Raw genomic sequence first — 72089 nt, 5'->3', positions numbered from 1 at the left:
TGAGCATTTCTTCCATGTTTCTCCTCAGGGGGGGTGTAGAAATGAGGAGAAACTAGTTCAGCCGCCCCTTATTCCTGATCCTCCTTCCTTTCATGTTTTCTTCCGACGTCACAAAGGCCAACCAAGTTCAAGTGCTGTGGAGCATTCAGAAGTTGTACCACCAATACCATCAAACTCTCCAAGGGTGGGTCCTTCCTAACTAGGTACTTTGGTTCCCATTAATGTTCCTAACCCTATTGCCATTGATGCCTCTATTGCTCATCAGAAATGTGTTAGGTCTTACACCACTAAACACCCCATGTCCCACTTTGTTTCATATGATAACATTTCATTCCTTTGGGCCTTTCTCTCTTCCATTGACAGTGTTTATATTCCTAAGAATGTGGCAAAAGCTCTTTTGATACCTGAATGGACATATGCTTTGAAGGAAGAGATTAATGCTTTACATAAGAATGATAAATGGGGACTTGTATATCTTCCTAAGGGGAATGAACCAGTTGGGTGCAAATGGGTTTTCACAGTAAAACTTAAGGTTGATGGCACAGTGGAGCGGTATAAAGCTCGTCTAGTAGCAAAGGGATTTACATAAGTGTATAGAGTGGACTATGTAAAAACTTTTGCACCCATTGCTAAGATGAACTCTACTAGAGTTCTTTTCTCCTTAGCTATTAATCTTGACTGGGAACTTCATCAACTTGATACCAAGAATGCATTCTTGAATGGTGACCTTGAAGAGGAAGTATACATGGTGCATCCTCTTGGTTTCCGAGCTCAAGGTAAGGAGCAGAAAGTGTGCAGGTTAAAAAAACCATTATGTGGCCTGAAACAATCACCGAGAGCCTGATTCAGTAGATTCCATGTAGCAGTTCAAAAAAAATGATACAAGTATTGTCAATCTAATCGCACACTGTTTGTGAAAAGAGGATAAGGAAAGATTGCAACACTAATAGTATATGTTGATGATATAGTTATCACTGGTGATTGGGTTGACGAAATTCAAAAGTTGAAGAGTTTCCTTGCTACCCAGTTTGAAGTGAAGGATCTAGGTCCTCTAAGGTACTTTCTTGGGATTAAAGTGGCCCGCTCAAAAAATGGTATCTTCATTTCCCAAAGAAAGTATGTCCTAGATCTACTCCAGGATATAGGAAAATTGGGAGTAAAGCCCGTTGATTCCCCTTTTGATCCTAACCACAAGTTAGAAAACTGTCAAGGTGAACCCGTCGAAGATGTGAAACAGTTCCAGAGACTTGTAGGAAGACTGTTATATCTTTCTATAACTCGACCAAACATTGCTTATGTAATGGGAGTTCTTAGCCAGTTCATGCATGCCCCTAAGACTATCCACCTTGAAACAGCAGAAAGAGTTCTCAGATATCTTAAGAAGTTCCCAGGTGCAGGCTTGTTGTTTCAAAAGCACGGGCATTTGAAAGTCGAAGTGTATACTGATACTGATTGGACAGGATCCTTGAATGACTGGAAGTCAACAAGTGGCTATTGTACCTTTATAAAAGGGAACCTAGTTACCTGAAATAGCAAATAACAGAATGTGGTAACTAGGCCTAGTGTTGAAGCTGAATATCGGGCAATGTCTCATGAAGTGGCAAAAATCATGTGGTTAAGGAATTTGTTGAGTGAGTTGGGCTTTCCAGTTGATGGACCTATGACTCTTTATTGTGATAACAAAGCACCCATAAACATCATTACTAATCCTATGCTGCATGATAGAACTAAGCATATTGAAGTTGATAAACATTTCATTAGAAAAAAGGTTGTCACAGGGGAAATGTGTACTCCCTATGTCAGTTTTGAAGACCAACTTGCAGACATCTTCACAAAGGGGTTACATCACTTGCGACATTATGATTTATGTGACAAGTTGGGTATGATTGATATTTATGTCCCAACTTGATGGGGAATGTTGAAATGTTGTGTTTTTTTATGTTTAGTACCGTAGGGGTACTTTAGCCCTTTTAGCATGTTTTATTTTAAGTTGTGTTGCCTAGTATAAATAACAACAAAGTTGGCGCCACTAGTAGCTTTCTCAGACTCCAAACTTTTCTCTCTCTCTCTCTCTCTCCTCAAGATAATAGTTTCCATGTGCCACTCTATGCTAGCTGCCAAGGGGTGTCAACAAATTAAAATACATCTGTTTTGTAGGGTTGTTCATAAGAATGCCCAACCCGACCAAACCGACCAACCCAGAACGACCCAACCCGAGTCGGTTGGGTTTTCATCAGTATCGATCGATTTTGGGTTGAGCAAATATATAAACCGATATATCAGGTCGATTTCGATTTTCTTGTGTGAAAACCGAAACCAACCCGACTCGAACTAAATTGGTCTTCTACTAGTTCGGTAGTTCCTAGTTTGAGTAGTTTCCTACTTAACTATAACTAGTCTTCTACTAGAACTAGAAGGCCCATTAGGCAATTACAATTAGAATAGGCAATCTATCCTAGTTTCTAACTTTCTATAGTCTTTTACACCAAATAGGCAACCCATTAGGCAATTACAATTAGAATTCAATTAGGTGTCCTTTTGTACAGGAGCAAAGCCGAAACCGACCCAAACCGACCCAACCCGACTCAAACCGACCAGGTTGGTTTGGCCTATCAGTGGGTCAGTTTCGGTTTCCACTTCAAGTAACTCGACCAGGTCGGGTCAGTTGGGAAAACCCCAATAAACCGACCCAACCCAACCCGTGAACACCCCTATTTGTTTGTAAAGCTCCAGATTTACCCAATACCCTCCGAGTAGTTGTACAAATTGGGTTGGAAATTAGCCATAATTTTAGTTTGAAAATGGCAATTTGGTTTTAAGATCTAGTTGGTTTAGGGTTCAGCTTCAGCTGTGACCAGAGATAATAATGTTACATGCATAACCCGTGTGTGTGTGTGTGAGAGAGAGAGAGAGAGAGGTTATTTGGAGTATTTCAGTAAAATGCTACAATTATTCCATATCCATGTATTATGTGATTGTGTATATATGTGTATAATATGTTGGCTTGTATATGTGAGTGTCTAGCCAATTTATTGATTGGAGTGGATTAGGGTCGAGTACTACATTAGGTTGGATTAGGTTAGAGTTTGAGGGTGAATCCGCTGGTCGAGTTGCAACCCTCCCCTTCTGGGCTACAATGGTCAATGAAATTACCATGACTACAACAGTTGAAAAGAATATCTAAGAGTACTTGGATTAACTGCTAAGGAGTCCTATGAGACTGAACTTTTCTTCAAAGCTGCCTCCAGGAGACAATAGAGGTGGATACATGGAGTACATAGATCATTTATAGGCACTAAGAATTGTAGAACCTTGAGTTAGGGACCTTTTTCCTTGCCTTGATATGGTCATATTTGGAAACATGGGTCAGAGCAGAATTATTGAACCCATTATTAATTGGTGGAGGTGCTGATAATAGGAAGAAGATGGTTAGTGGTGGAGAGAGAGAGGAGATGATCGACTTCTTGCTCTGACAAAGCCCGAGCAATTTTTTTAGCGTTTTCTTTTCTCACCGGGGTTGCACTGTTTTGGTGCGACCCCGCTCACTTAATTTTGGGATCATGCGTCCCTCTTGTTTCTCATCCCAAAACATTGTTTACCAACAAACAAGCACAAGAAAGGAAGAATCAATCGGGAATATTCCCTTTTTTCATCCATTTCTCAGTAAACAAACAGAGTCTTAGGTATTCAGCCCAAGTCCAATCCAACTATACATATTTATACATGTATATATGTAAACTTTTGCGTATATATTTAAATATATACGTTTATATATATATATAATTTTAGAGTGAATCCATTGATGAGCCTGGACTCAACCCAAATACATCAAATTACAATATGGATAGGGATCGGGTTGAGAAGATCAATATTGACCTTGGACTTGGGCCTTGAACCCAAATTTTAGGATTGAGCCTGAATTGACCATATACCCAGACCAATCCACCCGACTTACACATCTTTCAGGACTCAGGGCCTTCAGGCGTCATGTTTGGAATTAGAATTTACATTATGTTTGGTATTCACAATGGGATGATCTGGTTGCAATGGATTTTACATTATGTTTGGAATTAGAATTTGTCATATAAAGTTATAAAGCAGGGAAAGACAAACAAGTTGGTGGGTTGATGCGAATTATTTAGAAATTGATAGAGATGCTTTCTGAATTCTGAGTTTGGACCACGAAACCAATAATGTTTATTTTTCGTGTTCGTTTTAAAGTTTCATGTCCAGAGCAAGCATCCGTCTGGTTTTTAATATTGTAGAAGCGGGTTATTACTTAATTAACAAACATCGGTGATAGAACACGTTGAAATTTCAACATCCGGTGTGGTGATGACTGATGAGTGGATCACAATTCACAAATCATTTTCGAGGTTTAAAACTTAGAAGTGAGGGTGGGCGATTCCTGGAACCTTCATTTTATTGTTGGTATTTCTTTATTTCATCACCTAATACACATTTTACAAAAAATTTATTTCTGCTAAAAAGTCATTTCAGTCCCTTTCTCCATCTAATGTGGCGTACTAAATGACGCTCAATCTATCAACTAAGCATTACTCATAAAAAATAATAATAATAATAAAATACCACGAAGTAGATTCAATAAAGACCAAGTATGATTCTTGTTTTACAAAAATTAGTACTGCCACGTCAATAAAATTATACCGTTTTTTACTTAATTGATATGTTATATTATTTTCTTTAGAGAAGCCACAATTTTATCAAAAATGTTTGGTTGAGCAGTGAATGCAAGTCAAGTCTCAACTCACAGAGGTGAATTTTTGGGCCCACAAGAAAAAGAGAAACGAAACAAAACTAACAACAGACACCAAACAAACTGCAGAGTGCAGAGACCTACCCAGGTAGTGTTGTTCTTAAATCTTAATTCAGGTTGGACAATCCCCTATGTAGAGACCAGACTCTGCTAGTGCTAGACCACCCCATTTACAGTTCTTTTTCCAAATTTGAAATTATCAGTAATTGCTTTACTTTGGTCCAAAATATCCTGACATATATAGAAACCGGGCATCCATTGCCAAATCTGGATCTGCCTTAGAAAGTGCCTTTATCAAGTTTGCACAGTCAGATTCTAAAGAAGCTTCTCTGAATCGGAGGTGTTTCAACAGATCCAGTCCTCTCAGAATGAATTGCCTGAGCTTCCGCCTGGACTGGTGAAGTGGCCACCACAGGTCCAGAATTGCCTGAGCTTCCACCTGCAGCATCTACATTTGCTTTCACGCAATCTGGGGCTGGACTTTCGCAAAAAACTTGGAGACTCTCGCTCCTCCTAAGAAAATGGGTAGAAGGATGCTTTCCATCCCTTGGATCTATTTCCAAAACAATTGCCTACAAAAATCTCTTGTTAATGGCACACAAAGAAGAAGAAAATAAAACAGTGAAAAAGAAATTCCATTTCCTACAAAATGATTTCTGCTTCTTGACCAAAGAACAATCTACTCCTACAAATCGCTTGTTAATGGCGTCTTTCTTTGGGTTGAGTTTCACGTTTGTTTTGTTTATCCTCTCCCATCTATCAATTGAATAGTTAAATTTCCATTTTTATACTTTTTTATTTTAAAAATGAATTTCAGGGACATAACACCCTAAACTTTCTGTTTAACTTAATCCACAAATGTGAGATGGGGAGACATGGGGTCGAAAGTGGTTGAATCTAATTGAAAGTGCACCATATCCCACACCAAAACAAGTGCAGGAAATCTGGGTTCCTTTTGGTTACCGGTTCCTGGGTCAAACAGTTCGACTATCTAGTTCAAATAGATGACTTGTTCTGATTTAAAAAATAATAATAATAATTAAAATAAAAAATGAAACCAAATCAATAGGTCAACGGTTCAACCTTTAGGTCAATAGGTCACTAACCAAATCAACAGTTTTAGGATAAAGCAGAACCGGTTGTCTGGATGGTTCCTGGGTCAACCAGCCTGATTATATAATCTGATCCGGTTTTCAAAATCATGACAATATTACCAGGGGTGGAGCCAAGTATATCACTGGGGAGTCCTTGTAGTTAATTCAACCTTGATTTTCATTAAAAAAAAAATAGCAATATTTTGTTAGTCGTTAGAACTTAGAACACTTCAGCTTCTAAAAAAAAAAAGAAATAAAGAAAACTAAAAGGGGATCAAGAAGATCGCTTGCTCTCTTCAATCCATCAATAGCATGGCGTGATATAATTAGTATTAAACTAAATTGAGAAAAATCTATGATGCCGAAAAAACATAATATCGGGAAGATTTTGATTAATCAAAACTACCTCCGTGAATTTTGACGAAAATCCACCTAATTGGTGATTTCATGATGTTTGTTGATTGGTTATAAGTTTTTCCAGCAATTAAAATTACATGGCATATCTCTTCCATCTCGGTCGTTGTTGGTTTGTTGACTGAATTTGCATTTTTGGCATATCTCTTCCATTTCAGGCCTTCATTTTGGCTCTTTCATATTTTGACAAAAACCCAACCCGAACCCGCAAAAGGCCCAAATTGCACTTTGCACCCCCTAAGTTAAATGGAATGATCAGGACCAATGATGTGAGACTCAGCCAGATTCGATTATTACACTGTCAAAAAATGGGAACGAAAAGCCAAAATGATTCCATTTACCAAGTTCATAAAAATAATGGCTTTACCCCCTTAATTGTTAATAGGTGTTTCACGATTTTTTTGAAACTTATTTTGATGTAAAATAGTGAAAACCAAAGAATTTTTTGAAACTTATTCAGTCATCAAAGCAGTGTCCATTGATAAAGGAATTAGGTTATATGTGGATACATTGGAGAAATTCGTATAAATCACGCAGATTCATCAATAACACTGATTAATAAACACTTAAAAAACACTATTAATTAATAAACACTTAAAAAGCACACTTTAATAGTTTACATGAAATGTAAACTTCCATGGTACATTTGGGAAGCGTGGAAAGTGATAAAATAAATTAAAATTAAGGGTTCAAGTATAATACCAGAAATGATATCAGAAAAATTTACAATCAATCAATCAGTGTCAACCAATCACTTGGGTTTTCATCAAAATTCACATGGGAATGTATATGTCTTTCTGGCATCATAGTTTCTTTTTCTAAAATTAATATTTGAAAATAACATAGTTTATTATTAAATTTGTTTCCTTTAATTTTCTATTTTTTTTAATTTATTTGAATTAGAAGTGGCTGATAAAGATAAAGTGTGTGTTTTGTTCCGTTGGCATTTTATGATAGGTGTTTATCAATGCCGTCATGTTATCACCAAATCAGTATTTGTCCCATCATAATACACATTAATATTCATAAAAGTGGGTTTTGATTTATATGTATTATTGGAGGAAGCTTCATTTTAACACTTCCCTTAAAGATTAAGCATTTATTCACTGTTCTGCTAATGTGGTGCATATATGGTGGCAAATATTCCTCCACATATCATTTTCCAAAAGAAAAATAAAATAAAAGAAGAAACATAGATGACATGACACCTGAGTCAAATGTTAAATCCATTGCAACATCACAATTCACAAATGATACATTAAATTTTGTGGTATAAAACCATAAATAGTCGGATTTAATGCGTGTCCTATGAGGATCTGAACCCTAATGCAACTATGCAAGGTTCAATGTATCATTTACTAATTTGTGTATTAAAGTTTAAGTTGACGGAAACATTTATTTTTTATTTGCTTTTCAGATTTAACCTCTCACAGGTTATTTGTTGGAAAAGTATGAATAGGCCCATTGCAGATTTCTGAATTTCACTACATACCTATAAAACTTCAAAATGTCAAATATCTCCACTCTATACACCAATGTCCGCCTGTGAATTAGCATCAATTCTGAGCTGACACCTACCCCAATTGTACTTTGGGCCTAAAAATTCTAACCCTGGGCTAAACCGTCATTCTCCCTAAATTCTAACACTCAAAACAATGGGATTCCCCTTACTCAACTACAACTATTTGCCCTATAAGTGACCCTAAAAACAATGGGATTCCCCTTACATTAAGAGGTATATTGGTGTTGGTGAGCTTTTCTTTTCTCTAAACTTTGAATGCAAAGAATGTTGTTCTGAATTCTAAATTCTAAAATTTCTTGAATGTCCATTTTAACCCCATACATGAGATTGTTTGCTTGCTTGTGTTATTTAATAAAAATAATATTAAAAATTATCAAAATGATTAACAATTACTTAATAAAAAATAATTATTATTAATAAATAATTTTTTAAATTATTAATTAATTATAAACATTACTATTATTTAATAATTAATCATAATTATTAGTTAATATAATAGTTAATAATTAATTAACAACTAATAATTAATAAATATTTAACATTTAATTAAAATTTAATATATAATTAATAATTAATAATTGATTAATTATTTTTTTTTGTAATTCAATAAATGAATAATATTAAAAATGTTATAATGATTAATAATTAATTAATTATCATAATTAGTATTTAATGGTTAATTCATACTTTTTAATTATTAAATAATACTAATTAATGTAATAGTTAATAATTATTAACAACTAATAATTAATATTTAATATATAAATAAAATTTAAGTTATAACTAATAATAATTATTACAATAATGAATTAATAATGAATAATTATTAATTGTTAGTAATTAATTATAACATTTCTTATTAATTAATAATTAATAACGATTATTATAATAATACTTAATATTTTATTATTAATACTAATTATTTAAAAACTATTAATTAGTAATTATTATTTAATAAGTAATAAAAATAATAGTAATAAATGATTAATGATTATAATAATTATTATTAATTATTAGTACTTTTAGTTATTATTATTATTATTATTATTATTATTATTATTATTATTACTATTACTAATTAATAATAATTAGTATTATTAGGCCTGTAAATAGTATTTGAAAATTTGAATTTGAATCCGAGATTTAGTTTAATCGAATCAAATTTGGATAATTCGAATCGAATATTCAGTCGAATTCGGATATACACTGATCCAATCCAATAAATATCCAAACTGATTATATATATTATATAGTATATATAATATAATAATATTATATTATTATACTATTGTATAATATAATATATTATATATAATAATATAATATATATTACATATTATGTACAATAATATTAATATTTAATATATATAATATAATATATATTATATTATATCTTATATTATTATATATTTTATATATAATATATTATATTATATAAAAGTTAAAAAAATGAAAATGAAAAATAACATTAGTACGAACTCTTTCATTTTACCTCTCAAAACCCTAGAAAACCCTAAGCCTTCGTCCGTCACTCCCTTTGTCGTCGCCGGTTGTCGCCCGAGCAACCACCATTGGTCCATCACCGGTCGCCCCCTCATCATCGAACCAACCACTAGCCATCCGTCAAAGTTCGGACGCCATCATCGCTCATCTCGTGTCTCGTTTTTCATCTTAGGCTCTTACCTCTATCTCTCTTTTCTCAGTCTTTGACTCGCCGCCCAAGTAACCACCATCATCGGCGACATCGCCAATGATAGCAGTCGAGCACCAACCACTGGCTATAGCTCAAGATCAACATCGTCTCTTTCGCCCAATCACTTGTTCGTCGCTGTTCAAGCTCAAGCAACCCTCAGGCCTCAACCATCCAGCATCACCGGCTTTGTACTACAACCCACAACTACTAATGGGAACCCATCGCATTCACACCACTGGGAACCCACGCTTGTCGTCATCCCCTCTCTCTTTTCTCAAGGTGATTATAGTCTTACAGGTGGGAACCCATCGCATTCGATCGAATTCGAATTGAACAGAATATTCGATTCAATAATCAAAATCAAATTCGAATTGATGTATTTGATACCGTTGGATATCGAATCGAATTCAAATATCAGTAACTATAATAGGTTTCAAATTCGAATCTAGCTTGATTCAGTTCAAATTTGATCTGTTTACAGGCCTATTCGTTATTGCATATGAGGTCATTGAGTTATAAGGAGGGAGAAGTGTTTTGTGTTTTGGAGTATCATTAGAAAACAAAAAAAGAATAAAAGATTCTACTTTAATTGATAAGAGATAAGAGGAAACAAACAACCACTTTCCTCTTAAAGTTGCAAGATTCCTCTTAACAGATAAGAGTTTACAGGAAAAAAACCGGTCCATTCACAAGACCATATTTTTTTGGTACTTAACACAATACACCAACTTTTCAACATATGTGGTAATAGCAGGATTTGAATCTGCGTCTCTGTTGAGACTTTCCAGCTAACGTGCCAATCGTGCCACCACTGAGTAACACATAGCCTCTTGCAAATATGTTATTAGGAATATCTCTATATTGGTATGTTTTTATTCATGGGGATATATTGCAATTTGCACATCTACAAGTAGTTGTGAGGACGATGTGAGTATGGTATTGTGAGGACCGGATCCGAGTTCCCTAAAAAACCAAAACATATCGATGGATTCCATCACGTTGCTATCTGTATTTTGAACTTTGCTCCGAATAGAATTGAACTTGAAAGAAGGCAAATTTAGGGAGATTAGAATTTGAACTTGGCAATGGGAAAGTATATACATTGTCAATGGGGTTTTCAACTTGAATTGAGCTAACTTGAACCCACATTTGAGTGCAGAACTGCCAATGTCGCCTACTGGTTATCACTTTTTATGATAACAATTGATGGGTTTTTAATTTTTTGGTATCATAATTAAATCCAAATGTTATTTTTATATGATATATTTCGGTAAAAACTATGGTTTATCCCATCTCACAAACTTTTATTTGTTTCTTTTTTTTTATTTTATTTTGCAAAACCATCACCTACCACTTAATGAGGTGGGGGAATAAAAAATTTGTACTATTTTCTATTTTCATACAAAAATTGTGTACTTGAAGGAATATAATCACATTCATATAGATTTGATAGATGGTAGGAAGTTACAACCCTGAACCCAACTCGGTCATGATCAGGATGGATTAGGGTTGAGAACATCGGGTTGAAGACTGGGTTTGGTTAGGATTAGCCAATTAGGGTTAAGGTTTTGACATACCGGGTTGGGTTGGGATGGACCTCAATCCAAAGCAACTTGGCCCAAGCCCCAAGTTGCACTCCCAGTTGATGATACACTAGGAAACTATCATACCTATTATAGCATTAATCACTATCTACCATATAGAGACTATCATACCTAAACGGTCATACCTATTATCTACTTAAGAGACGACTATCATACACAAAACAACCAAAACATTAAAAAAAAAAAAAAGAAAGAAAAAAACATTTTACATCCGCTTCTACTTTCTAGGGTAAACGGTAAACCATTTTACATCTTCGCCATTGACTTGCTTCAATAACTCCACCAATGTCATAGTGGTTTTGCTCTATTTCACTAACCTCTCCAACCTCCTCCACCAATGTTGCAAGTCTTTGCTCGGATTGACAATGACTACAAGTTTGGTGTTGCAAAGGTCTCCTCCCGAATTGACAAGTTTAATCGGTGTTTGCTAAACATGCTTTTGTTCACTGGTATATTGGTGAAGGTATGGAAGCCAGTCTCTACCATAATCACTGGTGCCATCACCGGTTCCTCTCTCTATAACATGTAAGTTTACTCCCTTGCTTTCCCCTCTTTTTTTCTAGAAATTCATTGCGTTGTCTTACTTTTTCTTTCTTCATTCTCTCCAAACTAGAGAGAGAGAGAGAGAGAGAGAGAGATTTATTGTAAAAAAAAAAAAAAAACACTAAAAATTAACGTAAAAAAGGTGAACAAACTCTGAACTTGCGATGGTTCTATTGTCAATTGAGAAGAAAACAAAGTGAGAATAAAATCTCCGAAACTGTTCTTATAATTATACATTACAAATATAAAAAGCCAAAAAAAATCAAAGAATCCAAGCAGGCAACCATTCGGTTTGGGGAATTTCAAAAACCAGTGGAACCGGTTATCGTGAGCACCCATACGGTACACCCAATCCCAACGAAATATATAACGGTAACATATCAGGCAATTAAAACTTAAAAACGTAAAACATTCCTGTGAGATTGCCACTGACCACGCAGAACAGAAAAACCAAAAAAGCATAATATCTAAATACTAATGCAAGGTGCAAACATGAGATGGGGAATTCTATTAGTCCAGAAAAAGAGGTGTCCAACTAAAACAGAACCAGCACTACAGAAAACTATAGCAAAGTGCGCAATGAACCAACCCAGCAGAAGGAAAATACATTCTCCAATCAGGCAACATCAAAGCAGCACTAACCAATCAATCAACCCACAAACAAGGGAAGGGCCACCACCGAAGAGGAACCAAGGCAAGACCAAGAACAACCTAACTTCACCTAGCAACACCTCCACTTACGATTCTTTTACTCCCCATAGTTTTTCTATACTATAATTCTTGAAGAAGCCCGCTCCCGTTTCTTCACAAGCTTCACAAAGAACTAACAAGCCAAAATAGAAAAACCTGGAAAACCAGTGAAAATCAAGTAAGCAAATTAGAACCGATACAACAACAATAGGTTTGCATTTTCCAAAGAACAATTATTAAAAAAAAAAAAGCAAAACTAATCTTTCTCCACCGTATCCTACCGCTAATTTGAACAAAGAACTGCCACCTGTCAAGCTGCAATCCTCCTCTCAATTCAACCGCAGCATGAGCAGGTGTTTGTTATATAACTGCATGATTCAAGAAGAACGTATGATGTTACAACCAATGCAAACATAAATTAAGTACATCACTATTACTAAGCACAATCAAACAATCAACAGATAATATCAATTATAAGTCTGACTTATCATATACAGCAGCAGCATAAATTAACTAACCCTTTTATTGTGGATAAACAGAAGGTTAGCAGCATGTGCATGAGAAGAGTGAGAGACAGAGTAGAAAAAAATTCTGTAGAACCCAACCACCACACCTCCAGTGCCTCACCATTGTTTGGAGTACCGCTACTAATAATAATAACTATCCAAGGTTCAAAATACCACAATGTATCGGTGCATATCAACCAACATATCAGCTTTTCAACCCACCGATACTCTAAATACCAACAGTTCATTGGTTTTGTGTTTTATGTGTTTTATATGTTTTATATGTTATCATGATATGACATCTGCATTGACAAAAATATCAGACAAATTTTCAAAAGAAAGAAGAATTTTGACTGTTTGAAACCACACAAAATTTGTATATCAAGAGTATTGATACTTTGAACTTTGCCCCCATCATAGATAAGGAATACTAACCATTACCCAAACCCCCCAAGTGTAATAGAGAGAAACTTTACTCTGATCTTTGACCATCACCATGTGAATCATAATCCGTGCTGTCATCCTTTTATGGGTAAATTATAAAATTGTATCTTATCCAAAAAGATCCACCTTTTTTTTATCAGTGAAAAAGATATCCACCTTCACCACAGAAGCACCCATTAAATTAGCCAGCATCTTCTCATCAGATCATTCATAAGATACATCATATAGGATTAAAGATTGCTCACTATTTGTCCCCATTATTTATTTACTCATATAGTTACTGCCAAAATGAAACTTAAAACTTAGATTAAACATTCCAAAGTACAAAAAGAATCCACTTAAGTTAAAACCAGGAAATTACCTAGCATATCTTGGGCATGTCTCTCCCCAAAGTGCTCCAAAACAAAAGCTGGAATCACAAAGGGCCAGGAAGAACTGCAGCATCATCAAGGATGTAAATAAGAACATTAGTACATGACAACAGCCAAACTATGCAACTAATTTAAACCAACAGGACCACTGACCTTTAGCAGCTTATTCAAATAAACTCAATCTTATGTATATACTTTACTGGCCAAAGTTCATCTCTGAGTATCTAGAAATATGCAACAAAAGCTAGTTAGACATTTAGTAATAATAATAATAACAGTAATAATGACGATGAGGAGGAGAAAGATAACTTCAGCAGCTAAGAATAGGCATTAAAAGACATCTGCTTAGAACAAAAAAAATTAACTTGCCTGCGAGGCTTATTTTGTCGTTGCCCAAACTCATCATTTACAAGCTCTGAAATGAATTAAAATACAAGTTAGGCTTTAATGGTAAGCCCAAAAAAATAAAATGCAGCTATTAACTAAATGGTACAAGTACAAAACTCAGACCCTAATAAGAAACATCACGTCCAAAGTAAAAAACAGCAAGCAACCAACTAGAACCACTGTAAAGTAGTAGTTCAATGCTTCATAATCAATAATAAGAATATTAAATGTCCTACCAGGTCTTTGTGGAGGCTTCCACGCATTATTAGCTTTGCTTGTATTAGTTTCTCTGCTGCAAAGAAATTGTCAATGAGATCCTTTATCAAAAAATTTTAGAGCCATATCCATAACTTCAAGTCCCAAACCTTAACCCACAGAACATATAAACCAAAATCCAAAATAAATTCTGGATATATATATATATAAATTAAACTCAATATACTGCAACTAAAAGCCAATCATCTGCAAAATATTACTGAAAAAAAAAACTCAAGATATTACTGAACAAGTAAAAAAGAAAGTCTATACATGGATGCTAACAAGTCTAGCTGGCTTGGCTTTTTAGTGAGCTTAAGCTCATGCAATCGGATACTAAACTGAATCTTCAGCTTCACAGAAGAAGCCCAAGCATCGATCTAGAATCATTTAAGCCAAATGACCCTAAACCGAGCTTTGGCGTTATCTAGTATATACACTGGAATATATTGTATGTTGTAAACATACTGGTTGATAGTCTAAAAAAGGAAAAAAGGAATTTTCCTTTTAATGAATTTTTTCTTTTACTTATATAAAAACATACTGGTCAATAGTATATATAAATCACATGATGAAATGACGTGTTACCACTATTTTCTTTTCATTTAAGATAATTTCGTTCCCAACCTTATGGGTTCCACATTTGGGCTTGAATAAGCCTAACACACTAAAAAATTATTGAATAAAAAAAGCCAGAACAGGCTTGAAACTGTCTTGGATAATCATAAAAATTCTCATCATAAAAGAGATGAAAATATAGCTGAAATACTTCAGCATCAAAAAATTTCAATCCGCTTTATGTTGAAACAAATGGTGACTTGAGGTTCTATTTCACATTAAAGATTTTATTAACAGGCTTGAAGGGTTTGCAGGATCTGTGAACAATGCATTTTTGCTGTCTAAAGATTCAGAACCCATAATTCCATAAACATTTTATACAATTTAGTGTATAAAAACAGCAGTTTTTCAATATGCAAATTAGGAAAATCTAAATCTTAATTGAGATATTTTCCCATGTTTATTATCAGTATTCTTCAGATGATCGTGGGATTCTTTGCAGATGACTTACTAGTTAACCATAGAATTTTCTTATATTTCACTCACTAATTAATGACTACCTCCTTAAATGTTTTTTGCCTTTTCAGTTTCCATCCATCTTTTAGCAAAATGAGACACAACAATTAGAACCAATAGTACACAGCATAAATCATGTTTCCAAGAATAATGAAACAGGGCAAGAAACCATTAGAAAAAAGAACTCTCTAAATTAAAAGTAGTGACAAGTCACTAACCCGGACCCACTCAAGGAAGATGTCTGTCCTGATGGACGAGCATAATAACCACCATCAACAGCAATGTAGGGAGAGCAATATGTAGCCCCTAGAGCCCCTGCAGCACCCGCCAAGACTGGTACCCTGGACATCAGAGAAGTTGGAATCAAGAATCATCTTTGCATACAAGTACATGATGGAATAGTATCAATGATAAATAAAACTAATCAAAAGAAAGCAATTTAAAAACAGAGCAATGCAACCAACATTGCATGGAGCAACCAACAATCACAATGAGCTCAACTGCTCAAATTTTTCCTACAAATTTGTCTATGGTTACAAAGCTATCAGCCTGTTGATAGGTACTACCTTATCGCCTATACAGATTGTACTCTATCTTTTCTTTATTTTAATGAAAACTTTCTTTTACTTATCACAAACAAAGCTAATAGCCTGTTGATGATGACCAGTTAACTGACAGATGAGTTTACCAATAAGGAGAGAGAGAGAGAGAGAGAGAGAGAGAGAGATTTATCCTAAAAAGAAAAACTCTTGGAACAACAATAGTCAACAATCATGAAGAGCTCAAACTTCCCTTGAAATTTTCTGTGGTTAGAAAGATACATACCAGTTAAAGTTGACCATATAGCTCACTAATGACATTACCAATAAGAAGGAAATAGCAAGAACAAAGGCCAACATATTTTCGAGAGAAACCAATAATAAGGTTAACAAGAAGGGTGGAAGGGATGAAAATGAACACGGCAGTTCAGACCCCAGCCAGCAATAACTAGATCCCTAAACTCCAAGGACCACAAAAAGTACCCTCTTATCAAAGATAAGCCATTGGAGGAACAAGGAAAGAAAAACCAAAACAACACATAATTAAAATAAAATAAGATGTACAGATATAAAGGCAAGGCATGGCACCAGAACAGTGGGAAGGGATCAAATATTTTGGGCTGTATTGTAATTTTTATTTTGTTCTCTGGGGGAGAGTTAAGTTTTTTTTACCTCTTTCTGCAGTGCTGTAATTATTTCTCTAATTACCTAATGTGAATTTGTTATTGATCAAAAAAAAAGGCAAGGTACTAGAACATCATACCCACCAGAACTACACCCAAAAGAATCAAGTAGATGACTAGATGTGATGTACACAGACCCCATCATTAGCTCCAAGCAGCTTAACTGTTGTTGGCTGGTTGCTAAGAACAATGTTTGCTATTTATACCAGTTCCTGCACTTATTTATTATAGGTTTTTTAGCATATAAGGGCAACTTTTGGGGTTTAATATCAATAAAAGTAATATATTTAAAAAATTTTCAAAAATAGGTTAACTTTTTAAAAATGATATCAATAAAGGGCAAAAACACTGTTCATCTTCTTCTTGCCATTTGTTCACCAGAACCGCCGTCCGCTGCCGCCCACCTCCGCCTCTGGCAACGTCGTCGGTGGTGGGTGGAGGAAGAGGCAGCGACGGCAGCGCTGGTGGTCATTCCTCTGCCCCCCGCCGCCGCCGCCGCCACCTCTGCCTCCGGCAACGTTGCCAGAGGCAGAGGCAGAGGTGGGTGGAGGCGGCAGCAGACAGCGGCTCTGGTGAACAAATGGCAAGAAGAAGAATATGAACAGTGTTTTTGCCCTTTATTGATATCATTTTTAAAAAGTTAACCTATTTTTGAATTTTTTTTAAATATATTACTTTTATTGATATTAAACCCCAAAAGTTGCCCTTATATGCTATTACCCCTTTATTATATAGTAAATCACAAACCATAACTTGTGACTGTCCTTTTTTGTTTGAAGAAGAACTTGTGACTGTCAATAACCTCCAGATTCGAATTAAGATTTGTCTTGAACCTTAGTCTTTGTAGAATTGTACTAGAACATCTTATTAGCTTATAAATAGGGTTATTATAATAGAAAACTGATATGTAATGATTTGTGTCCTTCAAAAATAAAATAAGTTGTGATTTAGTGAAATCTGTAATAGAGCTTCATTTATGTTCTCTCTTGTCATTATGCCACTAATACAATACTCCAATTTTTATAAAAGAATGTATCCTATTATTGTTATTTCAGTGTTACTTGATCTGGTTCCAGCCTCCATACACCATTGACCATTCCTAGGCTTAATCACCCATACCCATCACCTCAATAGGTCAAACTGCCCCTCAAGTACCCTTTGTGGTTGTATTCCCATTCCCCATTCCTAACTATAAAATCTGTTCCACAAATCACTTGTCCCCACTTATCCACTATCATCAAGTTTCAAGCAATTCTGGTTTCCACCTTCCATTTTACAACTTGAGTCCCTGCAATTTTTGTTATTCTTTTATATCTGTGACAAAGAAAAGCTACAACTGCCTCCATAGGTAGAATATAAGCACCCCATAGCCAATAAGTAAAGCTCCATTACCATTTAGGGGAAAGGTCCTTAACATGGCTACTTACATTAAAAGAAAGCTGTTTCACCAAAGGAGATTTATCAATTAACATATTGAACAGAGCAAGATCATCATGTAATAAAGCCATGGAATCATTGTCCTAGAGAACAAATGAATCTCTCAAGGGACCAAAAACAAAATGTAAATAAGAAATTATATGAGAACATAGCATACCATGTCATCTCTGAATTTCCAAAACCAAGCTGTGGCTGTGCAACATATCCTGGAAGTGCCATACCAACAGCAGGAACTCCAAGACCACCAGGATGCTGTCCCCCAAATTGCATGACTGCATATCCATATATTAATGTTGTGAACCAAGAGTTAATGTCTTTACCAAACTTACGGAATAAAGTGATTATGACAATAATGGAAATGATCATAGAAACCGGAAAAGCTCTAATTTTTATGACAACACTAAATCAAAGCTGCCTTACAGAATCAACAACATAATAGAAAAGGTAGGAAAATGTTGTCATTAGCCACCCAGTATCACATAGGCACTCCAAAGCAGGCAATGAAACTAATCAACTTGATACAAAACCACCCAAATTATTTTTTATAAGCAATAATAATCATTTTTATTAAAGATAAGACCAAGCTCCAAATTATACAGTGTTATCATACAAGAAACAACAACAAAAAAAACAGAAAAAGAAACAGAAACAGCATGAAGCTGACAACTTATCTCTCCTATTTTAAAATAATTGCTTTACAAACCATCACCGGATCACCCTGGTCCAGACTCTCCCCAACACCCAGCCTCAACCAGGTATTTTAACAGAGATATGGAGTCAGTCACTAGCTCATTTTAAGAAGCAGAAGGTTCCAAAGTTGATCAGTAGCGAATCTTGAATATAAAAAATATAAGAAATGCCATAAATATTATTTACAACCCATTTGGTTCACAGTAATAGGGGTCCAGAATCAAAATCGGAATGGACCAACCATTTGGTTGGGCAGAATCAGAATCTCATTCCAATTCCTGGTGGAATGGAATCCATTTGAGGGAATGGCCATTCTCTCCCCCTCCCTTGGTAACAAGATCCCATTCCAGCTTATTTCAATTCTGATTCTAATTCCTGTCTGAACCAAACAGGCCCATGGGAATAGACCATTCCAATTTCAATTCGAACTGCTAACCAAATGGATCCTTACTTCTTAGTGTATTTTATGGTTAACTTTTATTTAGGTTGATCCTCAAAGAAAGATCAACCTAATACTAAAAGCTAAATAGGGGCAGGTGTTAGGTATACAAACAAGTGTGATGCAACCTGGTAAAAGTGCTGGAGTGGCAGGAAAGCTTTGATCACCATGAGCAACACCTACGGTCCCTGTAGCTCCCATAACCTGAGCCCCACTGTACAGAAAAGAGCCCCTTCCACTACCTTGAACACTGCCTTTCCCTTTTCCGACCAATGCAGTCTTGGCTTTACTTGATCCTGGCGGAGATTCTGTTTCTACAGGTTCCGGTGAATTCCTTGATGGAGCCTTTGGTGGGGAAGAAGCTTGAGATCCACTACCTGGATGCTGACCAAGATGCTGAGTAGAAGCTCGTAAAGAAGGTTGAACTGGGATTTGGACAGGCCTTGGCTGAATAGAAGATATCTGCGGCTGTGGAGAAACTCTGTTTACTTGGTTAAAAGATGGGGCAGGCTGATAATTAAGTTGTCCAGATACAGTTAAACCTCTTCCCTGACCCCTGGATTGAGGAGGTTGTGTTGAATTAACTGGTGAAGGCCCGGATGAATTTATCTGCAGATTGGTTAATTTCCCAGAAACAGACCGCATGGGCTCATCAATATAAGGTTGATCCTGACCAATGGGATCGGAAATAGTCTTTCCTCGAAGCATGGCACTGGAATGTGGCATTGAAAAATTCTCCTCCATCAGTACAGAAGGTGTAAGGTTCCTATTGACTTTTCCTGATTGTGGATCCCTTTTTTGTGTCACAGAGATGTCTTGATTGGAAGAGCCAGAAGGATAAAATGGAGGAGAAGCAGAATTCAAACTTGATGCAAACGCATTCTTCCTGGGAGGAGCTGGGTCAGTTTGTACATTCAATGCCTGTGTAGATACCTTCCCTGAACTAGTAGTTGAGGGGGGTTCAGAGGATTTTACGGATCTGAAAGAAAATGTTGAATGCAATCTAAATAAATAAACCACAGATGACAAAAGAAAAACAAAGCAATTAATAATTGCTGTAAGACTCAAAGTTCACTCACTGCTTGTTTTGAGTTGGTGGGGTCTCAGTACCGTTCTTTGCAGTAGGCTCATACCTTCTAGGCCCTCTACCTCTTACACTCTTAGCAGTACGGTTGTGATTGTTATTGTTCTCGTAAGCTCTTGATCTGTTTCCTCTTGTATACCCACGGTCCATACCTCGGTTCTTGCCACGACCTCGATAATAACCTTTAGAAGTCCTCCTCCTTTCCTGAGAATACATACAAAAAAAGACCAGGTATTTATTTCAGAAAGTCTTTTTAGATCCATTACAATGGCCAGTGGTTCTATGGATCTTATTTATAGCACAATTTATAAGAACTTGCTGTAAAATACTTAAGCCAGAATATCAATACTTTGGTGCAAATAATTCTGAAGTTGCTTAAAATTTTTGTTCATTAAAATGTGAAAGATGGGCCAATGTCATTGAAAATTGATGTGTTTTCCCACCAGCAGCAAAAGACAAGTAATCTTTTATTTTATTTAATTTTTTCAGGTGGGGGTGGGGGGTGGGGGAATCAGTCATCATGCACCCAAGGACCAATTAAACAGTCACCTCTTCATAGCGAGTTTCCTGCAAAGTCATCTCTTCAAACTTATCATGTCCCCACTTCCTATCATCCTTCGATTCCCATAACTTCCGCCCACCAGGTGTTCGTCTGCATTGCATACAACAAAAGGCTGTTAAAGCAATTCATTCTACACAAACATTAAGTCCAAAATTGGACAAAGCTGATGAGAATATCAGAAAATATCAAGCGTGGTATATTTCTAAACCAAATCAGTATAAAGGAAAGAAATCTAATAATAAGATCTTAAATCATAACTGTGTAGACACAAGTATTACCATCTCAATACAGATGCAGGGTGACAGAAACACCAAGCACCCAAAATTTAGAAAGTAAATGAAGACATCAATGATATCTGGCTAGCAATGCATGCCTAGGTACCAGTACTAGACATGGAACATAGCCAATATGATGCTGGATACTGCAGGGACACTTCCAGATATACTCTAATAGCATTAACACTTCTGAAGAATGTAATGTTGTATTTTTATTGGTTATGTAAAGTTGTATGTTTTAACAAGTCATACTATAAAAATCTGTATATACTAGAAATTTAATCAAATTTGGCAAAACATAAGTGACACTTATTATAAGCATATTATATAAAGACACATCCCCATAGCATGTCTTTAATAAATGAGAATTGTATCCCCATTTCCCATATTTGTGTCTATGTCAGTATCCGTATCTGGCATCATAGAGAGCTACATGCAGAAATGGCATGGATACACACAAAAAAAAATGAACTTTTTTATGAAAATATTTAGGTACATATGCATGTGTTTGTACCTAGAAGCAGATGCAATAGGTAATAAAATGAAAATATTTAGGTACACATACATGTTTTTTTTTTACCTAGAAGCTCACCTCTCCCCTTGCTCTCTTGCAATTGTATCTTTTATCTAAATTTTTAATAAATAGATTCTGTTGTTGATCAAATTAAAAATGAGGAAAAGTGAACTAAGATGGTTTTAGCAAATGCAGAAGAGACCATCACAGCACCAGTAAGAAGTGATCTATTACAAGTTGAAGGGGCTAGAAGAGCCAGGGGCAGGCCAAAAAGGAAATGGATTAAAATAGTAAGAAATTGTTTAAAGGTCCATAATTTAACAATGGATACGGTACTGAACAGAAATGAATGGTAGAACAGGATTCATGTAGCCAAACCAATATGTTTGGGACAAGGCTTAGATGATAATAATGATTATGTGCACACATCCAAGAATTTTGCATGTTATCAAATTTAAAAGAATAAATATGTGGGTCCTGCATAAGATTTTTCTTTATGTATATTTCAGAAGTAAATAAAGATAAGATGCATCCAACGGTGTTCAACCTTATGTCTAGCAAATGGCATAGCATGTATCATGGTGACTCCAATACACCAGAAGCAATTATGTGAAGTTTTTTGGAGAAAAGCCCAACTTCATCTAACAGATAACAGTTTTCTCCTGAAAAATTCCCCCTTCGTTTTCCATTAAATTATGAAACACACAAACTCCATCTTATGCACTTCTCCAGACAGCAAGGCACAGATCTTGGAATGGCATTTGGTACACCAACTTTCTGACAGAATATTTCTTTAACTGATTGCTGATGTAGGATCAATCATTTTTAAGCTAAGTTTGAAATTATTTTATAGCTCAAGAATCAATTAATTAATAGTGCGTATAAGCTCTATTGGGTAACTGTCACTGTTGTTCACATTCGTAGACTCATAGTAGACTGTGTAACATGAAAACATAAATTACCAGCTAACAAAATCTTTCCTATTAAAGGTAAAATGGAAAATGCATGGTTAACCAGTTCGCACTATTTAGTAGCTGAATAAGTTGAAGCTAATATTTGTGAAGTTTGCTCTTTGCTGTAGATTTTTATATTCATGATTTTCATAGTGTTATTTTCCTACTTAGCCTTTTAATTTTAGGCATTTCTAATGACATTAGAATTGTTTTAGTCTAAAAGACCTATGTATTTAAGTAGGAAACAGAAGCACCATTTGGCAGTGGCAAGAAGTAAGATACTCAAGCTAGTACTTGACAACATGACAGACAACTTCTAGTTTTTCGGAATGGAAAGTCAACCATCGATTAACAAATGGTTAACCAGTAACAAGAGTAGAAGAAAGTAGAACACAAAAACTTAGAGAAGAAAAGATGAGAATATTATTCTATAATTCCAAAAAAAAAAAGGTCATGATCTTTGGATGCAACACAAAATCATAGCTAACAGAGAACAACCCTTGGCTAAAGATTGTGGTTAGCACTTCAAATTTTAGATTAACATTTTTATGTTCAACAACAAAGAAGACTTTCGTCCATATTCTTGAACGTAGTAAATTTTAAGTTTCAAAAAACAAAACAAAACAAAAATTCTTTGAGGAAAACAGGCAATTATCCCATGTTGTACTCGGGTCTTGGGAAGGGTGGACTATTTAAGGAGGAAAATGTCAGAAGCTAACAAACACAATCAAGCAGGACTACAGGAGGCCAATATAAACTCTGGCAGCAAGCATGCAAAATTGCGCATTCGAACGTTTTGGACCCTTTATTTTCTTCCTCTGTTACCCACAATATAATTTTGCCCATATTAACTTAAAGCTGTTGCTTAAATTAAAACTATAAGATATAGTCCCTACTCCCTAGAACTGAAAAAAGCAACGACCTTTATTGTTTGCGATGCAGTTCCAGAACATAAAGACCGTACCTGTGTCGACCACCCCCATTATCTCTAAACCGGTCATCGTGCATGTAAAAAGCACCAGCTGTCGGCACGGCAAATGGCTCATTCTCCTTCTTCTCCTCTTCCGGCTGATTCTTACCACGAAAACCCGAAGGTTCTCCGCCTGATCTCCACCCCTCGACACCAGAGTCCGGCACCGCTTCCGGACCCTCAACTTCACCGGCACCATGCCCCCCTTCACTATGTCTCTCTTCATACTCTTCTTCTTCTTCTTCTACTTCTTCAACTTCTTCTTCATCCTCCTCCTCTTCCATCTCTTCCTCTATCTCTGATTCTTCATCATCATACGCCGGTGCTCCACCTTGACCATCCGATTCACCATCCGAATCAACTACAACTCTGCGATCGACCCTCCGAGGCTTCTCCCTATCTTCCCCCTCTCCTTCCTCATCATCACTCGCTTCCCTCCTCCGCATCGCCAAAGGCATCGACTCCTCTGGATCACTCTCATACTCAGCTTCTTCCTCTTCTCCACCTGATACCGCCATCTTTTCTTTCAAAACCCTTCCCAAATCCCACAAAGAAATCCAAACAGCGAAAAAAATCAAAACTTCCTGTAAAACCTCGCAACCTTATCAACAATTTCACATGGAAAACACCAAATCGAAGCCCTAGAGCCTTAGCTTTTCCAGAAAGGGAACCAATCAGATTACAATTTACAAACGATTTAGGGCTTTCAATTGCGATCTAGGGTTTCTGCTCATAAAACCCTTTCAGCCAGAGAAAGTTGGCAAGAACAAGATCTCCCCTTTCCGCTTTATTTCTCTCTTTGGTCGTCTAACGGAGAAGTAGTTGCCATTCGACTTGGAGAGTTGGAGTCAGTCGAATCTCTCCTGGATGACGCAAATTTTGGATAAATATCTACACTATTACCATCAGGGGTAGTTGAAGAAATTAAGAAAATATTGAGAGGGTAAAATTATAAACAAAAATGGAAAATCTTTCGTTTGTTCCCGAATCGTTAACTGCCACGTATATTCTTCAAATCTATGGTGTGTTTTCGGTTAGAACACTGACGTAAATAGTATGAGATGAAATCTGCCCCACAATATTGCCCCCCACAACGTCCCATACACACTTTCAATGTATATTGAGAACATCTCCCGATGATGACTTCATCGCTTCTAGTATATCATCGAGAGATATTCCCAATATACGGCGGAAATATACTGTGGGGTGTTGTGGGGGGCAATCTTGTGCGGGCTGATTTAAACTCAAATAGTATGTATGATACGAACAAGCGGGATGATGATCTCAACCGTTCAATTGCTGAGTTTCAAAGTCTATAGGAACAATCTCTTATGATTTTCTGGTCCCACAATGCATTAGGACTATGAATGTATGCAGAGCATTAGAGGAGTCGTGATCTCCTGCCAACAAAACACCTTCCAACCCCTTTAACTTGATCTAACACTTTACATATCACTATGAGACCGAGGCCCATCATGTAATAGATGTGTGGTGTCAAATTGTATTGATAGTTTGTTGGGAATGTATTTTGTTGGTAGGTAATCCAAACTCCATCCGATAATTTTTATTTTACCCCAATGGGTATTTGTCTTTATGTGGCAGTTTTTTGTTTGAAGGGCTGGTTTTGAGGAATTGAGATATACTCCTCACAGCCACATCTGTATTGGGAATATCTCCCATCAATAATAACGAGTTAACATCTCCGCCTCACAAGGGGCCACCCTACAACGCCCCACAGCACATCCCTACCGTGTTTTGAGAATATCTCCTTATGATAGTACCAATCCCGATGATATCATCAACGGGAGATGTTCCCGATACACAAAGGGGATGTGCTGTGGGGCATTGTGGGGTGGAGATGTGATCTCAAATAACATAACAAGAAATGTTTTGATGTACAATTGAAATATACTACGAGGTTGGTGTGAGGAGCAAATCTAGACTCCACCCACGTATTGTTAAAAAACATACAAACTTTTATGTATTAAGCATTATATTTAATAATATTTTGAATTTTATGTGAATGATAATTGATGGTTTATATATTTTTTACATGTTTTAATCAAAAAATAAAACCTTTTTTATATTTATTCATGTTATTTTACTTTTTTATATTGCTTGTATATAATAAGAAATAATATGAAATTAGATGTAGGTTATAAATCCAATCCACCCTATCCTTAAATGGGGGAGAATATGCGAGAATTTTGTATTTTTATGTATGGGGAGGATTTTGGATTTTCAAAATACATTCCAAGAATGGGTATAAATTGAAATCAACACGGTGTAGATTCTAGAATTTACAAAATCCTCCCCAAATATGCCCATTACCATCTGCATCAACTCCTTGTTTGCCAAGATGTGATGTATTCCACAGCTCACAGCTCATTGTTTGCTTAAGTGTAAAAAAAGTGTGATGGGATTCCAGCTCAAAGCGTAAAAATATGAGAAATGCCAATAAACAACGATCATACATCTCTTGGATTTCCATGGAGAGACGTGCCCGGTCTTAATATAGTGTATTCATTTTTTTTTCTTTTTATGGCATCAATGTTTTCTTTATTTTGTAGGGCTACAACTTGGATGGGCACATGAAACCTATCCAAACTTGTGCACAGGTTGGGCATCAGATTTTGGGCTTCGAGTTGGATTGAACTAAAATATTCGGGTCTGACTTAAATTTAGATTAAGTTTGGCCACTTGGGTCAATGTCTCGACTAGCCCAGATCACTCGGACCCATCTAAACAAATACATACATATTGTGCATTTTTATTGCCATACGTATTATGCATTTTATTTATATAAAAACATGTTTTTTCTAATTATCTACATGCATGTATATATGTATAGATAGAATATGTATATGTGTATCTAACTGTCTATAAATAGCATTTTTATATTTCTTTCAAATCATCTTATATATACTAATAGGATTCGGGTGGTGCAGGAAATAGTTATTATAATTATCTAATTATATAAATATTGTTTATCTAATTATATAAATATATAATAGTTATTATAAATACTTTTAATAATTAGATATCGAACCATTCAAATGTTTTGACTATTTTTATTTTTTATTTTTTTATTTTTTTGTCAGAATGGGTTGATTGTTTGACCCGGTATGACTGATTTGGTCTCCATGTCAGTTTTAAAAACCATGATGTTATGTCATTCGAGCGTGTGACACATACAACCTGAAAGTGAAAACCATTATATTCACCCGTTTTTCGGGTCGACGGTTCGGGCGTTCGGTTCGAATGGATGTCCCATTCTAACAACAAAAATTAAAAAAAAAAGGCCAAAAACCATTGAATGGGTCAACAGGTTGACGGTTCGACCACTCGAGTCAATGGGTTGTTAACTGGTTCAATGGTTTTTGGCCAGGGATCGGAATTGGGGTAAAACGGAACTAGTTACCTGGACGGTTCCCAATTAAAAAAAATGGACTACCCATTCTGACAACAAAAATTATAGGCCAAAAAATTGAGTGTGTGAGGTCCATTAAGCAATACCACACGTGTTATGTCATTCGAGTGTGTGACTCATACGACCTAAAAAACAGAATCGTTATGGCCACCGATTTTCGGGTTGACGGTTTCAACTGTTCGGTTCAAACGGGTGGCCTGTTTTGACAATAAAAATTAAAAAAAAATTAAAAGAACGACAAAAAACCATTGATCATGTCACTGGTTCGACCGCTCGGGTCAATGAGTCATTTACCGACTCAACGATTTTTGGTCGGGGACCGAGATTAGGATAAAACGAAACCAATTGCCTAGATGGTTCCCAATTTAAAAAAATAAAAAAGGCCAAAAACCATTTTATGGGTCAATTAGTCGATGGTTCAACTGTTCAAGTCAATGAATCATTGACCGATTCAACAATTTTTTACTAGGGACCGGATCAACGGGTCGACGGTTCCATTCCAACCCCTGCAAAGCAGGGACCCTCCACTAGTTATATTCTTAAAGTAGGAAATAAAACCTAATAACCACTAGTTATATTCTTAAAATAGGAAATAAAACCTAATAACCACTAGTTATATTCTTAAAATAGGAAATAAAACCTAATAAATGATGGATCTACAAAACATGTTCAAATTCATTCAAAGCTGACCAAGCCCAACCAAGCCTGAGCCAGCCTGAGTTTTGTTGTGTTAGTAAATTCAGTCTTGACCTCAAGTTGGGCCAAGTCCGGATCAGCTGTCAATAAGATATACATTTCCTATATGATGAGTCCCATTTTTATGATGGCCCCAGTTTTATAGTAAGATGTGGCGTATCAGATTAAGTTGGGTAAAATATTGAAATATGTTTTATTAGCAGGAGATCCCAACTCAATTGGACCAAATCAGAACCCGATGTGTAAATTTTACCACTTTAGTTGTTTCCCTAGATCAGTGGCACAGGGAGATGGAAAGAGTTGCGGAAATTATTATTTTTTAGAATGGTTGTCTCGATGCGAAGCCAAAGGGTATCAGCATTATATAGTAATAAAGATGAACCATACCTAGGATTGCAACTGAAGTATTCAATTTTAATTTGAAGATTTTCATTGCAGTGGATGATCCTTTCAAAGCTTAATGGATGCTCAACCCGAACCTGCTCAAGTTGCATCTCTAATCCCAATATTGTAATGGCATTGATTTATCATTGTACTTAAATATAGTGGGTTTTTTGACAAATTATAGTGTTTTAAAACTCGACCCCGAAAGTTAGAAATGCTTATCTGTTTGGATCAATGGCTCAATGGTCAATTGTATTGGAACATTGATCGAGTTAAAACTCTTTTTAAGTTCAAATTTGTGCCCAGTGAATTGGCCTCCCAAAAGCGCCCCACACAATGGAAGCCCGCCAAGTCTCCTCCCACATGCATTCCCCATCAACGCATATAGAAATAAATCGCCCAAGACCAAAATCTCTCCACCGTTCCTGCATACTCTCTCTGGCGTCGACGACCGTTCCGATAGATACACCGAGGTATGAACATGTCTCTCTCATCTCATCTCTCTTCCACATCCTTTATTTTTTCAATACAAAACACAAAAGAAAGGAATCCATGGGCTTGAGGATGATAGATTAAGGGGCAAGCTCTAGACGATTCCGATATGAAGTAGATAAACAACAGGGGGGAGGATTCCGCGTCCGAACTAAGAGATCGACAGAATGACTTTTTGATATGATTCTCGTTGGAATATGAGAAATATATGATTCCAAGCCACGATTATTACCGTTGGTCCAAAGAACAATAATTAAGAATAGGAGATGTTGCTTATGCTTAAGGGAAAAGCTCAAAGATGTTGAGGAAGAAAATTAGTGAGAAAAGAGATAAAATATGTTAGACACTGTATTCTTTTAGCTCCAATCAAAATGATGTACTTTATGACATTTATTGTAAATGAATAAAGTACATATTTCATTCATGTTATTATGGTGTGTTTCCGTGTAATACCCTTAAATTGGACATATATGAGACTCGTATTAGTTTAGAATCTTCATAGCCGTTAGATAGATCTGGGGAGATTTATTCTGTCAAGGCTAACACTAATGTATCGCCAAATCGGTTGGAGTGGCTTGTCTCAGTTGCTAGGGTGAGACCTGAGGTACATGTAGTGTGAGTTTTCTTGAAACTCTGAACCGGACCAAAATTCTAGTATTGCCCTGGACATTGGTGATTAGTTGGCAAAATTGAAATGTTACACCTGACCCCTACACTCGATTATGATATTGCATTAGGTGTCGGATTGGGCTGTCTTTGATATACCAATCAATGAGATCCTTAGAGAGGGTCAAAACCTAGTATGTTGGGACAGTCTAAGAATTCATCTAAGTAGGTGATCATGGTGACAAGATCAACTCCTTTGTCGGACAAAGGTAATGATCAGGAATGCACTTACTCTGATGAAAACCAAAGCTGTCGGCAACCAATTTCAATCGTTGAAATTTGTTTTACAAAAATATATTCATATAAAGATATACATATATATATTACAATTTCAAAATGTTTGCAAAATATTTTAATTCCCGGGATCCATGTGAGTAAATAATGCAACACTGTTCATTGTCGCCGAGGGAGAGGTCCTCTCTTGTCGGGCAGTGTTTGATCATTATGGGCTGAGAGATTAAGTGTAAAACCATTGAAGGTGATGCCTGATGGACTAATCTTGCATCTACCCACAGTCTCTGAGTTTTTATAAGGTGGCTGGTCCCAGAACTACTTAGTGTAAGTGTTGAGCTCATTAAGAGCCCATGGAGATGGGCTCAGGGGTTCACTGTCCATAACAGTGAATTCGTCTAGGCCTTGTAATAGAGGTTAAGCTGAACCCATGTGACTAATGTATAGATCAACGTTTGAGTTCCACACCATACAAGGAAACTCAACTAGGCAACAGTGTAGAAGGTTAGTGAGCATATGGACTTAATAGGACTAAAGTCCAAATCGAATTGGTCTAATTTGATTAGTTAAAGGGGCGGATCTGGGATTTGGATCAACAAATAGGATAGGGATATCCACTCAGAGAGTCCAGATCCAAATACAGATTTGGATTTGGAAACTCTTAATAAGATTAGGAGAGCTGATATAATCTATAGGTAAGATAAAGGCTTATTCTTATATCTTAAAGATAATTCAAATTCAAATAAAGATTTGAATCAGGAAACTCCTACTGGGATTAAGAGCTGATCTCTTTAAGGCTATAAAAGGAGGAGGGGGCGAACCATTCAACACAACATCTCAATACAACTGATCTTAGACCACAAAAAGAGAGAAGACAACTATAGTAAGATTGCGCCATCTTCTGTTCTTGCGCCCTCCTCCTGCTGCCACCATTGCCAGTTCGTTCTCCACTGTAGTAGCGATCAAGAAAGGTTATTGATATCAGTTTTTGGAGAAAAAATTATTTGAGGCCGTGCTCACATACCCTCCATCGAATTCTTGCTGAAGGATTCGATTTTTGTGAAGAACCTATTGATTATGCTCCACCCTACACTGTGTCATCTTCAGTTGGAGTAGTTTTTGGAGTTTTCCTTTGGTGTGAACACATTCATTGGGAGATATTGTTTATTCGTATCAGGTACATCCCTCTCATACTTTTTTGGTTTTAGATCTGGTTCGGTTTAGGTTCAAGATTGATATTTGAAAATGCAAATTTTCTAAAACAGATAATGCGATTTCCACATGGGAGAAATAAATTTTTGAAATTTCGCCCAACCTCCATATAGGATTCAGCTATCCATAGCCATTCATACGATGGATCTCTAATCCATTCAAAAGGAGGGAAAAAAAGTAGTGAGAAAAGAGAGAGAGAAAAAAAAAAAACGGTGAGATGTCCATTGGAATCGAGTGAGGATGGGGGAGAGATGTCACTGGGAGCTCTTTGTTCTCGTTGCTGCATCAGGGTGATCCCGCCGCTGGGTCGAGTTGCAGCGGTGGTGCCGTGAGTTCAAAGAAAAATAACAAAGGAGAGAGAAGGAAATTATGCTAAAGAAGGAGAAAGTGAGAGAGAAGAGAGGTCGAAGAGGAAACCGTTTGCCCCGAAATGGTCGTCGGCGCCAGAAATGAGAGTAAGCGGAAATGGGGAGAGATTTTGGTTTTGGGCGATTTACCTCCGCACGCGCTGAGGGGATGCCCGTGGGAGGACACTTGACGGGCTTCCATGGTGTGGGGCATTTTGGGGGCGCCAGGCTGTGGGGAGCATATTTGAACTCACTTTTTATCCTTTTCGTTTGATAATAAATATAACAGGTCAGAGGTTGACCTAAACCATAATTATGGCTGGGGTTGTTATCCAACCAACCGTGTAAAGAACAAGTAGAAAGCACTTCCTCGATAAATTATGTCATTAATAATTTGCAATGCTTTTGGCATTAAAGGGATGGGAATTTATTTATAGAAGTTTTTTGTGTGGGAACACCAACAAGTGCCTGTTTGGAAGGGCTTTTGGCATTCCAAGCTGAACCCCACACGAGAATGCCAAAAGCTGTGTTTAGTGAAAATTCGGAAAGCTGATCTCTGTGTTCTCAATGCAAAAAATACGGCTGAAATAAGAAGCTACTCTAAACAGCTTCTTCAGAACACGGGTGCTCAACCACCACGGCTGAATCACTGCACCTCACCTCCAACACAGAAGCCCTCCCAAACAGGCTCGCAGTGTTTTCAATGTTAGTAGACATGTTTGTGAAGAGAAAATACAATTAAAACTTCATTCATGGAAAGCAAAATTGCTCTCCCTAACCATCCCAGAAGAAAAAAAAGATCCGTGCATGGGAAAAGTTGTTTTGCCCAAAGAAAGGGGGGCCTTGGTTTCTGAAGAGGGAGAGAAGTAATCTTGGCCCTGTATGGTAAACAAGTATGGAAGCTCATGACAAAGCCTGAAGAATCATTCCAAATAGTAGAGAAAGAAGCGATAATCTAACAGTTTCAGTGCATTGCATACGATTATGGGTTGATTTACTCCATGAAAGTTCCCACATCAATTATTCTACCACAATCGGTTCTGCCCAAAGGCCTCTAGAGCTTTGCAAAAGTGGGCTTACTTAGGCAGTGCAACTTGGATGGACCCAACCTGATTTGGGCTGGGCCTGTAATATTGACTATTCCCTTTGCTGAGTTGAGCTTGGGCTGAGCCTAGAGTATCCAGACCTCATCCCAACCCCTATATAGATTGGATCTGCTAGTGAAGGAGTCAATTAGTTTGTTTCGTCTTTTCATCTTGTTTGTTGATAAGAACTGAAGCAAAGTAACATTTGCACTCGTATGCATTTTTACTACTGCAAATGAAATTGCACTGAAACAAAGTAACTAAAGAAATCAAATCCAATCAGTTTCCTGACTCAAATTTGTGTTGTTCTCTTTGTTTGGTCTTGTGGGTTCAAGAAAAAGATTATAAAAAATGAATAACAAGAGAGATGCCTATTTATATAGTTCAAGAAGAAAAAGGTGCACAAGGGAACAGGAAATGTTACCAAACAGACTATGCTTAGCATATAGTACAAGAAGCAATGGGCCAGATTAATCCGGTCCTACATGGCCATTGGTAATCCATCATTTATATAATTGTTGCAACGTATTTATATAATTGTTGAATACGTTTGTGCAACATGAATATTTTTGTTTTGATTTATTTTTGAACATCAAGGAAAAAAACGTTATTGAGCTGTGTTTTTGTTTTCAAAGTCAGGAAGCAAGCTACTTTGTTTAAAAAAAAATCCATGTTTTTTAAAACAAAATCAAATTTTGTAATAAGGATATCATATTAAACCAGAAACAATCTGAAGAAAACATGTTTATTAAACCAGAAATTAATTCAAGAACATTTTTTTTGTTTTCAGTTTTGAAAACAAAGAACACATGCAACAAAGACCATGCTTTCTGTATTTTTATTTTAAGAACCAGTTTATTTTATTTTTTATAACTCACAACCTTAAAAGAAAAAAAAAATATTAATTCACAATGGAGAACACCCCTAGTCATCCAGCCAGTAAAGATGGTAATAACTTTGTATACATTCAAAGGGTGCTCTCCAATGAGATTTGGTTTGAAAACAAATCTATTTTATTTCTATTTCTATTGACCATTAATAAAAATGGGAATGATAGTCCCATTCGTCAAAACTCCCAGATTCTAATTTCTAAAATTACCCTTCAGTTTTACCATTGTTTAAAAGTCAATTAGTTTTTTAATTGAAAAACTCTGATTTTTATTTTCAAAATTACCCTTACCATTTATTATATCATTTGTACGCTTTATTCATGTAATAGTGTGTATTAATTTATTTTCTTAAAAACCAACAATAAGAGGTTATTGTAGAGGTGTAAATTTGGTTTTGCCGCTTGCGGCCCAGCATAGTCCGACACGATTTTGAGTCAGCCTGGCATGGCACAATCGAGCGGGCCATGCCGACAGTCTATGTGCCGGCATGGCCCAGCCCGCGGCATGGCCTAGGGCAACCCATATTATATATATATATATATATATATATATATATATATATATATATATATATATATATATATATATATAATTTTATTATATTAGTTCATTTTATTATTGCATATATAAACAATTGTATACATCAAAATTCATATAAAATAAAATTTTAAGATCTTTTCTAATTTTTGTATATATTTTTAATTTATATTAAAATTTTCATTATTTTTTTCAAAAATTTGAAAAAACATAACTTGGCCTAGTCTGTAGCTTGGTTTGGCCCAAGGCTCGGCATGACACGGGCCCATACGGGCTGTGGCACAACCTGGCTTACCGATCCGACTCGACCCGCAGGCCAACACAGCACGACCTACACTTTGCACGAGCTACATGCGAGTCGTGCCCAGTCGGCTGAGCATGGCTGATTTAAACTTCTATAGGTGATTGATTAGAAAAATATGTGACCATAAATAATGTAAGTTTTTAGACACTTGGAACTAATAGAATTCCAAGTGTTTTTGCTCTTCATTTTCGATCATATTCAATCTTTTGCTTTTCATCTCAAGAAATTTCAGGAGCAGTATATGCCAAAATTGTATTCAATATCATCTTTATCACAATTGCAAAGTTGTATTATCTCTTTTACTTTTTTAAGTTTAAAATGAAATAGGAGTTTTGGCTTAATATCATGCTTTAGTTTAAATTTGAGTTTCATTGATAATTATTTTTGTTTAATTAATTTTAAGCAAATAGGGTTTTGGTTTAATAAGTTTGGATTTATAAGTTTTAAGCACTTTTCATCTTTAAGTTTAATTCAGTGTTTAATCCTGTGTCCTTAGCAAGTTTATATTTGTCCAAATCAAGTTTGTATTTGTAATTTTTAAGCATTTTTCTGGTGTTTTGTAATTTGTAAGTTTTCACACACCTAATTCTTTTAACCATTAGCAAAAGACACCCTAAAAATACCAAAACTTAGTGCTTGTTCTACATGAAGATCCAAATTGTTTGCTTTCAACATCCTACACTTGCAAGATAAGAGCAAAACCCTCGTGCTGGTTTGCTTTTGGCATCCTCTAGATTTGGTTTCAACATCTTGCACTGAAAAGTTGAGAGCAAACCCCCTACTACTAGGCTCTTTAATTGAAAACTAAATCTATGCCGCACCGTTCCAACTAGAATCAATCATTGGATTTTAATTTATGATTGACATGAAGCATTATGGTTGGTTCCACAGCCCTCTAAGCCTTTGTGCTAATGTTGCAATATGGAGATTTTTTAGTACTTATATACATACATATTATATTATATGTCAAATGGAATAATTGATCATGCATGTTTTAAGTCATTTTTGTTTTCTTAACATTATCACTCACACTCAATTAGGATGAATTAATTGAAGTATATATAATTTCATTTTGAGATGATCAAATAGATTGGCATTACAAGCAATGAAGAATCAAACAAGTGGCTACACCCAATTTAGTTAAGATCTATATCTGGTTGTGGTATCATATCTTGTGCATTGCACGTGCCATTATACTAGTTGATATTAAAACAAAAACGTAGAAAATATGTTCTTGGTTATATGTGTTTTTGGTTTCAAAATTAAAGACCAAATACCTGTTATTAGATTTCTGATTTAAAAAACATGTTTTCATCTATTTCTATGATATCATCTTCCATAAATCATATACCATTTGTACTACAAATTTTGTTTTATATTTTAAAAAGCATCAATTTTGTTAGTTTCAAAAGCACGAATTATCGTTTTTTTTAAACAAAATCAACTTATATTTGCTCTTTAAAACAAAAATACAGTTCGAATGAGAGAGAAATTAAACATAATATAATATCTTTTGATGCATAGTTTGTGATATAATAATGAAACCAAATATAATACAAAAACATAGTTGGGTGCAATCAGAGATCGAGCAAAACTGTCACTTGGTTGGCTTACAAGACCTCACGAAGAGTTTCTTAAAATAAACACAACTATTATTCCATCCCATACAGTTACATATACTTTTCAATGATAAATTTAATCTAATAAATATTTATTTCACCCTCATGCGGAATACTTTACACTCACCTCTTCGTGACTACATGACCTTACTGATTATTTCTCTCTTTTTTTTTTTTTATTTCTTTAGGAACAGAGCATGTGTCATTTTCCTTTCTTTATTCTCTCTCTCTAGATCTCTCTCTCAATATTTTTTTTCATAAAACGATGACTACTGCTGGCATCAAGGTTTTTAAAACAAAACAGAACAACAAACCATTCAGAGGTCTGGTTCCCGGGTTGAATGATTTGATCTTTCGAATTGAACAGATGGCCTATTTTGATAAAAAGTAAAAAACTAAAAAAAGTAAAATCCACTGGACGGTTCGACAATTCAGGTCAGCAAAATACTGATCAAATAAACAGTTTTTAGCCAAAAAGACATTTCTAAAATAAAACAGGCTGATTCTTAGTTTTTCCGATCCGACCATCTAGTCCAGTTTTGAAAACCATGGCTGACATCATTCCACCAGGTTACCTTATTTTACTTTAATGATGGTAATCATGTAGAACAGTTGTTGGTGTTGAGATGCCGAGCTGGTTTGGCCAAGTTTAACTTAACCAACTGGTCCCTCATTTGTACGCTGATGGTTATAGCCGCCTGGCCTTTTTTTCTTTCATACTTTTCTCATTCAATGTTAAAATTTCAATCAAGTTAGTCTAATAGTTGTAATAGTGGAAGATTCAACTTTTATAATAAGTATCCACTTTATATAATATAGATAAAGAAAGCATAAATCAAAAGTGAATCACCAGCAGTGTGAATATCAATAGTTTAATTTTGGTTTTATGGGACTACACGATTGGGGTAGTCCATCCCCGTAGCCCTTAATGATCATCAAGTCATAAACTATAACTCGTTCCAAGTGTCTTTTTTATATATTTTGAAGGGTTATACAACAGTGTAGCTCACCCTAGATGCAGACGAGATTTGGCCATCTTGTCAATTACTTTGTTTACTATTTAAATATATATTGACCACTCTCTTTTTTGGTATTACATAAATTACAAATTAAGGGGGATCAAGGCTGTAGAGACTTACCATAGAGAGGCTGTACTTAAGTGGATTTGATAGAAATGTGATTTTGTCCTCACAAAATTGGTTCTCATACTATCCCCATAACATCTGCAGTTATGCACCGAGAACATTTTCATATTTAATTTATATATTTCATTCACGGGAAATGTTTGAAATGTTTAATTTCATGGCTTAAAAAAAAATCGGCTTCAAGTGTTGTAAGGATGGTGTGAGGACAAATTTTGTAAGGATGAAATTCGGATTATATTTGGTCATGTTTCTCCTTGTTCATGAGAATGCTATATGACCATCTGAGCCATTAAGCCATTACGTCTACAATTAGGGGTGTTCACGGTTCGGTTAATCAAACTGTGGGCATATTTTGTAAGCAAATTGGTAGTATCGTTTGAAAAAACGGTAACCAAAACCAAATCGAAATCTATTGGTTCAGTTTGTCAATTTTTTAATTTTTACAATATATTATAAAAAATATGTAAATATATAATAAAAAATTATAAATATATAAAATATTTTTTTTAAATAATAAATAATATATCATATATTAATAATATATATAATGCATATTTATTAATTTATAATATATATAAATATATATAATATATAATATACCGGTCAGTTTGATTAGCTGCTGATTTTCTATATTGGTTAACCGAAACTGAACCAATACCTTGAGTTTTTTAAAAACACTGAACCGAAACCAAACCAACCAGTTCAGTTAAAATTTTTTTATTCGATTTCAGTCAGTTTTTTCAACTGGTTTGATTTTTTCGTTTTTTTGCTCACCCCTGTCTACAACGTGATTTCCGATTGCTACATTGAAACCCATAAATCTTAATGCACGCCTCCGTGATTTAAAGGTTAGGAGTCAAAGACCGTATAGAAAAAAGATGTTCTTCACAACCAAACCACAAATACATACAACAAGGCCTCTATGACATTAGGACTCCGGATATGCTACAAACATATCTGTGTGGAGAATCTGCTACGAATATATCTGCGTGGAGACCATCAGATTACGCAGCCCATGATATACACTTGAGGGTATAGCAGATCCTATGTGACACATTTGCGTGTCCACTTAGAATCAATGTTTTCAGTCATTGTTGATTGGGCCCGTCGAACTATTTGAGTTGTCACCCGATCAAGACCCTTTAGACGATAAAAAACTATTAATTTGGTAAAAGAATCTTTTGATCTAGTTGGTTGAATTATTGATCAATTTGACCTCGTGATTGGATCGGGGGTTGAAACTTTGGGAGGCTATAACTTTACACTTTGATATTTAATTGGGGTTTCTTTGTTTTTTTTTGGGTAACTTTTTGAGATCTATATGTTATAAGACGTCATTTCACAATTTTTTTTAATATTATATATATAATGTATATTTTAAAAATCCCTTTTAAAATATCAATTTGCAATTTTTAATATTTTACATATATAATGCATATATATATACACACACATAAACACTAATACACATCCATGCAATGATGTGGCACAATCTGAACCATTCAACCCAGCTGGTTGAACCAATGACTCGAAGGCAAAAATGGTTCGAGCTCCGAGTTGGTTTTTAAAACACTACTCATAATTGATTACATAATTTGTGGATATCACATTAGCATGCCCCATAAGGGCCCTACATGCATATTTCAGCATGCATTAGAAACTTCCATATTTGCATTAGAACGGGATCTGCTCCTCATACATGAACGCCTCACAGGCACGTCCACCTTGTATTGAGAACATCTCCCGTGAATAATAAGTTACAAGTATGAGAAACATTCCCAATGCATGGTAGGATATACGTGTGAGATCGGTGTGAGATGCCCTTTGTGAAGAGCAGATTCGATCTCATTTGCATTTGGGAGATGTTCCCAATTCATGATCGGTACATGCTGTGAGGCACTTGTGGGGCACGCCCATGGGTGCCCATGTGAACTCTAGTTTGTGATATGCAGCTAATCGTGCAGTAAATCTCCGCTCTTAGAGATGTCAATTGATTGGGTTAAACAGTAAACCTATAGGGTCAGATATCGGGTTTAGGGGTGAATTAAGGTTTTGATTTTTTAGCTCGACTCGGGTTTAGGTTTTGATTGACTCATTCCGTTGGGTCATGATACATTGCTACCCATATATGAGGGCATTCTTGTAATTTTGTAACTTCTAATCCCATGGCCTTAAAGTTAAGGATTTGTGTTTAGGTTGATTTTGGTATTTCATTTTAGTTTTTGCAATGGAAAAGTAACATTTTAGAATCTATAAAACAGATTTCAACTTAATGACTTTTAAATTTTTGAAACACGTAATGAAAAAGTACAATTGGAATGCTATAAATTGAGTCGGGTGGAGACACTGGAGGGTTGGGTCAGGATTAAGGTTAACCCATACCGAATACGACATGTTGACATCCCTAACAACTCTTGCTAGAGGCTCGAGCCCATCGTCCGACTTCCGGGCTAAGCTAAGACCAGCTGGATAGGCGATAGACCTTAGGCCGTTTTTGTTTGCAGTGCAAATTTATTTATATTAGTATAAGTGCATGGAAGTGCAAAGTATAATTTGTAGTACAATTAAATAAAATAAACTAAAATTTAAAATAAAAATAGATTAAAATTTACATTTAAAATCATTTATATTTACTTTAATTTTACATCAGTACAAATTTATTTGCATCGCAATCAAACATAACGTTAGGTTCTACCAAACTGGGGACCCGACTTGCATTTCTTTGCCTTTAGAGTTGAGCGGACGTCGAATTTCTATTGGTACCGAGTTGTTGCCATCCAACTGTCCATGCTTGATGCTTCACATTAAAAACATCCAACTCAACCACTCGTGATCCACTTTATCGAGTGATTGTAGCAGATTCTAGGCCGTCGATTTCGCAATTCATATTCTTTTTTAAGAAATTCGCATCAGCGCCCGACTACCATCCTATACGTGTATTGAGTAATGAGAGCATCTTCCTGTAGATGTTCTCCAATACACGCTGAGATGTGAATGTGGGTTTTTTTTTTTTAATTTGTTTCGAATCAATTGTCTAGGCTAATTTCTGCATCATCGCGTATCAAACCCGAACGTCAAAGGACATAAAAAATCGTGCAAAAACGCTAGCAACACGGCTTCTGATCATGATCAGCAAATTGGTTCGGGATCGATTATGGTACGAGTACGAGTACACAACTTACAAGGGCATTATCGTAATTTTATGCGTATTTAATAAATTTATGGGAAAAGTGAGCTCTGAAACATGTCCAGTAAATAACGGGGACTTTTCGAATTCTGGTGAGCCAGAATTATCCTCCGCCGACAGGAAGCTGGTCCGTGCAGGTGACTTTACCAAATTGTCCAAGTGACCAAACCGCCACAAGCAAAACAACAAACAGATGCCAGTTCCCCCTGCCAATCCAACGCTCGCCGGTGGGGCCCACGCTTTGATCATTCCCCCCTTGTTCTTGATTGGAAAGCCGATTGATCTTATGATGATGCCCCCCCAGACTTTTCCAGGATCAATGATGGCGTCCTTCGTGGTTGAAGTCAGCATGCCAGATGGACGGCCATGATTATTTGGCGGCTATTCATTTGATGTTTTCATAATATTGTGGGCCCTATGTTAATTGACAACACGGTCGGAATTGGACGATTTTGCATTTCTGTGAGGTCACACAGTAGATGGTGTTGCCACATCGAATGTAATAAAAGGTCGATAACGTGATCAATTTTATACCATTCTACCCAAGAGATTCCAATCTGACGAAAAAGAAGTACTCCTTCCTCGAGATCTTCACAGGTCAATACGGTGAGTCCATTTTGGTCTAACAAGTCAATAGCGATGATCACGGTTGTATTTTACTTACAAAGTTACTGCTCTATGTAACCTTGCTTTATTACACACATGACACAACCAACAAGACGAAAAGCAAAAAAGGACACGTAGATGCCGTTCAACAGGATTTATCAAGGTTAATACATTAATAGAGGAGTGTGATTAGTTGATTATCCAGCTGTGAACGAGGGCCAGACCGCCAGCGCAGATATTGTCTCCCACCATTGGAGGAAATTTTGGTAATTTTACTTCAACAATAATTTCATCTCCTGACCGGAAAAAACCGGTCGCGAACCGGCAAAACCGGCGAAGTTGCCTCTGTTTGACTATAGGCGAAGAAAAGAAGAGTACTCTCTCTATCTCTCTCTCTCGTATGTCTCTGGTTCTACTCAAGAAAGAGAATTTAGCTGCACAGATCTTCGTCTCAAAGCTCTGAAAAGGTCTGAAAATCTCTGCAGATTCATGCATCCAACCGATCTTCCTCTGTTATCATCATCACCATTACGGGATTATCTCAGCGTCAGCTAGGTCTTGGAAGTCGAATTTGTTCATCCTAAGAGGTATCCGGCCAGTTCTTGTCTATCTATTCTTGTTTCCAGTCTCCAATAAGTTCTAGTTGAATTAGCTAATCTCGATGCGTTATAAATTCGGATCTGTTCTAAAACCTTCAATGCGATACAGATTCTTCTATATATGTTGAATTTCCGCTTTACAGAATTGAATTATTGTTGAAGTTCTCCCTTTGGTTGATTATTTGTCTTTTGAGCTTTAAAGGATGCATCTTCATTGGAATTTCTTTCTCAGATTTTCTTTTTCCCCTCTTTGACTGCTGATTGGAATTGCACGAAGGAGCTAGAAAGTGTATGAGACATGGCGAGTCGGATGAGGGAAGACGAGAAGAATGAGAAGATCATTCGTGGTCTCCTGAAACTTCCTGCAAATCGGAGGTGTATCAATTGTAACAGTCTGGTATGCTTTTGCACCTCTTCTCGGTCGCTTTGTCTTAACGTTGGTCTGTCCTCGTAAACTTTCGTCTACTTTTCCTTTAATTTGGATTCTGAGTACGAAAATTGCCTTGGTGTCAATTGAATTGCAATATTGCATTGTGAAGGAAAATTGATCTATAATCCTAAACAATTAGCACAATAATTTTTTCAGCAGAAGAATTAACACAATAACTTGTATCTGGCTTGTCTTTTACTACTACTTCTACTATTATTATTTTTGTTATTACATGAATGAAGCACTACTACTACTGCTGCTACTACCACCACCACCACCACTACTAGTCTACTACTACCCTCCTTGTTGATGTAATTTACATGAGTGAAGGAATACTGCTACAGCTGCCATGTAGTACTACTAAAGCGAGCGAAAGCAATATCTTTTTTTTTTTTTTTTTGATATTCTTAAGTTAGTGGCCTTTTTTGAGTTATTGATCAGTTTGAGTTTATTAAGAATTATTTTCTATTTTTAATGTTTTTCAATAAATAAAAATTCATAAAAAGAAATTTCGGCCCCAGCATCAAATGAAGAATGCTTTCACACTCAAAACAAAAACATGTTTCAAGCCAAACACATCACTTAAACAACACCCTAACATAATAACTGTAACCCGCATAACAGCTTCTGAAACTTTGACCCAGAAGAACTGACATGTAATCAGAACTTAATACCTAAATAGGATAAAAATTACAAAACCAAATCTGGTAATGGAAAATCAGGCAGCTACATCCTAAATGTCAACTAACTATTAGAGCAATAACCCCATAAAATCCTGCACTTACAAAATTGCAAAAACCAAGCTACAGTTAAAACAGCCCAAAATAGCCAGCTATTGACCGCATTACTTTTCTAACTCATCCATAATGTTTGTAATAAAGTATATCATTTTAGAGTGTCATGATAGTTTATAGTGTTCCATTGGAATTTTTGAAAAGTTAAAAGTAATGATCGTATCACTTTTATTTCTTTAGGGTGAAAACATGCCATCTTACATGATTTTGGTGTCATTGAATAGATTTTCAATTACTTATCCAAGGAGACTAGGATCTGGTGAATCCAATTTGTTTTGAAAAAGTTTTGACGGTTGCAGCTGGCTCCATTTAGGAAGAGTGCAATGCCAGTTCAGTGCATATATGCACTGTGGTTCAATTTTTGCTGGTGTTTGGTAAGCACATTTATGTACTGAAAGTGACAGCCTTCACAAATTTGAAGTCATGTTTGCATCCAAAATGAAAGCAAAGTTTACATCCAAAAAATGGATGCAAACGTTGCACTCAAAGTTGGTCAATGTAAAAAGGTAGATTCCAATCTAGGAATTTGTGTTTGCACCCTTTACAACTATAAATATTTTGGCAAGAAAGTAAATTTATCAATGCAAAACTAAACCAACTTTGCATTTGCATGGATTAGAATGCACTCTACATATTTGTATTTGTACTCTATCTGTACTCTTCCCAAATGGAGCCTTATTTGCAATACAAACGCCGAGCCGGGATATTTATGTACTGCGGTTTGCGTTTGCAAGTGTTTGTTTGACATGTAAAAAAGTAATGATTATCAGATCAAAAATGTATTTTCTGACATTTTTGTACTCTAAAAAGGGAGCATTACTGTACCTATTTTTTGGATACAATTTTGTATTCTTTTGATAATCAACTTTTTAACCAAAGTTAAGGCATTGGAGCATAAGGTAGTTGGAGCATGTAATGATGGGGCCCACACTTAGCACCGATTTCAAACAAACAAGATGAGTGCAGAAACGGTTTAAAATCTGAACCGTGTTTGCATTTATGAACCAAAAAGAGGGTAAATTTGCAGTGTACATATTTGTGTTTGCATTGCAATCAAACACAGCCTTAGGCAACCTAGGCCCATTAGGAATAGGAGTAATTGTAAACCATGTGGGAGACATTGTGCTTTTATTTTCAGGTCCCACTGGTTTTGGGGACTCAAGCAGAGCAGAATTGAAGGCAGCCTTGGCATGTCTAAAGAAAACAAAGCATGGGTTACAACAATTAATCGAAGGGGACACTAAGGTCATAAAAGGTTGGTTGGGCAGCACCGAGGAGGGACCACAGAAATATAGATATGAAACCAGAGAAGCTAAGAAATAATAAAGGATTTGGGAGCAAGAATACAATGGACACCTAGGTCAGCTAATGGGCTAGCAGATGGGTTGGCAAAACAGGGGTAATGAGAACTCATTGTATTGGGAAGTGGTTGGACAAGGGGGTGACTGTAATTAACTAGGAAAGCCTAGGTATGGTTAGCTGAGGCTGACCATCTTACCACTCTGATGTACATTATCTTTCTATTTTAATTAATGAAAATTTTACACTGTTACTGAATACTGATAAAAGAAGTGCTTTGAAAAAGTTATGACCATTTTGGTGATATGGTGCAAGTCATTCACATATAATGGTTACCAGCCTAACCCCTTAAAATTATAATGGTCATGCCAAAAATCAGCCTTACCAGATATCTCTTAGCCATCTGATTTGGCCATGATTTGTAAATCTAATATCCATGCCACTGCCTCAACAGAAGAAAGAAAACAAGATGACAAAGAGTAGTACAAGAAGATAGGCTTCATAGTTCACCCTGATGAGAATGGTTAGAGAAGCAGCTTGATGTGGGTCAATCCAAAACCTAACTGAACAAACCTGATTTTGGGCCATTTGGTTGGGATATTTAGAAGTTTGGCTCAACCCAACCTTATTTTGGATGGATTAGGTTAGGGCTGAGGCTTTGGGAAACCTGACCAGCCCAAATTAACCCTATTTGTATATTTATATATTATACTTGGTTACATGTATGTGTATTATGTGTAAACTAGCACGACCTTATTAATATCTATTATGTATTATTAAACTTTTATGTAATTTTAGCTTTAGTGAGACTGTAGTTTCAGAAAAAACAATATTGAGATTTTTGTCCTGCATTTTTATGTGATGCAGGATCCAAAGAGTTGATGTTTGGATTTTTTTTGGATTTTTATGTATTTTTCTATTTGGTCATTTTTATGTGTGTGTGTGTGGGGTCCAGCCTATTAGTTTGAGTTTACTACTCATAATTTTATAATGCTTAATTTTTAGAGTCATTGGTTAAGTAGGTTAGAGTTATTTAGTTTTCTTTAGGTTGGCTTATGAGTGATAGAGTTGTCATTTTGAGTTTTCTAGTTTTGCAAGTAATCTGGCTGACCTCAGACAACTATATATATTCTGCTTGTGTGACTTGTGGTGAGTGATTCCCACAGTCCTAGAGTGATTCTAGGGACCGTGGGAGTGATTCTTTGTTTTTTGTTTTTTTTGTTTTTTTTTTTGAAAAGTGGTAAAGATTTCATTAAAAGCTTAAAGAAATCATGCTGATGAGGAAGATGAAACCTAGGAGTGATTCCTAGGTCTGTCTGTCTGTCTGTCTGTCTGTCTGTCTCTTCCTCTTCTTGTCTTCTCTCTCAAAGTTTTGAACTCAGCCACTCAAAGCAATCAGATACCTAGGAAAAGGCAATGAGAAAACATCATTCAAGTCAATTACAGGACTGTATTTGATCCTGAGTAAATCTCCTCTATATTCCCTTCAGTTCTTGACATCCACACATCTTTCTAGAGTGAGGAACATGTCTCTCTAAATCTTCCCTACCAAACCCTGGTGAACCCAAATCTGATTTAGCCATCCCCCATATTGAAGGCTCTTTTTCAGTGCATTAAAACAGTTTTCTTTCAAAAATTCCAATTAAAAACCTTAGTTCTCAAAAGTTTTTAATTTTGAGAACTCTCATCTTTTTGTGCCCAACCTACTTAAAACCTCTCCAAATTCAATCCCCTGCTTTGGTAACTTATCTAACCTTTCCTGTAAAACAGTTCAAAGAAACTCAATTCCAATCTTGAGATATTGAATTTTTTATTTTCTCTCTAGAAATTTCTGTACATTGCAAGAATTTCAGCACTAGCTAGCCTCCGAATTACTTCATGTAGCCATATAAGACAAGAAATCCCCTCATCCCCCTTCCTATTCCTAGCCTGACCCCAAACATTGGATCATATCAGTCTTACATCATTATGAAAATAAGGTCACTTGGATTGCATTAAGGTCAAATATTCTAAGGTTGGGTTGGGCTCTTGGGTTGAGGATTGGGTTGGGTTAGGGTTGAGGACCCTTGCCTTGAGTTGGGCTTGGGTTGACCTCAACCCAACCCTCTTCGGCCTGAGTTGCATCCCTAACAATGGTTCATTGGCCACTGAAGGTTCCTTTAAGTTCATCTCTGATAAATGGGATGTGTTGTGGAGTTCAAACTTGCAAACATCTGAAGACAATCCAATCATCATTGTGGAGCACAACTGGAATTGGGTTGAGGAGGATATAGTAGAATTATGAAGTATTCAAAAGTCAATTTGATAAAATCCATGAATAATATGGTCAAGAAAAATTCAGGAGTGGGAAAAATGAGATAATAACATAATGAGTTAGTACTTTTGTAAGTAGAATAGATAGATTTGTTTCACTTTTCTATATAATGTACTGGAGGGGGGATAATTTGGATGTTATTATTCGGTATTTAACAGAAGTAGGCTAAATATGTTGAGTTGAAATTTTCTCTCAGTACTTCTTTTTTTTTTTTTTTTTTGGATCAGCAAAGTGAGAATTTTATTCAGTTAATATAATTAAAATAGAGCTATATCAGAAAGAGCGCAGACATTTCAACAGAAAATGTTACAATAAAGCCCGAAAAAGCCGTTGCCTGTGAACTCCCTGTTTAGCTAGAGAGTCAGCCATTTCATTTGCAGTTCTCCTGACCCATGTGAATGAGGCATTAAGTTCCCTTGCTATGCTTACTATCTCCCTTAATGGATGTCTGTAGTTCTAAGGAACATCACTGCTTGAATTGGTCCAAGATATCACTGTTTTTGAGTCCCCTTCTATCTCCAAGTTCTTAAGATCAGCTTGCTTGGCAATCTTTAGCCCTTGCAGCAGGGCTAACAGTTCAGCTTTTAAGGAGTCTCCTTCCCCTAAAGGTCCTAAGTACAAAGCCAGCACTTTGCTTGAGGAATCTTTGATCACACCACCAAGGCCTGCCTGCCATACCCGGGTTTCCTATAGAGCTCCCATCAAAGTTGAGCTTTAACTTGTGGGGACCTGCGGGCTTCCATTCCATCACGTTTCTTTATTTCTTCTCAGCAGTGTGTGCCACTTCATTCCAGACTCTTACAATATCAGTGATTGAGAAATTTTGAAAGAGCTGGAGTGATTTTACCCATTGAGTAACTTTTATCTTTATGGCCTCCACAATAGCCTCTTTCGGCCTATGTTCTCATTGAAGATTCTTGCATTCCTTTCTTCCCATATTACCCACACCACCGCTGCCCTTGCTGATTTCCACATAACCCTTCCTCTTTTTGTTGGCTGCCTTAGAAAGTTTGGATCGAAGAGGCTTACTACATCTTGGGAAGCACTCCACCTGCAACCAAAGAGAGAGCATAGAGATTCCCAAACAAAAAGGGCAAAAGGGCAATGGATCAATAAATGGGGTAGGGATTTACCATTTGCAAAGCAAAGGATGCACATATGGGGGGAGAGGCATTTATTGGGCCTCCTTTTTTGAATCATGTCTCTAGTATTTATCTTCCCAAGTATTTTTTGTTTGTTGTCATTTTACTACCTCATGCTGTTTTTTTTTTTTGTAACCCTGTACTTTATATGGAAGAGTTGATTAAGATGATCAGTTTTATGAAAATTTCTTAGTTTATGGTTATATGTGGAAGAGTTCTCTTGCAGTCTTGCTAGTGCTCTTTGTAACATGAGATATACCATCTCGTAATATGTTATGGTATCTAATACTTTTCTGTCAAACAGGGACCACAATATGTGTGCACAAATTTCTGGACATTTGTTTGCACAACCTGCAGTGGGATACAGTAAGTGCACATATTCCGTATTATATCCATCTCCCTTATTTTTGTGATTTTATTCTCTTTTTCATATATGCTTTCATATATTGTTTCATGTCCAAGTCACAAAATGATTAATCTGATAAATACGGAGCTCCTGTGTGATATTGTAAACTTGATTCCTGTTTCTTTTGTATTGGAGTCTTGATAAATAGGGCCTAGTAGACTTAAGTGTTAGGTTATTCACAGAAAATTACTTGATATGACTTATTTTGTATCCAAATCAATTCCAGTCGGGAGTTCACTCACCGTGTGAAATCAATATCAATGGCTAAATTCACTTCACAAGAAGTTGATGCTCTTCAAGGAGGGGGTAATGAGGTATATATGCATACCTTTCACCATAGATGTGATCCTTGATCTTCTCAATGTTCTAACCTTTCTCAATTTCTCATTACTTGGATTAATTTTTCTACTTTTAAAAGCGTGCAAGGGAAACTTACTTCAAAGAATGGGATCCACAGCGTCATTCTGCACCAGATAGCAGGTTATTATATATCTGTCTATTTATTTAGTGAATCTCAGTGAGGCTACAATTCTGACAAACTTTTTTGTTCAGTAATGTAGATAGACTTAGGGACTTCATCAAGCATGTTTATGTGGATCGGAGATATACTGGTGAGAGGAGCATTGACAAACCACCAAGGGTGAAGTCGGTAATTGGAGTTTCCCCTATATCCTCTTTTTGTCTGAATTAATAAAAGGAGTTTGGTTTTTCATCAAATTTATGTTGGACTGCTTCCCTTTCTAAAGCTGCCTTCATTTACTAGTTGACCTCTATATGTTGCACAGGATGACAGGGAGGACTCTTATGAAAACAGGAGGATGGATACATATCGTGGTGCTTCTAGAAGCCCACCTTATGAGGACAGATATGAACGTCGATATGGTGAAAGATCTGGTCCTGGTGGTAGAAATGATGAAAGAAACTATAGATATAATTATGATGAAAGAAGAAGTCCCGGATATGATCAAGAAGGCCAACGATATGGTGACTACGGGAGAAGTCCTGGTCGCTTTGAGGTGGTTGATGACTGGCGCCGAGATGATAGATTTGGAAATGGTAGGAAGTCAGAAGAGAGAAGATCTTCTGATGGAGAATCTAGATTCGATGGCAGGTCACCGAATCGTCAAAAGGACTTGGGTGCATCCAGTCCTCCTATGGTACGCCCTGTAAGAGATATCCTGGGGGAGGCTGTTCCACGTCTTCAGATTGGTGAACCTCCTAAAGCAAATGGTAGCAAGATTGCTGAAGGTTCCCTGCATGCACAGGTGAAATTTCTTTGAACCTGTACATGTGTTTCTTTTTATGTTTGACACCATAATCGATAATACTAATTAGTTTATGGCCATATGTAATCTTCTGATAATACATTTTTTGGTCTTTTAACTTGGGAAAGGGCTAGTTTTCCTTGATATTAAGGTATACTTTTTTGAAATGAATGCACACTGTACAGATATATGAAATTGGATTTCCATCAATTTCATAACACAGCTCATCTTACTTTTTGAATAAAGATCCTTTTTTTTTAATGAGTAACAGTGAGTTTTGATTTATTAAGGGCTATTACTTGGCTTTATGGTAAAATCTCAGGCTGGCAAATGTGAGAATGTGGGTTCGAGTCTGAAAGAGGCAACTTTGTGCAAAAAATGCCAAAGGTTAGCACGTATCCGGTCTACCCCTCCCAAGATCCCAGTCTTCTAGATATTGGGAGTCTGGGACCAGTATTGGGTAATGTCCTTTTAGTGAATTTTGATTTGTTGATGTGAGAGAAGAAAGTGGTATAACACTTCTCCCCCATAATTTTTAAAGGAGTAGGAGACAAAAAAGCTCAACAATCAAAGGCTGACAAATTCTGAAAGAGAATGTATTTAGTACAAATTTTCAGTGTGAAATTTCCTTCTTTTAATGGGTATATGTATGTCTAACAGAAAAGAAGGGATACAAAAATTTTAGGTCCCACAAGCATTGGGAAGTTACACATGCCATAGAGCAATATCATGCTAAAACCAGAAACAACCAATGAAACAATCACTCTAGGAAAGTAGGCCTTTGTTAAGTCTCCCTCCACAAGACGCATCCTCTAGCAAGGTCATCTGCAGGAGAACTAGCCAATTCAGGTATCCAACTGAATGTGATGTTAGAAGTAATATCTCACTTTACAAGGAAGGGGTACAACCTCCCTCCTCCCTTGCAACCATTGTCTTACCAAATTTAATTACATTTCTACCATATACAATTTATTTTGTCAATAAAGAAAAGCCAAACATTAGGTCCATATCCAGTCCATCTGTTTGGCTCTCCCAATAATATCCCAGATAGCTGAGACCAAAATTGGGTAATGACCTTTTTTACAAGTTTTTTACAACTTTACACATTTTAAAGGCATAAATGTTACGGAGTACAAATATAAGAGCAAAGATCATAAGAAACATGACAGCAAAGATCATTTCTTGGGCTAAAGCATTTAATATTTCTACAGATTCACTTTTTGTAACTAGTATACTTTTTAGAAATATCCTACATTTTGTACAGTCATTTATTGAGAGTTTCTCTTCCATTTCAGCAATACAATTATACTTTACCTTTCCTAAAAAAAAAAGATGTTTATCTGGAAGTGTCTATTCAGTATCTAGTGTTGTATTGGGTACATATTGTGTTTGACACTGGTATGCTAGGCATGTATTGGTATCTGAGTATCATAAACCTCAATTGCTATTGCATTTCAAGGTCTTTGAGTTGGAAAGCGAGCTACATAAAGAATTTCATCTTTACCAATCCAAAAAGAGAGAGAGAGAAGAAGAGAGAAGAGAGAACTGAGGGCAAAAGATATTACTGGCGGCACAACTTTTTTAATATATATACTAGGGTAACAACAACTAAAATAAAAAAGAGTAAAAGTACAATAGTACCCCCTCAATTTAGGACATAAATGTCAATCATGCCAAACTTGTCACATAAATCATGATGTCGTGAGTGGTGTAGTCCTTTTGTAAAGATGTCTGCAAGTTGATCCTCAGAGTTGACATAGGGAGTACACACTTCCCCTATGATAACCTTCTCTCTGATAAAATGCTTGTCGACTTCGATGTGTTTAGTTCTATCATATGGCACAGGGTTAGCAACAATGTTTATGGCTGCTTTGTCATCACAAAATAGGGTCATAGGTTTGTCCACGGGAAAACCCAACTCACTCAACAGATTCTTTATCCACATAATTTCAGCCACTCCATGAGCCATTGCTCGATATTTAGCTTCAGCACTGGATCTAGCTACCACACTTTGCTTTTTGCTTCTCCAGGTAACTAGATTTCCTCCTATGAAGGTACAATAGCCACTAGTTGACTTTTTGTCATTTAGGGATCCTGCCCAATTTGCATTAGTATACACTTCAACTTTCAAATGTCTGTGGCTTTGGAACAACAAGCCATCACCTAGAAACCTTTTAAGGTATCGGAGGATTCTTTTTATTGCTTCAAGATGAGTGGTCATAGGGGCATGCATGAACTGGCTAAGGACACCAACTACATAAGCAATGTCTGGGCGGGTCATAGAAAGATATAACAATCTCCCTATAAGTATCTGAAACTGTTTCACATCCTTGATAGGTTCACCTTGGCTGTCACCTAATTTATGGTTAGGATCAATAGGGGAATCAACTGGCTTCACTCCCATTTTTCCCGTATCTTGGAGTAAATCTAGGACATACTTCCTTTGGGAAATGAAAATACCCCTTTTTGAGCGGGCAACTTCAATTCCTAGGAAGTATCTTAGAGTACCTAGATCCTTTACTTCAAACTGTGTGGCAAGAAAACTCTTCAACTTTTGGATTTCATCATTCCAGTCGCCAATGATAATTATATCATCAACATATACTGTTAAAGCAACAATTTTACCTTTTCCTCTTTTCACAAACAATGTGTGATCAGATTGACATTGCTTGTATCCTTTCTGCTGAACCGCTGCATGGAATCTACTGAACTAGGCTCTCGGTGATTGTTTAAGCTTGTATAAAGACTTCTTCAACCCGCACACCTTTTGTTCATTGCCTTGAGCCTGAAAACCAGGGGGTTGTATCATGTAAACTTCCTCTTCAAGGTCACCATTCAAGAATGCATTCTTGATATCAAGCTGATGTAGATCCCAGTCAAGATTAGCAGCAAGAGAGAATAGAACTCTAATGGAGTTCATCTTGGCAACCGGTTCCAAAGTCTCTGCATAATCAACTCCATACACTTGTGTAAACCCCTTTGCCACTAGACGAGTTTTATACCTCTCCACTGTGCCATCAACCCTATGTTTGACTGTGAACACCCATTTACATCCAACTAGATCATTTCCCTTAGGAAGATCTACAAGTTCCCATGTGCTATTTTTATGAAGGGCATTAATTTCTTCCTTCATAGTATCTATCCATTCAGGTACTGAAAGAGCTTCTGCCACATTCTTAGGGATAGGTACACTGCCAATGGATGTGGTAAAGGCTCGAAAAGAGGGTAAAATGTTTTCATAGGAAACAAAGTGGGAAATGGGGTGTTTAGTGGTGCACGACCTAACACCTTTCCTGTGAGCAATAAGAAAGTCAAGGTCATTAGTAGCAGAGGTATCAATTGCAATGGGGTCTGGGACATCAATGGGAACCAAGATACCTGAGTGAGTATGATCCGCCCCCGAAGAGTTTAATGGCATTGGAGTACAACTTCTAGATTCTCCACATCTCTTGAATTTGGTTGGCCGTTGTGACGACGGAAGAAGATATGAAAAGGAGGAGGATCAGGAAGAGGAGGGAGTTGAACCAGTTTCTCCTCATTCCTACTCTCCCCCTGAGGAGAAACAGGGAAAAAATGCTCACTCTCAAAGAAAGAGACATCCATGGAAACATAGAATTTTCAAGAAACAGGATCAAAACAACGGTATCCCTTCTGAGTGAAGGAGTACCCCAGGAATATGCAAGGAATAGCACGAGGATCCAATTTTTCACGAGTGGGTGACAAATTTTGGACAAAGCAATGACAACCAAACACACAAGGAGGAATGGGAAGAAGGGGTGCCTTAGGAAAGAGAAGTTGATGTGGGGCTTTGCACTCTAACCAACGAGAGGGCATACGGTTGAGGTAGGTAGCACAAAGGACAACCTCAAGTCAAAAGCATTTTGGGACATTCATATGTAGTAAACCCCGAGCCACTTCAAGGAGGTGTCGGTTCTTTCTTTCAGCAACACCATTTTGTTGTGGTGTTCGAGCACAAGAGCTACGGTGAAATGAACCACGTGAAGCAAAAAATTCCGTGAGATCACTATGAAAATACTCTTTGGCATTATCTGATTGAAAAATTTAGATTTCAGTTTGAAATTGGGAGAAGACCATCCGCTGAAAATCTTGGATAATTTTTGGTACTTCATCCCTGGTTCGTATGAGATAGACCCATGTATATCTAGAATAATCATCGATAATGGTGATAAAATACTTGTAGCCACTCTCAGATGGTAAAGTAACAAGGCCCCACACATCAGAATGAACAATGTTAAAAGGAAATTCAGATTTATTATTTTTTGAAAGAAAATGAGTTCTACACTACTTACTCAATTGACAAGTTTGACAAGAGAAATCTGAAACGGACACCGACTTAAACAATTCTAGAAACACCACTTTTAAAGACTTAAAAGATAAATGACCAAGACGACAATGCTATAAAGAAACTTGGCTCTTACAGGACTGACTCTTAGACTCTGTGACTTGAAGACCAGCCTTATTCTCCAGCATGTAAAGTCCATCAACCATACATCATCTACCAATCGTCCTCCCCGAGGCTAGATCCTGGATCACACAGTAAGAAGGGAAAAAGGTCACTAAGCAGTTTAAGGAATTAGTAATACTACTAGCAGAGAACAAATTAATGGGAAATTTCGAAACATGTAAAACATCATAGAGGGTAAGGCTGAGAGGGAGAGAAATGGTTCCTTGACCAGCTATGGTAGTGTATGATACATCAGCTAGTCTCATCTTGTCTCTTCCAGAAAGAAGGTTTGAAAGTAAGAGGACATACCAGTCATGTGTTTTGACGCTCTAGAATCAATGATCCAGGGAGTGTCAGGGTTATGAGAAACAACATGGAAAGCTGTGGCAGGGTTACTTGATGTAGACACAAATGAAGTTGAGGGAGGAGCATCCATTTGACGAATTGCTCTACCATAGAGCTCTAAATGGTCACAGAAGGAATTTATAATATCCTCCCTTGGGTCAGATCCAAATGGATGTGTCTGAGTCACAATATGAATGTGGGGCTGGTTCTCCTGAGTAGCCATGTTTGCCATAGTGTGTTTTCTTGTACCTTGCTGTCCTGACTTTTTATTTATATATGACCCTTGCTTCTTATTCAGATCTTGAGCCCATTTCGGCTGCCCATGAAGATCCTAGCATGTGTCTCGGGTGTGTTGGGGTTTCTGGCAATGAGTACACCACAATTTGTCCTTGTCATCCATCTTTTTTCGAAGACCCCCCTTCTTAGAAGTATTTCCCCCACCGGTAGTAACATTCCCTTTCACTGCCAACACAACTGTTCATCAAATTCTTTCTGCTTTCTTCTGATTGTACAAGAGCATAAACTTCCCGAACTGATGGAAGATCCTTGCTACCTAGGATCTGGACTCTGATAGATTCATATGTAGGGTTCAAACCATGTAAGAAAGCAAAAACTCTTTGTTGGGAGACGAGTTTTTTTGTACAGTTTTGCATCTTCATCACACTTCCAGTCCACACTCTGATAATGATCTAACTCCTTCCAGATAGAGGTCAAGTCTGAGTGGTACACAGATAGACACCTCTCCCCTTGTTTACAAGTAGACGATTCTGCCTGTAACTGGTAGATTTTTGCATAGTGTTGCAGTTTCAAATATGTTGATTTTGCTTGTTCCCAGATCTCATTTGCCGTTTCAGCCCACATGAAATTCCTTCTTATTTGAGGTTGCATAGAAATCAAAAGCCAAGACATGACCGTGCTGTTTTCCTTGTTCCATCTGTCATATTCAGCACTCCCAGAATGTGGTTCTTTGATTCTCCCATTAGTATAACCTATTTTTCCCCTTGCAATGATGTACAACTTGATTCCTCTTGACCACTCTAAATAATTTAAACCATCAAGATGAATAACAGCCATGGGAAAGGATAGGTCCACACCCCCACTCATTCCATTCAGCATTGAGGAAACACCAGATGTAGTAGAATCTTCACCACTCATGATTTCAGATTCAAAAACAACTTTTAAATGGGGTACACAGCCTTCAAGAAATTCAACACTGAGGGAGAACGCGTTTTTTTTTTCTTCAGAAACACACCTCCTTTTGTAAAACACAGGTGCTGTTACAGCACTAACAGGTCATCCCTTGACTTACAAGCTCAACACAAGTGTTGCCACAGTGCATACAGGTCATCTCTTGGCCTACGCATCAACAGGACTGCTGTTATAGCAAGTAGTTGTCACTTTCTGACCTTCAGTTACCATAAAAGCTGCTGTTGCAGCACACAAGAGGCACTGGTCACTTTCTGACCCTCAGTTCACCATAAAAGCTGCTGTTGTAGCACACAAAAAGGTCCTCATGACCTACAGTTTCACAGGGATCAGTCGACCCCACAAAAAAGGAAAGAAAGAGGTGCTGATCACCTCACATCCAATCGGCAGACCTAGTACAGGTTCTGCCCTGGCGCACGACCAGAAAAAAAAGGTAAGATAGAGAGAGAAAAGTTACTTCAGTGTGTGAAATCTTCAATCAGCCGAACAGCAGATGAGGGCGGCAGATCTGGAAATCTGGTGCGAAGAGAGAGAGAGAGAGAGAGAAGAAGAGAGAAGAGAGAACTGAGAGCAAAAGATACTGCTGGCGGCGCAGCTTTTTTATTATATATACTAGGGCGACAGCAACTAAAATAAAAGAGTAAAAGTACAATAGTACCCCTGCAGTACTATACATAGGAAAAATAACAGCTGTTAACATTCTATAATGTAGATGAGAAGGAGAATATTCTATTAGGGAATTTAGGGTGAATGTGGAGGGTAAAGAAGGGGAATTAACAAGGAATTTTTTTTTTTTTCGATTGGAAATGGTAACTTCATTAATACAAAATTAAATACAACTGTCAACCCCTAAAAAGGGTGTTGAGCCCCAAGTAATCTTTATTACAAAGTGCCCAGAACATACTCTCTCTCACCTTGTGCCTCTCTTTGGGTTGCTTGAACAGTCCTCATCTTTTGATGATAAAATTATCTTTCAATTATCATTTGGTATATGGTAATGCTAATGGCCATTATGGTCTCTTTTAAGGACATAAACCATAACTCTTTTTTGTATATGATAATACAGGGCTGAAGGGTGTATGACTGCATGGCCAGTGTTCTGTAAATCCGTGTATAGCAGCTTGTTTTTCATGTTTCTTTTCTTTTCTTTTTTATCAATTTTCTTTTCCTTATCTTCAATGATATTATACTTTTATCTGTTCTCAAAAAAAAAAAAAAAAAACCTACCGCAAAGCTGAGTGCCTTTAAGTATTAACTTTGATGGGTTATTAAGTTTGAGTTAACATTATCTAACTGCAGAAGAAGTTAATCCCTAGGTGTAATAATCATTTCACCATGCTACCATCTTGTTCTCATGGACTTGATACTCTGCTAATGCTATGGCTGACCCCCTTGTGAAGGGTGGAGTTTTAACTTCTCTACATGGGTATCATATCATGTTGAAAACTTTAAAATTAGTGTTAATTTTGTGTGCAACGTCTTATCTAGCTATGTTATTGCCATATCTGGGTATCATGGCTTTTGAAGGGATAATTTCTATGATGGTGGCCCTCTTTTTGATATTCCCTTGTATCCATTTTTTTCCTTTCTAATAAAATTTTGCTCAAAGGACATCAAAGTGGGTTTGTGGGAAACACAGTCATGCCCATGTGCTAAGGGAAATATCTAGTCCTCAGAAATAGGAGTCAAATACAGGTGGGGACCAAGGTCGGCTAATCACTTGGCTGATCGTTTCGCAGAGTTCGGGGTTTATAAAAATTAAATTTATTGGGGTATTATTCCAAGTGAAAGAACTGTGTAAGCGTAGGTGTTAGCTGAGGCTAACCAGCAATTAGGGGTGCATGGCACTTAAGATTTGTAATTGGAATTTTTCCAAAGAAACAAAACTCTGTTGTTACTTATCAGATGGAAAGAAGGTTCTCATTTCCCAAACTCTCACAGCTTGAGTTTTATGTATTTAAACTATTGATTGGGGAAATGCATTATTACAGAAGTATACTTATCCTTTTCAATGATTCTTATTGCAGAGGACTGCCTCTTCCAGTAGCCTGGGATCCATTGAAGGGAATTCAGTAGATCTTAAAATGGCAAATTCAGTAAGCTTGATCGATTTCGGTGCTGATCCTGTACTGCCTGATGCAGCTGCAGCACCACAAACACAACCAACAATACCACTTACAAGTCAAGATGTTACGCATCCAACAAGTTCATCTGTCAGTGACAACAACTGGGCCTCATTTGATCTTGTCCCACAGGAAAATGTGTCTCAGCCCCCTTCAAATGTGAATGGTCTAGAATCTGTATTGTCACAATTGTCAGCACCAGCAGCTGCAGCACCACCTTTTGGTAGCACACCAACATTACTCTCAGGTGGTGTTGGTCCATCAGTTGCACCTATGAGCAATGTGCCAATATTCCCAGGTACTGCTGGTGGTCCAGCTGCAACTGTGGGGCAAATATCACCGTCACCCAGCGGTGGTGCTCCGGCAATTGCATTAATAGGCAGCATATCATCATTTGCTGTGGGTGGCAGTGCTCCAAAAGCTGCACCTGGAGGCATGATGTCAACATTGCCTGTTAGTGGGGGGCAGTGGCCAGGAGCCCAGCAACATCAGCCTTTTTTGTTTCCTGCTAATGATAGTCAGTCTACTGTTCAACAGCTTGCCCCATCAGTTGGTGGAGCTCCAAACAATCAAGTAGGTCACAAGTAATTTTTTTTTTTCAATCTTGTTTTCTTTTTTCATAGATTTGATAGTTCTTATGGTTTCTTTTTGTAAATCTTTGTAGCCATGGAGCTCTTCACTTGCACCAGTTATACCAGTACCTTCAAATAGTACCCCAACTGCACAACAATCTCAGGCACAGCAAACCCAAGAAACCAATTCTTCACTCACATCACAACCTCACCCTGTGGAAGCAAAATCAAGTGGAAGAACAGAACTTCCAGTGGTAATAACTTTCTCTGATGCTGTTTTCTTATGATTTTTTCTGTTCTTTGATTTTTTGTTGGTACTGTTAAAATTCATTTATTTGCAATAATAACTATTTAATGCTTGGCAGGATCTTTTTACTGCAACCTATTCATCAATTCCTGTAGGAGTTTCTGGTTGGCAAGCTGTTCCACCTCGTGGCATGGGTTATGGCATGCAGTATCCTACTGCAGCGGTATGATAACACATCAATAATTGTTATGCCAGATGCTTATAAAAAACAATTATCATGTCATATGATTGATTATGTATTTAAATTTGCTTATATGTTACAGCCAATGCCAGCTTTCCTCCATCCACCAAAATCAACCAATCCATTTGATCTTAACAATGATACATCTGTAGTTCAAGCCCCACTGGTATGCACATTGAATTTTATTTTTCCTGAATTTCTTGCTTAGTTTTAGTTTGACAATGAACAACTGTTACGAATTGTTCCCTATAATTTTTTTTTTTTTTTGAAAAAAGGTAATGTATTATAAGAAACAGAACAAGATATACAAGGCCCTGTTCAAAAAGAATTTGTACAGGAGAAAACACTGAGAAGCTGATTACATTGCAGATCTAGGTATAGAAAGTTTCCTATTATAAAAAAAAAAAAGTCAAAATGTAAATCCTTTAGTTGTCTGTGAACTGCTGCCCATGAGTGGATTCTGCCCCATAAGCCTATTGTGTTTATTTTAAAAAATTCTCCTCTCTCTGTCCATAAAGACCAAATCACTGCATCCAGAATTACTTTCCATAAGACTTTCTCTTTCTTGGACAGACCCTTCAACTGCCAGCACCACAAGAGAGATTTCAAATCTTTTGGAAAACAGTAATTAACTTCAAACAGCCCCAAAGCTTTCCCCCAAACCATTCTTGCAAACTTGCAGTGGATGAATAAATGCTCTGCATCCTCTGAGGCTGTCCCACACATACTACATCTGCTTGGCTCCGCCATCATTCCCCCTTTTGCAAGCAAATCTTCTGTCAGGCATTTTCCAAGAGTGGCTGTCCATAACAAGAAGAATACCCAGAATCTAGTTCATGCTTACAAATCTTTTTAAGTGTGTCTGACAGCTATTGTGGGGCACCATACAGTAGTCTGAAAAGGGAGAAGGTATAATTTGGAATTTAAGGAATGATTATAGAAGGTTCAAATGGCTATCTAAAGAAATGATAATTCAAGTCAACCAGGTGAGAAAATCTGCAAACCATTTGGCAGATGGGCTGGCTAAGCAAGAGGTTCAGAGACAGTCTATGTATTGGGCTCACTTGTAATTTTCTGGGTTAAATATGTACTCTAGAGTCTGTTATATCTTTTCACAACTTCTTGTACCTATTTTATCTAATTTTAATGAACCCTTTTCCATGTTGCAGGTCAAAAAAAAAACCGAAAAACATTATATGCTGTTCCTACAAATCCTTCTTTATCCAGTGAAACTGTTAATACAAATTACAAAACATAACAGCAAAAGGGTTTATGCTAAATATAATAAATAAGGTGTTTGTCTAAAAGTAGAAGGTGGTCTTTACTTGGTTTTATGATGATATGCCACCTTTGACACCAGTTTGTAGTTTGAGGTGTGGGCATTGAAGCATTTTCCTCAAGGCTTGCCTTAAAGCATGAGCCTCACATGCTTTCTGAAACACTGCTACTGAATGGTCAAATTACTGGTTTTGTGGATGCTATACAATGCAATTCTCAATTAAACTGAATAACACCTTGTCATAATTAAGTTGCATTGCTAAACTTAATTGGACTCTGGTGCATAAGTTTATTTAATTCTTTCTTATGCAGATCTTTAAGATTTTTGTCTTAATTTTTTTTCTTTTATTTGAGGCACATTTCTTTAACCTTTTACGATTCCTATTTCTTATAATGTAGTTTCCATCAATGTCATCTCTGCAAGGGGCACTTCCAAACATAGCACCACATGCGGGCTTAGCTTCAAGCCTTGGTACTTCACATTGGATGCCTCCCCAGGCACCGTCTTATGGATCAGGGGTTCCACCCCATGCAGCATCTTATGCACCAGCAATGCTCCCAAGTAAAAACATATTGCTATCTCTTTCTGTTATTTTTACCTTTTTTCCCTTGTGACCTGTGGTTATAAATACTGGTTCTTCAATCTTATGTCTAGTTTAATCTATGTCAGGTGCATACGTTGGGCAACAAGCACCCAAAAATATGCTGCCTTTTGGGTATGTACTTGTTTGTCCTTTTTTGTCCTGTGTTTAGTGTTATCTACGGATAGCTTTTGTTGATCCTGAATGCGAACGAAACAGTGTTTATTGAATTTTTCTCTTGGCTTAAGATGTATAAGACGTCTTTTTATATAACATTGGTAGAAGGAAGTTAATTCTAATCCTTTTGATTACCCTCTCAGACATCAAGGAGTTGGAGGCTATGGCAGTGATGGAGCTGGTTTTGGCAGTATGAACCAGCAGCTGGCTGGCACATACTCACAACCTGCACCTCCAAATTCTTTTTCTTCTGGAGGCAACCCATTTGGATAGATGCAACAATGAAGGTTTTCTTGTCATTAAAGGTCGGCATCTTGAAGAAATTTGGTTTCATTCTGGTTGAAGACCAAGTGAACTCATCCAGCCAAATGAGAAAATTTCTGGTGTGCATCTTTGGCTATTATAAGGATTATATGGTTGGTTGGCCATATAAAAGTAGTGTGAGGTGAAAAGAAGACAGGTGAAAGAGGAGAAAATTGCAGTTTATGGGTTGGGAAGGGCATTGCTAACAGATTGCTTTGAGGGGTGGGGATTTTTATTTTTGTTTTTCATTTTAATTTGGTTTCTATTGACATGGTGTTTATTGTAAATCTAATTGTTATTCGTACCACATTCTATTGGGTGTTCCATAGGTTGCCTGGGCCCTAGGGTTTGTATCCTTTGTATTAGGTTTTCCTTTCTACCTGGTCCTAGGGTTTTGTGATTCTCTTTTCTTTCTTTCTTTCTTTCTTTTTTTTTTTTTTTTCATATTAGGTTGCTATTACCATTTCTTCCACAATCATGGAAAGCACTTTGGTATCATGAAAGCATCTATTAAGTTTTTGTTGTTACAGGATTGGAATTTGTATTGATGGTATAAAAGAAAGTTACAATATGGTTTTGATCATGATGGAGATTATTGTGTTTTTGGGGCTGTCGCTCAGCCAAAGGACAAATACGGAGCCTTCTTTTGGGTCTTGAGATAATATGGATGTATTCACTTTTCCGGTCATGAAACTGTTTGATTATAGTTTTGATATGTTAAATCCAATGCCTGCCACTCTGCATTGAAGTGGACAGGCACAAGCTTTCATGCCCTTCAATTTGACTGCACCAACAACAAAATTAGGCTTCTTCTCTTAATCACACAAAGATGCAGATTGTAAAGGCCATCATCCAATATTGATCCAAGCTATTTAGTATTTTGGGAGGGGTGGACTTGATACCTTATGGATCCAACTTCTGGCATATTTTACACAGTGGCAGCTCTGAGACTCGACTCTAACATGTTCTCATGCTTGTTGTTAGTTCCAGATTCTCCTATTACCTTTGCTGTTATATTAATGTTGTCATTTTTTACTTGTGCAAAGTGAGATATTTGGCAATTTTCAACGAGGGTATTTTTAGTGGTACATTTTCCCCATGATCAGGAATCATTCTCAGCCAATGCAGAATTGTATGTACGAATTCTCATTTGAATGTAAATACTTTTCCGGAAAATTATGGGGGTGTTCATCAATATGCATGATTTTATTATTATTTTCGAAAAAGCAAAAGCAACTGCTACAGCAGCAAAAGCAATAATTTTGCTGATGCTGGCAACCGCATGACCTCGTTCAATAAGATGAAAATACCTGTGCTTGGTTTGCATTTTTCTTCTCTACTGTGTTCACTCAGTTTGCTTGGTTTGACTAGCCAACAGAAATGAATAATTCTTGGGTCCTCAAGAAAAATTCTTCCCTGTTTGGGTTCTCTGAGTCATGCCCATGTATATATGTTTCTCTTACATGAAGAAGGAAACTGCCTTGGTTCTTTTGGTGCTTCAATGTAGACTAAAAATTGAAGATTCTGACACCGTATGGCCCCTTGTACAGGTACCTAAGTATTGAAAAGCTGTTCTGGGCAAATTTCCTGCCCATGACAATCTGTGCAGCGGAGATATGGACAATTGGACATTCCAGATCCTAGTAGGGTGCAACTTAGGCGGGTCCCCCAACCTGAGCGCGGACTGATGAGCCAGAAATTTTACATGGCCTGGGCTTGGGCTTTTGGTCTTCCAGCTGGGCCTAGTTCATGCTTTTTAATTTTTTGGGTTGGGCTCAGGTTTAGCCCTTATGTAGCGTGAACCTGGCCTGAGCCTAGCACGACCTTCCAACTTGATATATATAGCCTGGCCCTGGCTTGGTCTCGGGTTGGATAGTTTGGGCTTGACCTTAGGCTAGACCAAGCTTGAGCTTTAGGCCCACCTGGGTTGATCTAAAAACCCAATCCAGTCCGCTCGACTTGCAACCCCAGGAAACAGCATACCTATTCATGCACTATCCAATATCGGTCAGGATTTGGAGCCATTTTATCAACTCGTTAAGCCTAGTATCGTTCAGTGGTCTCATTTGGTCAGTTGGGATAGAAAGAAACAAAAGAATTTTTGAAGACAAAGGTGCCCCAGGCCGAGGAAGTCTTGAAGAAAAGTTAAGTTCCTGGGTGCAGTAGATACTTCATACTTGATAGTGCCAGGAAACGTCCGTCTTTTCTCTGTTTCTGAGCAGAATTGTTTTAGGGAGTAGTTAGGGTGCTTCATATAGTGGTTTTTTCTGTGTTTTCTTCTGGCCTCTACGTATAAGGTTAACTATACTCCTTCGGCATCTTGTGCCAGCTTTACAGAAACTCAGAATCTGAGTCTGGGGGACTCATCCTTCTCAAGCATAAAAAAACAGCTGCTTTTAATCTCACCTCCAATATCTCATGTACCAAATTATTTTGCCGCATGAATGTTGCCCCTAAAGGATCCCTTCCATCCTAAAACCACCAAAGGAATTAGAAGCTAGGAACACCAAAAATGAGGGTCTGGGACCTCATTGAATCGAATGTGTATCTCTAGAACAGATATCTGAGAGTCATCTCCAAGATCATAGGCATTGTTGAGGGAGATGAATGTGCTATCACTATCCATCTCAACATTCTCGTATCTTCTGTACTCATTGTTAGAATGTTATTTCTTGATTACTTAACACCCTGTTCCATACAGTATTGCTGGCCTTATCATCGTTGTATGTGTTTTATTAGTAAAAAGGAACAATTAAAAGTTTTATTAATTATGAGAATGAATGCTATGGAAAAGAATGCCTCTTACACCTTACCCCAGCCCCTGCTGCCCCTTTTACATCCTCTTCCAGTTAAGAATCCAAGTTTCCACTGGATCCATTTTGTAAAATTCTCCTGTTAGCTGAGTGGTATTGTCCTATAGCACAAGACTTCAGATGCACTCCTCCATTTTGCCTATCTGGCTTTAATTCTACAAGTGACATCTTTCTCGATCTCTCCCTTATTATGAATTATTGAACCGAAGTAATAGAGGGATATCTCTTGCTCTCCAATCCTAATTGTACCCTGATTTCCATTCCTTTGGATTATCACGAAATCATAATTGCAAATGCTTCGTCCCAGCCTTTAGGGTTTTCATTGTGGCAAAAATTAGCACCAGCAGGTTCATAGGACAAGAGATACAATGGTTCAGTTTGGAAGGAGTACAAATACAAATATGTACAGTACAAATATATACAAAATAAAACAAAATGTAAAGTTTTGCACTCTACTTATTTGTATTTGTACTCCTTCCAAAACTGAGCCAATAGAACAAAAACATGCATTACTTGGTAGCCTCTTGGGAATCAAAAAAAAAAAAAAAGAAAAAGAAAAAGAAAAAAGAAAATCGAAACAGGAAGAGAGATGCAGTTGGAGTTTCTAACCATTTGAAAGTAAAATGACTATTTAGGGAAGGTGCTGAAATGACAAATGAAATGAGGACAAATTCATCACTCAGAACATGCGTTCACATAAGCATTATCTATCAATCTAATATCAAGCCTATGTTGGAGGTAAACCACAGACAAGGTTTCATCATTTAACACATGCCTGAGTATTTTGTGATTTCCAGTTGAAGACAACTGTTCTGAAAATTTATCTCGGGCAATACAATTAGCACATATATCCCGAACTGCAAATTTCTGCAGGTTCAATCTCCAAGAGAGGGAAAAAAAAAAGAGATGCGAAAACACTGCCAAAGACAAGATTGCAGATAAATAACAACCAATTGGATATGACTCTATAGGAAGTTACAATGTACTGAATTTAAAGAAAAATAAAAAGACTCCATCAGCTACTACTCATGGCAAAGTTTCAAAAGATATGATCCGTTTTGGAATGAACAGTGCACTATTCAATCATCAGATGCCTTCGGAGAATTTTCTGGTGTCTTCAGAACTGTAGTCTTTCTTCCTTTGTGTGTTGTAACGGCTGTACGAAACTCTTCCACTATAGAACCATCCTTAAACTTCAAAGCAAATGTAGAGAGTCCGTCCTTACCTTCACCAATGCTATTCATGCAAGCAAAAGTGATGCCTCTCTTATCCATATTTGCAAGCGTCATGTCTGCATAAAGACTTGCATTCAAGATCAACCTGTAGTTCCCCCTGGCCCTCATAACAAGCCTAGCTCTCTCGGTGCCTGTTGTAGAAACATTCACCTTGAGTTCACCCTTTCCACGTTCTTTCCATCCTCCATCAAGATATTCAAACAGGATGGCATCAGCAATGAAAATTGCCTTTTCATTTTCTTCTCCTGTCTCAACTGGCACTTCCTGCATGGATGCAACACTACTACCCTCACTCTTAGTAACGGTGGATGCCCATATAGTTCCGAACAGGGAAGGTTTCCCATTATTTGAGTTACCAAAACTGAAAGAAGAAAAAGAAGATGGTTTGTCATTCTTCAGGCCAAAAAGAGGTGCAGAACCAGAACCAGAACCAAATGCGGGCTCGTCTTTTGGTATTGCACCAAAAGAAAAAGACGAACTGGAAAATCCAGTTCCAGCAAGCCCTGTAAATGCATTTTGGCTACTTGAAAGTGGTTGGAATGCACTTAGATGAGCTGCTGCTACAACTGGAGACACATTGTCTTTCTCAGCTTCCTTCTCGGTTTCTGCTGTAGCAACTTGAGATGTATCTTTATAGCGGTCTTCTTTCTCAGTTTCTTCACCTGCAGCTGCTTCACTTTCATCACTTTTCTCTGGTTTGGTTGCCCTAGAGGCAGGACTTTCTTTCTCCTTATCAGCTACAGATTCAGCAACTTGAGATGTATCTTTACAGTTGTTTTGTTTTTCTGTTTCTTCACCTGCAGCTGCTTCATTTTCATCACTTTTCTCTGGTTTAGTTGCCTCAGAAGTAGGTCTTTCTTTCTCCTTATTGGCATCAGATTCAACCTCTGTGCCAACATTCTTGTTTTCTAATTTCAGACTGTTCTTGTCTTGTCCCTCAGGGTCATTTGCTTCGGGACGCTTTTCAGTTTCCTTATCTGCATTACTCTTTTCATCTACACTCTTAGACACTTCCTTCTCAGCATTTGCATGAGCTTCAGGCATATCACCAACTGGTTTTACACTGGATTCAGTAGGAGGAGGTACCAGGCGAATCGAAGCAAAGGGATTAAAAGAGGGAGACGATGGTGGTTGCTTGTGGCGAACCTTAACAAATCTTCTGGTTGCCAACACTTCATCACTGGCTCTCTTGAAGGTCCCAATCTCCTGTTCAGGACCATCTTCTTCATCATCAAGACCTGGGTTATCCCTAGAGAGTTCCCTCCCTGCAACCCTCTTTTTAGAAGGATAGAGGTCATTTTTTGCATCCCCCATTGAGCCTTCTTGTACACAACTAAAGGTAAAGAATTTCTTTCTGTGATAAACCACACGAAAATAATTTTACTACCTGCATCAAAATCCTTTGATTAAATGATATTTAACAAGAAAAATGGTGGGCCAAATTAATGAAACATGAAATAGTAAACAATGGTTTGAACAATAAACAAGTTCTTCCTTCCAATCCAAATAGGGGGAAGGGGGAAGAAGTATGAGAAATGTCAGGTTAAAAGTGTGACCATGCAATAGTACATATTATTTTGTTAACCCTGAATCATATAAACTCCAATTTGTCATGGAAGAGCTCTCCAGAGTACTGACGGCTCAACTTTATTTTTCAAAGTTCCTATTTACCTTAGAGATGTAGAGTAATAATGACCAAATTTTATTCATATAAACAGCTTATGCACTTTTGAACTTATTTTAGATATCTTATACCTCTGAAAGCAATGCATAGGCATCAACTGGAAAGTATACATCAAAATAGCAGACCGAAAAATCATATGCAAACCCAAATTATGGATTAAAAGAGGAATACTAAAGACAGCAACTGAGGCCACAAATACAAAGATAAACTGGAAAACAACCATAAATAGCCATATAAATTAGGCATGCCTGTAAAAAGAAAGGCATAACGGATGTTCCAAACAAATAAAAGAATTATAAAGCCTAGCAAAATACAAACCGAACTTGTAATTATTAGCAGAGACTAGGTTTCTTCTTGCATTTTTATAAATAAGACTGCAATTGAAGAATCATGGGATGAACTGCGCAAAAAGAAACAGACGCACAGGCTCAAGACAGGGCCAGGAAAGTTCAACTACGAGTTGAAGCCACTATACAAAACACAATGGGAACAATGAAGCTACAGAATTTTCCAGACAAACTAAACGTCACACCTGTTTCACCATTGAAGCTGCTACAGTTCGAAAGACAAGCAAATAATATTCTTCAAACCCATTTAATATCATTCAGGAATCCTAAAAGAAAGTAGCACCTTAGTGCAACTTCAGAATAAGTTGCAGACGGGTTTCTCAGAAAAAAAAATCCAGAGTGATACTTCAAAAAAGAAAAGATAATCTTACTGTGTATTCCAGCAATCATAATAGCGTACATTCTGATTCTTCCCAATAGGTTTCTCAGAATCTTTAAATATACAATAAAGACGTATAAAAAAAAAACAGAGAAGTCTGCAGAAACAATATGCATTAGGGTAAAAGATAATTTGCAACCTGATTTCTCAAATATCACGAACAGGGTCACCAAAACCAACATCAATTCATCAAAAAATGGATAAATCCACGTGGGGTCTGACGCATCACTCACGAACAAACCTCAACAAACCCAATAGAAAACACAAAAAATAAAAATAAAAAATAAAAACACCCTCAAAAAGAACAAAGCCAATTTACATATAAGAATTAATCATCAAAAGATTTTGATTATATAACAAAGAAACCTAGAACCAGCACAGGACATAGCCAAAGAAGAATCAAGAGAAAAGGATTGAGAAGAAGGAAACTCACCCTGACTGTCAAACAGCAAAGTAGTAGAGCGTCGCAGAGAGTCAGAGATGCAGGGTTTCCTCTAAACTCTCTCTCTCTCTCTCTCTCTCTCTCTCTCTCTCGTTTGGTGGTAGCGTTTGAAGAGAAGAGCCGGAGTACAGTTGAGCTGGAGAGAGCTCGGCTTTTTTTTTTTCAAGATACAAATGCAAATTATTAGATCTGTACTATTTTTCATTTCGACCATAATAATCTTGGCTTAACGCGATGGGTTTGCGTCTGTCCATCTGAGTAGGACAATCTTGGATGTACTCTTCATGATCTATCCGTTGGATGGGAACCTTTTTACATCTATAGTATTTTTACTACATCTTTTCTCTGACGAATATGGCTGTACCTACATTTCTGTCCTATTACAGTATTACTCCATGTTAGATAAGATACAGGTGGACTAATTCGAGATGGAGCTAAAAGGGATGGTGACGTGTCTTTCTGTCATGGTTTGTTGGAGCTATGTGCTCTTCTTCTTAATCTTAATCTTAACTGTGGATTCACCACGAAGTCCCCGTGTCATCATCTCGTGGGTCGATGTAGCGGCGCAGCAAAGAGCGCTGCAGATAATCCAATCTCAATGGGAAGGTCGGAAGTGAACTAATCCCGACCCTGATCCACTGCCCACGATGCAGAAACAAAAAGGCGGGGAAAAGCGCAACGGAAATGTTTTTGCGAACCGGACAGAGCCGGACGGTTGAACCATTAGACTGGAAAAATGCGAGTGACCGAGTGTCTCTGGTTTCTGTAATTGTAAGAAAAAATAATTGAATCAAAGTGTGTTTGGGGGGTCTTTTCCGTGCAGAAGGGGCTGTCGTAAAGCACTTGTTAGAGAAGCCCTTTTTTTTGTGTGTTTGGTGAAGCACTTTTTAACAGTTTTTCTTTACAAACCGAAAATGCTTTATTTATCTAGGTTTTGTTTGGATAAGTTTTTATTTTTGTGCTTCAGGTTGTGGAAAACAAAAATGAAAAAAAAAAAAAATCTTTGAAGTTGGTAAACTTAGGCCTTGTTGTTTTCCGGATTCAATTGGGGGGGAGTTGGTCAATGGGACTGTGGTTTCCATTGACCGACTCTTGCATATTCTTTTTAAGGATTTAGGTGGGATTCAAGGTAAATATGTTTTTCTTAGGTATTACTTACTCGGGAGGTGTTAACTTTCTCCGACTTAGAAAAGTTAACTTTAACGAGTGGAGAAACAATATAATCCAAAAAAATGGACTTGGGCCCAATGGTAAAAATGACAAAAAAATTAACTACTTACCCGGGAAAGTAAGAGAAAAAGGAACATAAAAAAGTTGAAATATCTCATTTACCTAAACAAATTTTACAAAAAATAACATAGATAAATGCACTTACTTAAATAAATGGCCTCTTGAGAGTTAGGGATATCAATGGGTTAGGGTTGGTACAGGTTTGCATTCACCTAACCCAACCCTTAAATTTTCTCATCTGACCCAACTTAATGTAGTTTCCAAACCCGCTCCATCTATATAAGATTAACTTAATATCAATTTTGCCACGATTTGTAGCCTTTCAATTGTAATTTTTATAATACATTTTGAAAAATCAAGAACTATTAATTTAAATTGAAATTTGGTTTATCGGTTGTAAAGTGTCACTTCTTACATAGTTAAAGGAATATCAAGATCCGGAGGGCTGAGATAGCAAAACCTGAACTTAACTCAGGTTGAAGCAACAAAACCTTCTTGACCCCGCACCCAAATAAAACCTGTCCCTAACCTAACTCAGTAGATCAGGTCAAGCTAGCAGGGGCGTAGCTAGGGGACCGAGGGGATGTTCCCAATCGTGAATAATAATTTATAAATACAGAAAATATTCCTAATGCATGGTACGATATGTATGTGAGGCGTGAATGAGACGCCCTGTGTGAGTAGCAGATCTGGTCTCTTGTACACCCCCTATGGTTTGACAAAAACGTTAGTGTGTACTATGGGGATTGGGGAGAAATGGGTGCTTGTTGGGATTTGGCCCCTCTTATGGGTTGACCAAATAGTTATATATGGTTAACAGTGGATTCAAACCTATAACATGTGTTATTAATTTACTATTACTTATTATTTTGATAAATAAAAAGAAAATAGAAAACATAACTAAACCAAGATTCAATCAAAGAACATAGTACCCAATGCCTAGAATCACTTGGAATCAGTTTGAACACTGCCCAGAAGAAAAACCTAGAACCGTGGAACCAAAGACTTGCATAGGTTATATGTTTGAACAACCAGATTTCCTTTTTTCTCTTTTAGTTCTTGTCCACTATTCAAGTTTTCTTGGAAGATTGAGCACTGCCCAACAGTGCAAATTATTCGTTAATTTGCGCAATTGAAGTTGAACTTATGATATTTTAAGGAGTTCGACTATGATGATGAAAAGATATGATACTGAAAAAACTTATAACCTGATGTTTGCTCATTGTGACACTAGCAAGTGCATTAGCCGTTCAAGTAATAAAGTAGTGAATGAAGTATCGTTCCCACGAGGATTTAGGAAACAATTACCAATACTAAATTGAGCACTTCTTATCTGATCAACAAATAAATCAAAACTTTAATGAAAGCTAAAAAAATCCTAAATTAAAATCTATCTAAATCATTGGCCCAATTGCCTTCAAATCAGGTTAGAAGAGTAAGCAGTAAATGTCAATCTCAGAATTCAGCAATCTATCAATTTGGATCATTCGAATAAATCATGATTGAGCCTTGGTTTGGTGAAACCCCAAGGTCATGAACAGCCTCTCTCAAGCGCATGTTCATCCTATGCATGAGTGACGGTTCTTCTATCTCTAGCAAGAATCTAATCCCCATGCATGCATTTCTTCAAACACTTCTAAGGCATCAATTCAAATCTGAATTGATCACCAACTGAATTGTGCAAGTTATCTCTAACCTTGCACTCAATTCAGTTCTTGAATAGTAGATCTGAATTCCTAGAGTCTCTCTCAAGCACTCTAGGAATTCCAAGCTGTAGATTAATTTGGCTAATCTGAAAATTGCAGATCTGAATTCTCTTTCAAGCAATTCAGATCTTGCAATCTCAGATCTGAGTTTTGAAGGTTAGTTGGCCAAATTAATCTACAATAACACCCTTATTCAAGAAAATTCAAGTACAATTCATGACCATTTGAATGAATAAAAAAGAATTAGATTGCTGAACTGAAATTTTACAAGATGAAATACATCAAGGAAGAATGGAAACAAGGAGAAAGAAGAAAGAAAATATAACAAAGAAACTGAATTCGAATCAAAAGAGAATGAAACTACAATTGATTTATTACAAAAGATCTTTGAATCACAAACCCTCAATTCGAACTCACCTTCTCTTCTAGCTTGCTTGTCTTGTACTTCCTTCAGCCCTTCTTCTTCTTCTTCCTTGCGCCTAGCCTTCTTCTCTTCTCTTCTCTCAAGGTGGCCGAACCTCTAAGAGTGGGAGAGCCTTCCTCTCAAGCAATTGAACACCTCTCCCCCCTCCTAGAGGCCTCCTTATATAGTTTTTCAAGGGGGCTCTTGCCCCTTCTTGAAGTCTCTAGAATTGGGTGTATTACACCCCTCATGAACCTTCTAGAGTGCTCCCTCCTTCTCTTCAAGAAACATCTAGGAGTTGCCGCCCCTAGCTCCCTTTGGGCTGCTATTTGGGCTATAACTTAGCTTGCTTTTGAGCTCATGTGGGCTACACTCTAGGCTGTTATTTGGGCTAAAAATGGGCTGGGCCGAAATTTTCTTCTTGCTAGGCTTCTTCCTTTGGGTTATCCAAAGAGTTAGCTTGCACTTCTTGGGCCGAATAAAAACTCCCTTGCTCTCATGGCTGGGCCGGGCTGAACTTGATAAATTTTAGGCTTTCTTTTCTTGCTTTTGCCTTCTTTTTGTTGATTTGGCTCCCCCTGAAATCTTTCTTGCAATCAAGCTAAAATAGGGCAAAATCTAATTAAACCAGCATAAAATTTCATGCAAAAAACCTCATAAAATATAGATAAATTGTAGGTTCATCATAACCGATCAACCAAGGTCATAAAAGTGGTAAGAAATCAGATGGGCTTTCATCTCATAGGGGTTTGATTGGTTTTGGAATCATGCATTTTCCCTTTTTTAAATCTTGAATTGAATATAGACTACACAAGTGCACAAGAAGTAAATTCTAAAAGTTTTTTTTTTTTTTTTTAACCTTGAATCTCTTTCATTTTTAAAGTTATTTTTATCATGTATATGATTAATTAGAGGAGTTTAAGAGTGATTTTAATTTTTTTTCTAATAGTTTATTGTTGGTTTGTCATTGTGTGCACACTAGAATTCCAAAAAAGAAAAAGATTTTACATTACAAATTTGAGATACAACTTATAAATTACTTATATTTTTTATTTTATTTATTGGTGTATTTTTTTATTAGTTTTCCTCTATAAAAAATCTAAAGGTTAATGATTGAGAATAAGAATCAAATTTGAAATATACAAGCATTAGCAATGAATGAACCTATGCCTATGTTTGATTTGAAGGAAAAGGTAAGAAAAGGTATAAAAAACTATATAAGATTTGTAAAGGTTTCCTTACCACATGCCACGACCAACCCAATGCACGCAATTACTTGCACCCTTTGCCCACTGCCTAACCTACTTGTTTGGGCTTGCCCAGTGCCCAATCCACCCACCTACACTTGGCTACCCACCTTGTGCCCTTACCCAATTCACCCAGCTGCCCAACCCACCCACTTGTCCTAGCCATCTGGGCCCCTTGTAATTAACAAGGCATAAAACAAGAAAATCCAATTTAAAAAATAAGAAAAATATATAAAAGGTTAAACAACAATTGAAAAACACTCAATAAATGTTTTTCTTAATCAAGTAGTCAATGATAATAGAAAAACACTTAATCAAAACCGTAAAACCATGATGAATGAAACAATTTTATTATTTTCAATATATCATATTAAAATCAACAGAACAAAAAATATCTAATGAAAATAAATGTATAAACATAATAGAAAATTAGAATTTAGTTACAAGATTTAAATTAGAATTATT

The 72089-nt window shown here is 36.9% G+C and overlaps 2 protein-coding genes and 1 pseudogene across 6 annotated transcripts; 1 reads left to right on the top strand and 2 right to left on the bottom strand.

Annotated features, from left to right (window-relative positions):
* Window positions 1–12132: 12132 nt before the first annotated feature.
* Window positions 12133–24403, bottom strand: LOC148869229 (protein MLN51 homolog). 2 transcript variants are annotated; one of them, XM_088969579.1, is made up of 12 exons: window positions 23515–24403; window positions 20796–20898; window positions 20242–20450; window positions 19291–20141; window positions 18191–18305; window positions 15593–15715; window positions 14282–14337; window positions 14028–14073; window positions 13812–13882; window positions 13649–13722; window positions 12619–12705; window positions 12133–12493 (listed from the first exon to the last, which is right to left on the bottom strand). In XM_088969579.1, exons 1-9 carry the CDS (start codon window positions 24036–24038, stop codon window positions 13855–13857), a joined length of 2055 nt encoding a protein of 684 aa, XP_088825705.1. In that variant the 5' UTR covers window positions 24039–24403; the 3' UTR covers window positions 12133–12493; window positions 12619–12705; window positions 13649–13722; window positions 13812–13854. The 2 variants fall into 2 exon arrangements, with proteins under 2 accessions (XP_088825705.1, XP_088825706.1); XM_088969580.1 differs by having other exon boundaries at window positions 14282–14334.
* A 16283-nt stretch (window positions 24404–40686) lies between these two features.
* LOC148869228 (uncharacterized) lies at window positions 40687–60721 on the top strand. 2 transcript variants are annotated; one of them, XM_088969394.1, is made up of 14 exons: window positions 40687–40938; window positions 41228–41347; window positions 47234–47295; window positions 47562–47649; window positions 47754–47815; window positions 47888–47984; window positions 48121–48600; window positions 56644–57312; window positions 57404–57565; window positions 57677–57781; window positions 57882–57965; window positions 59477–59639; window positions 59748–59793; window positions 59979–60721. In XM_088969394.1, exons 2-14 carry the CDS (start codon window positions 41249–41251, stop codon window positions 60106–60108), a joined length of 2247 nt encoding a protein of 748 aa, XP_088825520.1. In that variant the 5' UTR covers window positions 40687–40938; window positions 41228–41248; the 3' UTR covers window positions 60109–60721. The 2 variants fall into 2 exon arrangements, with proteins under 2 accessions (XP_088825520.1, XP_088825519.1); XM_088969393.1 differs by having other exon boundaries at window positions 40696–40938; window positions 41183–41347.
* Window positions 60722–63683: 2962 nt separating this feature from the next.
* Window positions 63684–70531, bottom strand: LOC148869227 (nuclear pore complex protein NUP50B pseudogene; annotated as a pseudogene). 2 transcript variants are annotated; one of them, XR_016106700.1, is made up of 2 exons: window positions 70392–70531; window positions 63684–65573 (listed from the first exon to the last, which is right to left on the bottom strand). The product of XR_016106700.1 is annotated as a nuclear pore complex protein NUP50B pseudogene, transcript variant X2 (transcript). The 2 variants fall into 2 exon arrangements; XR_016106699.1 differs by lacking the exon at window positions 70392–70531 and adding an exon at window positions 67030–67228.
* Window positions 70532–72089: the final 1558 nt, after the last annotated feature.

The sequence above is a fragment of the Nelumbo lutea genome, chromosome 2 (genome assembly GCF_056320005.1).
Source record: "Nelumbo lutea isolate HS-2025 chromosome 2, American lotus-T2T, whole genome shotgun sequence".
Classification (NCBI taxonomy): Eukaryota; Viridiplantae; Streptophyta; class Magnoliopsida; order Proteales; family Nelumbonaceae; genus Nelumbo; species Nelumbo lutea.
The sequence above is the reverse complement of the archived record's forward strand: the minus strand, read 5'-3'. Positions and strand labels throughout refer to the sequence as shown.

Coding starts and splice junctions, on each gene's coding strand:
- LOC148869229 (XM_088969579.1), bottom strand. CDS start 24,038: ATGGCGGTATCAGGTGGAGAAGAGGAAGAAGCTGAGTATGAGAGTGAT. Junction 20,899..23,514: donor AATGGGGGTGGTCGACACAG/GTACGGTCTTTA, acceptor TATGCAATGCAG/ACGAACACCTGGTGGGCGGA. Junction 20,142..20,241: donor CCACCAACTCAAAACAAGCA/GTGAGTGAACTT, acceptor ATTTTCTTTCAG/ATCCGTAAAATCCTCTGAAC.
- LOC148869228 (XM_088969394.1), top strand. CDS start 41,249: ATGGCGAGTCGGATGAGGGAAGACGAGAAGAATGAGAAGATCATTCGT. Junction 48,601..56,643: donor AAGGTTCCCTGCATGCACAG/GTGAAATTTCTT, acceptor TTCTTATTGCAG/AGGACTGCCTCTTCCAGTAG. Junction 59,640..59,747: donor TGCACCAGCAATGCTCCCAA/GTAAAAACATAT, acceptor AATCTATGTCAG/GTGCATACGTTGGGCAACAA.